Source organism: Ranitomeya imitator, chromosome 3, assembly GCF_032444005.1.
Source record: "Ranitomeya imitator isolate aRanImi1 chromosome 3, aRanImi1.pri, whole genome shotgun sequence".
Classification (NCBI taxonomy): domain Eukaryota; kingdom Metazoa; phylum Chordata; class Amphibia; order Anura; family Dendrobatidae; genus Ranitomeya; species Ranitomeya imitator.
In genome coordinates this window covers 80101575-80173663 of record NC_091284.1, presented here as the reverse complement: position 1 = coordinate 80173663, position 72089 = coordinate 80101575, and positions in this window count along the sequence as shown.

The following is a 72089-nucleotide window of genomic DNA, read 5'->3' as shown; positions in this document are numbered from 1 at the left end:
AATGGCACCAAATCAGAGGAGGAAGGCAATTTAGACAAGGGTACCAGATGGACCATCTTAGAAAAGCGATCACAGACCACCCAAATGACTGACATCTTTTGAGAAACGGGAAGATCTGAAATAAAATCCATAGAGATATGTGTCCAAGGCCTCTTCGGTACCGGCAAGGGCAAAAGCAACCCACTGGCACGAGAACAGCAGGGCTTAGCCCGAGCACAAATCCCACAGGACTGCACAAAAGTACGGACATCCCGCGACAGAGATGGCCACCAAAAGGATCTAGCCACTAACTCTCTGGTACCAAAGATTCCAGGATGACCAGCCAACACCGAACAATGAACCTCAGAGATAACTTTATTCGTCCACCTATCAGGGACAAACAGTCTCTCCGCTGGACAACGATCAGGTTTATTAGCCTGAAATTTTTGCAACACCCGCCGCAAATCAGGGGAGATGGCAGACACAATTACTCCTTCCTTGAGGATACCCGCCGGCTCAGACAAACCCGGAGAGTCGGGCACAAAACTCCTAGACAGAGCATCCGCCTTCACATTTTTAGAGCCCGGAAGGTACGAAATCACAAAGTCAAAATGGGAAAAAAACAGCGACCAACGAGCCTGTCTAGGATTCAACCACTTGGCAGACTCGAGATAAGTCAAGTTCTTATGATCAGTCAATACCACCACGCGATGCTTAGCTCCTTCAAGCCAATGACGCCACTCCTCGAATGCCCACTTCATGGCCAGCAACTCTCGGTTGCCCACATCATAATTTCGCTCAGCAGGCGAAAACTTCCTGGAAAAGAAAGCGCATGGTTTCATCACTGAGCAATCAGAACCTCTCTGCGACAAAACAGCCCCTGCTCCAATCTCAGAAGCATCAACCTCGACCTGGAACGGAAGAGAAACATCTGGTTGACACAACACAGGGGCAGAAGAAAAACGACGCTTCAACTCTTGAAAACCTTCCACAGCAGCAGAAGACCAATTGGCCACATCAGCACCCTTCTTGGTCAAATCGGTCAATGGTTTAGCAATACTAGAAAAATTGCAGATGAAGCGACGATAAAAATTAGCAAAGCCCAGGAACTTTTGCAGACTTTTCAGTGATGTCGGCTGAGTCCAATCATGGATGGCTTGGACCTTAACAGGATCCATCTCGATAGTAGAAGGGGAAAAGATGAACCCCAAAAATGAAACCTTCTGCACACCAAAGAGACACTTTGATCCCTTCACAAACAAAGAATTAGCACGCAGGACCTGAAAAACCGTTCTGACCTGCTTCAGATGAGACTCCCAATCATCCGAGAAGATCAAAATGTCATCCAAGTACACAATCAGGAATTTATCCAGGTACTCTCGGAAGATGTCATGCATAAAGGACTGAAACACTGATGGAGCATTGGCAAGTCCGAACGGCATCACTAGATATTCAAAATGACCCTCGGGCGTATTAAATGCAGTTTTCCATTCATCGCCTTGCTTAATTCGCACCAGATTATACGCACCACGAAGATCTATCTTTGTGAACCAACTAGCCCCCTTAATCCGAGCAAACAGATCAGATAACAATGGCAAGGGGTACTGAAATTTAACCGTGATCTTATTAAGAAGGCGGTAATCTATACAAGGTCTCAGCGAACCATCCTTCTTGGCTACAAAAAAGAACCCTGCTCCTAATGGCGACGATGACGGGCGAATATGCCCCTTCTCCAGGGATTCCTTCACATAACTGCGCATAGCGGTGTGCTCAGGTACGGATAAATTAAACAATCGACCTTTTGGGAATTTACTACCAGGAATCAAATTGATAGCACAATCACAATCCCTATGCGGAGGTAGGGTATCGGACTTGGGCTCATCAAATACATCCCGGTAATCAGACAAGAACTCTGGGACCTCAGAAGGGGTGGATGACGAAATTGACAGAAATGGAACCTCACCATGTACCCCCTGACAACCCCAGCTGGACACCGACATGGATTTCCAATCTAATACTGGATTATGGACTTGTAGCCATGGCAACCCCAACACGACCACATCATGCAGATTATGCAACACCAGAAAGCGAATATCCTCCTGATGTGCAGGAGCCATGCACATGGTCAGCTGGGTCCAGTACTGAGGCTTATTCTTGGCTAAAGGTGTAGCATCAATTCCTCTCAAAGGAATAGGACACTGCAAGGGCTCCAAGAAAAACCCACAACGCTTAGCATACTCCAAGTCCATCAAATTCAGGGCAGCACCTGAATCCACAAATGCCATGACAGAATACGATGACAAAGAGCAGATCAAGGTAACGGACAGAAGAAATTTTGACTGTACCGTACCAATGGTGGCAGACCTAGCGAACCGCTTAGAGTGCTTAGGACAATCAGAGATGGCATGAGTGGAATCACCACAGTAGAAACACAGCCCATTCAGACGTCTGTGTTCTTGCCGTTCAACTCTGGTCATAGTCCTATCGCACTGCATAGGCTCAGGTTTAAGCTCAGGTAATACCGCCAAATGGTGCACAGATTTACGCTCATGCAAGCGTCGACCAATCTGAATGGCCAAAGACATAGACTCATTCAAACCAGCGGGCATAGGAAATCCCACCATGACATCCTTAAGGGCTTCAGAGAGACCCTTTCTGAATATAGCTGCAAGGGCAGATTCATTCCATTGAGTGAGTACGGACCACTTTCTAAATTTCTGGCAATATACCTCTATCTCATCCTAAGCCTGACAAAGAGCCAGCAAATTTTTTTCTGCCTGATCTACTGAATTAGGCTCATCGTACAGCAATCCAAGCGCCAGGAAAAACGCATCGATATTACTTAATGCAGGATCTCCTGACGCAAGAGAAAATGCCCAGTCCTGAGGGTCGCCATGCAAAAAAGAAATGACGATCCTAACCTGTTGAACTGGGTCACCAGAGGAGCGAGGTTTCAAAGCCAGAAACAGTTTACAATTATTTTTGAAACTCAGAAATTTAGTTCTATCTCCAAAAAACAAATCTGGAATAGGAATTCTCGGTTCTAACAAAGAATTCTGAACCACAAAATCTTGAATATCTTGAACTCTTGCCGTGAGCTGATCTACACATGAAGACAGACCTTTAATGTCCATTGCTACACCTGTGTCCTGAACCACCCAAATGTCTAGGGGAAAAAAAAGGCAAAACACAGTGCAAAGGAAAAAAAATGGTCTCAGAACTTCTTTTTTCCCTCTATTGAGAATCATTAGCACTTTGGGCTTCCTGTACTGTTATGAAAGGCAATTCAGAACCACAATGGACATAGCGGTCAGAACACATACAGTGATCTGACAATAACCCAAAATCATAGAACGAGCTCTGAGACGTGGGAACTCTGCAGACCGCAATCCCTAATCCTCTCCAAAACACAACTAGAGGCAGCCGTGGATTGCGCCTAACGCTCCCTATGCAACTCGGCACAGCCTGAGAAACTAACTAGCCTGAAGATAGAAAAATAAGCCTACCTTGCCTCAGAGAAATACCCCAAAGGAAAAGGCAGCCCCCCACATATAATGTGAGTAAGATGAAAAGACAAACGTAGGGATGAAATAGATTCAGCAAAGTGAGGCCCGACTTTCTAAACAGAGCGAGGATAGGAAAGATAACTTTGCGGTCTACACAAAACCCTAAAGAAAACCACGCAAAGGGGGCAAAAAGACCCTCCGTACCGAACTAACGGCACGGAGGTACACCCTTTGCGTCCCAGAGCTTCCAGCAAAACAAATAGACAAGCTGGACAGAAAAAATAGCAAACAAATAGCAAAGAAGCACTTAGCTATGCAGAGCAGCAGGCCACAGGAATATCCAGGGAGAAACAAGTCCAACACTGGAACATTGACAGGAAGCATGGATCAAAGCATTAGGTGGAGTTAAGTAGAGAAGCACCTAACGAGCTCACAAGATCACCTGAGGGAGGAAACTCAGAAGCCGCAGTACCACTTTCATCCACAAACGGAAGCTCCCAGAGAGAATCAGCCGAAGTACCACTTGTGACCACAGGAGGGAGCTCCGCCACAGAATTCACAACAGCACGGCCATCTCACCTAGTCAGCTGCGCAGCTCCTGCTCGGCTGTAGCTAGAATGTATGGGCTCCCTGGAGGTCCTGACTACAGCCCATACATTCTAGCAGTCTCAGTAGTGAATGTGCTAGAATGTAGGGGCTCCTGTCAGGTCCTCTCAGCAGCCCATACATTCTAGCTGCTGCTTCACTGCTGAAAACACTAGAAGCCCCGGGAACGACTGAGGTAAGTATAAAAAACATTATTGTTTTTTTTAAATGGGTGAGGTGGGGGACAGTGAGACTGCAGATGATGCAGTGTGTTAGAGGGGGTACTGCACATGATGAAATGATAGGGGGCTGCAGATGATGAAATGATAGGGGGCTGCAGATGATGACGTGTGTTTGAGGGGGTACTGCACATGATGAAATTATAGGGGGCTGCAAATGATGAAGTAAGGGGGACTGCAGATGAAAAGAAGGGGGATGGGGGACTGCAAATGATGAAGTGGGGGTGATGGGGACTGCAAATGATGATGTGGGGGTGATGGGGACTGCAAATGATGAAGTGGGGGTGATGTCAACTGCAAATGATGATGTGGGGTGATGGGGATTGCAAATGGTGATGGGGACTGCAAATGATGAAGTGGGGGTGATGTCAACTGCAAATGATGATGTGGGGGTGATGGGGATTGCAAATGATGATGGGGACTGCAAATGATGAAGTGGGGGTGATGGGGACTGCAAATGATGATGAGGGGGTGATGGGGACTGCAAATGATGCAGGGGTGGAAATGAGGTGGGGGTGGAAATGAGGTGGGGGTGATGGGGATTGCAAATGATGGGGACTGCAAATGATGATGTGAGAGTGATGGAGACTGCAGATAATGAATTGTATTTGAGGGGGTACTGCACATGATGAAATGATAGGGGGCTGCAAATGATGAAGTAAGGGGGACTGCAGATGAAGTGATGGGGATAGGGGACTAAATGATGAAGTAAGGTGGACTGCAAATGATGAAGTGGGGGTGATGGGGACTGCACATCAAGTGAGTGTGAGGGACGGGGACGGCAATTGAATTGAAGGGCGGGGTGGGGAGAGCAAATGGTGTATTTCTATTTAAAGTCCATAGAAGAAATGTAGCTTTAATATCTGTGCATTGTCACCTTTAAAGACCTGGACTTACATTGGCGCGCCTTGCAAATCATCTGGAATCTTCCACATCATCCGCACTGGTCTTGGAACAGGTGTGACATCTTTGGTCAGCACAGCAAGGGTTAAAATGACTCTTCCTTGCTAATCATAGCACCATAACCAGTCCTTAGTGCACAGTACACATGTCAAGATTGTAGTGACCCGACAATTACCTTATTGTTCACCAGCTTTCATGGAAGTCTTATAGGTGATAGGAAACCACTGGAACATGATAAAACGTAATACAGTTCATCTTAGCATCATATTATCATCGTCCTCTCCAATTGTGGTTGTCAGTTTAGATACTGTACTCATAGTTGTCAGTGACGGATGCTGCAGTTGTGATTGTCAGTGGTGACATGAATTGTATTTGACACAGTCTATTATTACTCAGAAATCATAGCATTGTTACCTTGTGGAACTTCTGGAGAGCGGCTTTTTCTTCTTGCAACTTTTAAGAATCAATTGAATTTAGAAATATGAAAAGTTTTTATTAACATTACTTCAGTATCTTGATTGAAGTCTTCATTCCCTATTCTATACCAAATCTGGTAATTTTCCTAATCTGTAATGTCACAGCGTACCATAGCAATCACTAATACTCATATAATTATTATCATAATATTAATATGGAATTCATATTTGGAAAAATAAAATAATAATAAATGATAATACATTATTAACCATATTCTTCATGTGATAAAACATTTTATGTTATAGGTAGTGTTGAGCATTCCGATACTGAAATATTGGGTATCGACTGATATTCGCTGTATCGGAGTTCCGATACTGAGTTCCGATACTTTTAGAATATATCGAATACCAGAATCGGAAGTTCCCATAATGCAATGAGCCAGTTTGATTTTATTCAGCCAGTGAGGATCCTAAGAAGTGTAGGCACATCCTGTTATGCATGTTAGGCATGTTAACTAATGGCATGGCTGTGATTGGCTGCTGAAATGATGTCATGATGCGCTATAAAAGCCGCCATTTTGGGTTCACTCTGCTGTGGATTTACTTTGGGACAGAATGCTGCTGTTCTGACTCTGAGGGATAGATTGAGCTAGCGATTTGCTTTATTGTGCTTCACCCAGGATACTTTAGTAACCACTGTGTGAGAAGCTGTCTGGGAGGTCTCTGTGTGTGAGTGCAGCTCACGCTGTAGTGGGTTCTGCAGCCATCTCCGGTTGTAGTCTGCTCAGCGTATGCCGCTGCCACATACATTGTCCTTTTTTGCATTAGTGGTGCTCATTTTTCCTGATTTCTCCTATTAGTGTGGTTCCATCCGTATCCAGCTAGATTGCTTGCAAACACTATATAGGAGTAGATAGAGGAGCCTTTCTGCAGCCTTGCAGCACTAGTGCAGTTCTCTGCACTGTTCACGGCTGTCTGCGAGGTCTGTGTGTGTGAGTGCAGCACACGTTGTAGTGTGTTCTGCAGTCACCTCTGGTTGTAGTCCACTCAGCGTGCGTCACTGCCTCATACATTGTCCTTTTTTGCATTAGTGCTGCGCATTTTTCCTGATTTCTCCTATTAGTGTGGTTCCATCCATATCAAGCTAGATTGCTTGCAAACACTATATAGGAGAAGATATAGGAGCCTTTCTGCAGCCTTGCAGCACTAGTGCACAGTTCTCTGCACTGTTGACGGCTGTCTGAAAGGTCTCTGTGTGTGAGTGCAGCTCACGCTGTAGTGTGTTCTGCAGCCACCTCCGGTTGTAGTCCGCTCAGCGTGCGTCAGTGCCTCATACATTTACATTTTTTGCATTAGTGCTGCTCATTTTTCCTGATTTCTCCTATTAGTGTGGTTCCATCCATATCCAACTAGATTGCTTTTCAAACACTATATAGGAGTAGATAGAGGAGCCTTTCTGCTGGCTTGTGCCCTGCAGCCCCAGCCAGTTTAGTATTAGCCTATTTTTTGGAGCCTAATCTATTGCATTGTAGGTTATCTTCCAGCATGGTAATCGCTACAAAAAGTTTGTGATACTATCGGTTTTACATCTGAGCACATCCAGTGTCTTTTTGTGAATAAAAAAAGTTAAAAGTTCACCAAACACTCCACTTTACAATTGTGTAGGCCACATTAGCTCATATTAAAGTCTAGTCCACACTTTATAAAATTAGTGTTTCTTATACCTGTTAGCAGCTGTTCAGTAATAAGCACACTAAGCCCTTAGTACTTTTCTGCCTATCTTTTTCAGTCTACCAAGATGAAGAAGGCAAGGAGTAAAGCACATGGTCGTGGGCGTGGAGTTTCTGCAGGGAGAGGACGTGTGGATTCTGTGCCTGCTGCGGGCACCAGTGACTCAGCATCCCCCAGTTTTACCAGGGAACAGTCCTTTATGCGCAGCTTTGTAGGAGCTTGCCATACCCCACTGCTGTGGGAGGACCAAATTGAAGCCGTTGTCGGATGGATGGCAGCTAACACATTGACTTCAATTAGTTCCGGATCCTCTCAGGTCCTGAGCACTGAAGAGCACCCATCTGTCTCTTCACCACCTGCCAAATTGCCCAGGCAGTCAGAGAGCCCTGGACAGGAGCCATCTCTACTTCTGTTCTGTGAATCTCTTGGCTTGGAAAGAGGGGGCCAGCCAAGCAGCATTCTAGAATTTGAAGAAGAGGTAGTATGCAGTGATGCCCAACAGCTTTGTCTCTCTGAATCTGAAGAGGCGGGTGGGCCAGTGCCCATGGTGAGCACACCTCAGTACGCATCTGATGATGAGACTCAGGTGCCACTTTCTGGAGCGCACTGTGCTGTCGAGACTACCCAGGAGAAGCAGTTGTTTGAAGAGGGTAGTGTAGATGATGAGGTCCTTGACCCATCATGGCGTAAGGTACAGGAAGGTGGTGGGAGCAGCTCTGAGGAAGAGATTCCGCGAGCGGCCAAAAAAGGAGGGAGAGGGAGGGGCAGACTGGGTTGCCTGTAGCCTCCACTTCGGCACCCATTAGGAGCATGCCTCTTCCAAAACCCAAAACGGGCGCTCCCAAGACTTGCAGTGCCTGGTCCTTTTTTGACACAGTTGCAGATGATATTTGCTTTGTCAAATGCAAGCTGTGTAATCAGAAAGTGAAAAGAGGGAAAAGTGTCAGCAACCTCAATACCGCAAATATGTGGAAACATGTGCGGACCAAGCACGTGGTGGAGTTACAAAGACACACTGAAGACCTAGGCCAACCTACAGCGGCACCTACCACTTCTTCAGCTCGTCTTGTAGCCTCTTCCTCCAGCTCACACACAGCTGGTTCGGCTTCCTCACAGGATCGTAATGGAAGAACTTCTGGAGCTGTTGTACAGAGACACAGTGTCATTCCACCCACAGCACCACGTTCCCTGTCATCCTCACACTCCCAGGCCAGTCAATAGCCATCGGTAGCATAGGCATGGGAGAAAAGGCGCCAATACTCAGCAAACCACCCCTGAGCACAGGCTCTGAATGCTGGCATTGCAAAACTACTGTCCCTTGAAATGCTATCATTCAGGCTGGTGTAGACTGACACCTTCCGTAACTTCATGGCATTGGCAGTCCCACAATACAACGTGCCCAGCCGCTTTTATTTCAGAAGGCAAGCCGTCCCTGCCCTGCAAAAGCATGTGGAGGGAAAAATTTAACATGCGCTACTAAACGCCGTCAGTAGGGTTGAGCGAAACGGGTCGAACATTTTCAAAAGTCGCCGACTTTTGGCGAAGTCGAGTTTCATGAAACCCGATCCGACCCCTGTGCGTGGTCGGCCATGCGGTACGCGACTTTCGCGCCAAAGTCGCGTTTCAATGACGCGAAAAGCGCCATTTCTCAGCCAATGAAGGTAAACGCAGAGTGTGGGCAGCGTGATGACATAGGTCCTGGTCCCCACCATCTTAGAGAAGGGCATTGCAGTGATTGGCTTGCTGTCTGCGGCGTCACAGGGGCTATAAAGGGGAGTTCCCGCCGACCGCCATGTTACTGCTGCTGATCTGAGCTTAGGGAGAGGTTGCTGCCGCTTCGTCAGAAGCAGGGATAGCGTTAGGCAGGGTCCATTAACCACAAAACCGCTTGTGCTGTAGCGATTTCCACTGCCCAACACCACCTTCGGTGTGCAGGGACAGTGGAAGCTCCTTTTTTTTTTTTTTTCCTCAGCGCTGTAGCTCATTGGGCTGCCCTAGAAGGCTCCCTGATAGCTGCATTGCTGTGTGTACGCCGCTGTGCAAACCAACTGCTTTTTTCAAAGCACAAATCCTCTTGTTCCTTCCTTTCTGCTCAGCTATCTTGTTTGTTTGTCCACACTTTTTATTTAATTTGTGCATCAGTCCACTCCTTATTGCTGCCTGCCATACCTGGCTGAGATTACTGCAGGGAGATAGTAATTGAAGGACAGTTCCTTTTTTTTTTTTTTTTGTGGGAGATTAAGATTGACATTTCTGCTAGAGTGCCATCTCTGTCTGTGTCATCTCTCACTCAGTGGGCCATAGAAAGCCTATTTATTTTTTTGCTTGATTTGGGTTCCAAAATCTACCAGAAAAAATCACAACATCAATCAGTGGGAGAAAAATATTGGCCTCAGGGCTTGTGTGCCACTCCTTACTCCTGTGTGTGCCATCTCTCACTCAGTGGGCCATAGAAAGCCTATTAATTTTTTTGCTTGATTTGGGTTCTAAATTCTACCTGAAAAAATCAATAAATCAATCAGTGGGAGATTAATATTGGCCTTTGGGCTTGTGTGCCAGTCCTAAGCGTGCCATCTCTCTCTCTCTCAGATAGTGGGCCATAGAAAGCCTATTTTTTTATTATTTTATTGGGTTTATAAATTTTCCCTGGAAAAAAAAAAAAAGTGGGAGATTAATATTGGCCTCTGGGCTTGTGTGCCAGTCCTGAGCGTGACATCTCTCTCACAAATAGTGGGCCATAGAAAGCCTATTTATTTTTTTGGTTGATTTGGGTTCATAATTCTACCTGAAAAAATCAATCAATCAATCAGTGGGAGATTAATATTGGCCTTTGGGCTTGTGTGCCAGTCCTAAGCGTGCCATCTCTCTCTCTCAGATAGTGGGCCATAGAAAGCCTATTTATTATTATTTTTTTTATTGGGTTTATAAATTTTCCCTGGAAAAAAAAAAAAAGTGGGAGATTAATATTGGCCTCTGGGCTTGTGTGCCAGTCCTGAGCGTGCCATCTCTCTCACAAATAGTGGGCCATAGAAAGCCTATTTATTTTTTGGGTTGATTTGGGTTCCTAATTCTACCTGAAAAAATCAATCAATCAATCAGTGGGAGAAAAATATTGGCCTCAGGGCTTGTGTGCCACTCCTTACTCCTGTGTGTGCCATCTCTCACTCAGTGGGCCATAGAAAGCCTATTAATTTTTTTGCTTGATTTGGGTTCTAAATTCTACCTGAAAAAATCAATAAATCAATCAGTGGGAGATTAATATTGGCCTTTGGGCTTGTGTGCCAGTCCTAAGCGTGTCATCTCTCTCTCTCTCAGATAGTGGGCCATAGAAAGCCTATTTTTTTATTATTTTATTGGGTTTATAAATTTTCCCTGGAAAAAAAAAAAGTGGGAGATTAATATTGGCCTCTGGGCTTGTGTGCCAGTCCTGAGCGTGCCATCTCTCTCACAAATAGTGGGCCATAGAAAGCCTATTTATTTTTTTGGTTGATTTGGGTTCATAATTCTACCTGAAAAAATCAATCAATCAATCAATCAGTGGGAGATTAATATTGGCCTTTGGGCTTGTGTGCCAGTCCTAAGCGTGCCATCTCTCTCTCTCAGATAGTGGGCCATAGAAAGCCTATTTATTATTATTTTTTTTATTGGGTTTATAAATTTTCCCTGGAAAAGAAAAAAAAGTGGGAGATTAATATTGGCCTCTGGGCTTGTGTGCCAGTCCTGAGCGTGCCATCTCTCTCACAAATAGTGGGCCATAGAAAGCCTATTTATTTTTTGGGTTGATTTGGGTTCCTAATTCTACCTGAAAAAATCAATCAATCAATCAGTGGGAGAAAAATATTGGCCTCAGGGCTTGTGTGCCACTCCTTACTCCTGTGTGTGCCATCTCTCACTCAGTGGGCCATAGAAAGCCTATTAATTTTTTTGCTTGATTTGGGTTCTAAATTCTACCTGAAAAAATCATTAAATCAATCAGTGGGAGATTAATATTGGGCTTTGGGCTTGTGTGCCAGTCCTAAGCGTGCCATCTCTCTCTCTCAGATAGTGGGCCATAGAAAGCCTATTTATTATTATTTTTTTTATTGGGTTTATAAATTTTCCCTGGAAAAAAAAAAAATGGGAGATTAATATTGGCTTCTGGGCTTGTGTGCCAGTCCTGAGCGTGCCATCTCTCTCACAAATAGTGGGCCATAGAAAGCCTATTAATTTTTTTGCTTGATTTGGGTTCCAAAATCTACCAAAAAAATTCACTAAATCAATCAGTGGGAGATTAATATTGGCCTCTGGGCTTGTGTGCCACTCCTGACTCCTGTGTGCGTCATCTGTCACTCAGTGGGCCCTAGAAAGCCTATTTTTTGTTTTATTTGTTTTCTAAATTCTCCCTGAAACAATCATTTTATTTTCTTTGATTTCTAAATTATTCCTGAAAAAAATCATTTTTTTTGTATTTTTTTTTCTCTCAAGTCTCCCTGAAAAAAAAAAAAAAAAAAAAATCTGTGGGAGATTCATATTGCCCCTTCTGCTTGTGTGCCAGTCTTGACTCCTGGGTGTGCCATCTCTCTCTCTCTCCCCAATTGTGGGCCATAGAAAGCCTATTAATTTTTTTGCTTGATTTGGGTTCCAAAATCTACCAAAAAAAATCACTAAATCAATCAGTGGGAGATTAATATTGGCCTCTGGGCTTGTGTGCCACTCCTGACTCCTGTGTGCGTCATCTGTCACTCAGTGGGCCCTAGAAAGCCTATTTTTTGTTTTATTTGTTTTCTAAATTCTCCCTGAAACAATCATTTTATTTTCTTTGATTTCTAAATTATTCCTGAAAAAAATCATTTTTTTTGTATTTTTTTTTCTCTCAAGTCTCCCTGAAAAAAAAAAAAAAAAATCTGTGGGAGATTCATATTGCCCCTTCTGCTTGTGTGCCAGTCTTGACTCCTGGGTGTGCCATCTCTCTCTCTCTCCCCAATTGTGGGCCATAGAAAGCCTATTAATTTTTTTGCTTGATTTGGGTTCCAAAATCTACCAAAAAAAAATCACTAAATCAATCAGTGGGAGATTAATATTGGCCTCTGGGCTTGTGTGCCACTCCTGACTCCTGTGTGCGTCATCTGTCACTCAGTGGGCCCTAGAAAGCCTATTTTTTGTTTTATTTGTTTTCTAAATTCTCCCTGAAACAATCATTTTATTTTCTTTGGTTTCTAAATTATTCCTGAAAAAAATCATTTTTTTTGTATTTTTTTTTCTCTCAAGTCTCCCTGAAAAAAAAAAAATAAAATCTGTGGGAGATTCATATTGCCCCTTCTGCTTGTGTGCCAGTCTTGACTCCTGGGTGTGCCATCTCTCTCTCTCTCCCCAATTGTGGGCCATAGAAAGCCTATAAATTTTTTTGCTTGATTTGGGTTCCAAAATCTACCAAAAAAAATCACTAAATCAATCAGTGGGAGATTAATATTGGACTCTGGGCTTGTGTGCCACTCCTGACTCCTGTGTGCGTCATCTGTCACTCAGTGGGCCCTAGAAAGCCTATTTTTTGTTTTATTTGTTTTCTAAATTCTCCCTGAAACAATCATTTTATTTTCTTTGGTTTCTAAATTATTCCTGAAAAAAATCATTTTTTTGGTTTTTTTTTTTTCTCTCAAGTCTCCCTGAAAAAAAAAAAAAAAAAAATCTGTGGGAGATTCATATTGCCCCTTCTGCTTGTGTGCCAGTCTTGACTCCTGGGTGTGCCATCTCTCTCTCTGTCCCCAATTGTGGGCCATAGAAAGCCTATTAATTTTTTTGCTTGATTTGGGTTCCAAAATCTACCAAAAAAAATCACTAAATCAATCAGTGGGAGATTAATATTGGCCTCTGGGCTTGTGTGCCACTCCTGACTCCTGTGTGCGTCATCTGTCACTCAGTGGGCCCTAGAAAGCCTATTTTTTGTTTTATTTGTTTTCTAAATTCTCCCTGAAACAATCATTTTATTTTCTTTGGTTTCTAAATTATTCCTGAAAAAAATCATTTTTTTTGTATTTTTTTTTCTCTCAAGTCTCCCTGAAAAAAAAAAAAAAAAAAATCTGTGGGAGATTCATATTGCCCCTTCTGCTTGTGTGCCAGTCTTGACTCCTGGGTGTGCCATCTCTCTCTCTCTCCCCAATTGTGGGCCATAGAAAGCCTATAAATTTTTTTGCTTGATTTGGGTTCCAAAATCTACCAAAAAAAATAACTAAATCAATCAGTGGGAGATTAATATTGGCCTCTGGGCTTGTGTGCCACTCCTGACTCCTGTGTGCATCATCTGTCACTCAGTGGGCCCTAGAAAGCCTATTTTTTGTTTTATTTGTTTTCTAAATTCTCCCTGAAACAATCTTTTTATTTTCTTTGGTTTCTAAATTATTCCTGAAAAAAAACATTTTTTTTGTATTTTTTTTTCTCTCAAGTCTCCCTGAAAAAAAAAAAAAAAAAAAATCTGTGGGAGATTCATATTGCCCCTTCTGCTTGTGTGCCAGTCTTGACTCCTGGGTGTGCCATCTCTCTCTCCCCAATTGTGGGCCATAGAAAGCCTATAAATTTTTTTGCTTGATTTGGGTTCCAAAATCTACCAAAAAAAATAACTAAATCAATCGGTGGGAGATTAATATTGGCCTCTGGGCTTGTGTGCCACTCCTGACTCCTGTGTGCGTCCTCTCTCACTCAGTGGGCCCTACAAAGCCTTTTTTTTTTTTCCTAAATTCTCCCTGAAACAATCATTTCATTTTATTTGTTTTATAAATTCTTCTGTAAAAAATAATTTTTTTTTAATTTTTTTTTTCTGAAGTCTCCCTTTTAAAAAAAACAAACACAAATCAGTGGGAGATAAATATTTACATTTGCGCTTCAGTGACAGTCCTGCGTGTGTACCATCTCATTTGTTGCCAACAACAACAGAGTGTGTAACATTGTGGCTGATTTTCGTTGTGGTCTCACCCACCTGTAAAGGGGTAGCTAAATCATACTGAAGTTATAGCTCACCGTGTAAGTTGTGTGACAGCAACAAATACCGTTCGTTTGGTAACGTTTTTAAAACAATGAGGAAGTCTGGTGGAAGAGGTCGTGGCCGGGGGCGTTCATTGTCAGCTGGTAATGAGGGTAGTGGTAGTGGTGGAGCATCAGCTGGTCGTGGGAAAAAAAATATTGCACCTAAGTCTGGAGCTGTGGAGCCAGGTTCGTCGTCTGGCTACACAAGGCCTCGAACGCTCCCTTTTCTGGGAGTAGGAAAACCGCTTTTAAAGCCGGAGCAGCAAGAGCAAGTTTTGGCTTATCTTGCTGACTCAGCCTCTAGCTCTTTTGCCTCCTCTCGTGAAACTGGTAAATGTCAAAGCAGCGCGTCGTTAGTGGATGTTCACGGTCAGGGACAAGTCGCTTCCTTGTCCTCTTCAGCAAAAACAACAACAGAGAAGAATGCAGCAGGCGACACAACGGGTTACTCCATGGAGCTCTTTACACATACCGTCCCTGGCTTAGAAAGTGAAGCAGTTAACAGTCCATGCCCATTACAAGTTGAATCTGACATGGAGTGCACTGATGCACAGCCACAGCCAGACTACTATCCTGGTCCTTTGACTCAGACCACAACATTGCCATCGCAGGGTGCTGATCAAGAATCAGACCCTGATGAGACTATGTTGCCCCATCACGAACGCTATACCACCGACCGACACGGTGACACAGACGAAGTTGCACACGAGCTACAAGAAGAGGTAATAGATGACCCAGTTCTTGACCCCGATTGGCAGCCATTGGGGGAACAGGGTGCAGGCGGCAGCAGTTCTGAAGCGGAGGAGGAGGGGCCGCAGCAGGCATCAACATCGCAACAGGTTCCATCTGCCGGGCCCGTATCTTGCCCAAAACGCGTGGCAAAGCTAAAACCTGTTGGAGGACAGCGTGGCCATCCGGTTAAAGCTCAGTCTGCAATGCCTGAAAAGGTATCCGATGCTAGAAAGAGTGCAGTCTGGCATTTTTTTAAACAACATCCAATTGATCAGCGCAAAGTCATCTGTCAAAAATGTTCAACTACCTTAAGCAGAGGACAGAATCTGAAAAGTCTCAATACAAGTTGCATGCATAGACATTTAACCACCATGCATTTGCAAGCCTGGACTAACTACCAAACGTCCCTTAAGGTTGTAGCACCCTCGGCCAATGAAGCTAGTCAGCAACGCAACATCCCTTCCGGCAGTGTAGGGCCACCATTTTCCGCACCACCTGCAGTATCTGTGCAGGTTTCTTTGCCAGGCCAAAGCCGTCAGGGTCAGGGAATCACCAGTTTCGTAGTAGGAAACACTGCATCTAGGGCACCGGTGGCAACAATACCATCTCCCACCGTCTCTCAGTCTGCCATGTCCACCGGCACCCCGCTAGTTCCACGATCTCCAGCTCTCCAGTCCAGCTCACCCTACATGAGACTATGGTTAGAAAAAGGAAGTACTTAGCCTCGCATCCGCGTACACAGGGTTTGAACGCACACATAGCTAGACTAATCTCGTTAGAGATTATGCCCTACCGGTTAGTTGAAAGCAAAGCTTTCAAAGCCCTGATGGACTACGCTGTACCACGCTACGAGCTACCCAGTCGACACTTTTTTCCAGAAAAGCCATCCCAGCCCTCCACCAGCATGTTAAAGAGCGCATCGTCCATGCACTCAGGCAATCTGTGAGCACAAAGGTGCACCTGACAACAGATGCATGGACCAGTAGGCATGGCCAGGGACGTTATGTGTCCATCACGGCACACTGGGTAAATGTGGTGGATGCAGGGTCCACAGGGGACAGCAAGTTTGGGACAGATCTGCCTAGCCCACGGTCTAGGAAACAATTGGCTGTAGCCGTTCGCACCCCCTCCTCCTCCTCTTCGTCCTCCTGCAGAAGCGAGAGCTCGTCCACAGACCGCAGTCGCACAACCACTCCATCCGCAGCTGCCACTGTTGCACACCAGGTCTCCCATTATGGGGCAGCTACTGGCAAACGTCAGCAGGCTGTATTGGCTATGAAGTTTTTGGGCGACAACAGACACACCGCGGAAGTTCTGTCCGAGTTCTTGCAGAAAGAAACGCAGTCGTGGCTGGGCACTGTAGATCTTGAGGCAGGCAAGGTAGTGAGTGATAACGGAAGGAATTTCATGGCTGCCATCTCCCTTTCCCAACTGAAACACATTCCTTGCCTGGCTCACACCTTAAACCTGGTGGTGCAGTGCTTCCTGAAAAGTTATCCGGGGTTATCCGACCTGCTCCTCAAAGTGCGTGGACTTTGCTCACATATCCGCCGTTCGCCCGTACACTCCAGCCGTATGCAGACCTATCAGCGTTCTTTGAACCTTCCCCAGCATCGCGTAATCATAGACGTTGCAACAAGGTGGAACTCAACACTGCACATGCTTCAGAGACTGTGTGAACAGAGGCGGGCTGTTATGTTTTTGTGGGAGGATACACATACACGGGCAGGCAGTAGGATGGCAGACATGGAGTTGTCAGGTGTGCAGTGGTCGAAGATTCAAGACATGTGTCAAGTCCTTCAGTGTTTTGAGGAATGCACACGGCTGGTTAGTGCAGACAACGCCATAATAAGCATGAGCATCCCCCTAATGCGTCTGCTGATGCAAAGTTTGACGCACATAAAGGATCAGGCGTCTGCAGCTGAGGAAGAGGAAAGCCTTGATGACAGTCAGCCATTGTCTGGCCAGGGCAGTGTACAGGACGAGGTAGCGGGCGAAGAGGAGGAGGAGGACGAGGAGGATGATGGGGATGATTATATTTTTAATGAGGAAGCTTTTCCGGGGCCACTGGAAATTGGTGGCGCGGCAAGGCCGGGTTCTGGTTTTTTGAGGGACACAAGTGACGTGGATTTGCCTGAAACTGCCCCTCAACCAAGCACAACCGCAGATTTGAGAACTGGAACTTTGGCCCACATGGCGGATTATGCCTTACGTATCCTCAAAAGGGACACACGCATAACTAAAATGATGAATGATGACGATTACTGGTTGGCCTGCCTCCTTGATCCTCGCTATAAAGGCAAATTGCAAAATATAATGCCACATGAGAACTTGGAACTAATATTAGCAACCAAACAATCAACTCTTGTTGACCGTTTGCTTCTGGCATTCCCTGCACACAGCGCCCGTGATCGTTCTCACACGAGCTGCAGGGGCCAGCAGACCAGAGGAGTTAGAGGGGCAGAAATCAGAAGTGGCGTTGGCCAGAGGGGTTTTCTGACCAGGTTGTGGAGTGATTTTGCTATGACCGCAGACAGGACAGGTACTGCAGCATCAATTCAAAGTGACAGGAGACAACATTTGTCCAGTATGGTTACAAACTATTTTTCATCCCTTATCGATGTTCTCCCTCAACCGTCATTCCCATTTGATTACTGGGCATCAAAATTAGACACCTGGCCAGAATTGGCAGAATATGCATTGCAGGAGCTTGCTTGCCCGGCAGCTAGTGTCCTATCAGAAAGAGTATTCAGTGCTGCAGGTTCAATACTAACAGAAAAAAGGACTCGTCTGGCTACCCAAAATGTAGATGATCTAACCTTCATTAAAATGAACCACAACTGGATTTCGAAATCTTTTGCCCCACCTTGCCCGGCTGACACCTAGCTTTCCTATGAAAAGGTCTTGCCTGTGGACTATTCTGAATGCCTTTTCCAATCTCGTAATTTTCAGCACCTGATTGTCCAGCAAACGACATGTTTACACCTCACTAAATGGCCAAACTCCCCACACGGGGCCGTGGTATCGACACTTGGCGACAGCACCCGTGAGAGTGCAGTTTGTCTGAAGAGGTGGGTGAGCCCACTTTTGGTCGACGGCACTGCCACTGGGTCCCTCCTAGTACAATAAAGTGTCTCTGGCGGTGGTGGTGCGCACCCAATGTCAGACACACCGTTGTAATATGAGGGGCCCTGGGCCTGTACCGCCGGCCACAAGACAGTTTCCCCCCACCCCAGCTCAAACAGTGCTCTACCACTTGCAAAATGATCTCACAGCTCCACCAATGTTTAGTCTATGCGCTGACATCCTTCAATGCCTGCCACTGACAATACCATTGTATTGACATTTTTGTTATGTTAGGCCTTCGATGCCTGTCTGTGGTCACTCCTTCCACTAGGCCTCCACTGACCACACCACTGCTGCCCGTGTACCCCTGGAACCAATTTAAAATTGCCTACAGCCATGTGTTATTATTTTAGGCCTTCGATGCCTGTCTGCGGTCACTCCTTCCACTAGGCCTCCACTGACCACACCACTGCTGCCTGTGTACCCCTGAAACCAATTTAAAATTGCCTACAGCCAGCCCAATTTTTTTATTTTAGGCCTTCGATGCCTGTCTGCGGTCCATTCTTTCAACTACTACTACACTGACCAGGTCACTGCTGCCCGTGTACCCCTGGAACCAATTTAAAATTGCCTACAGCCATGTGTTATTATTTTAGGCCTTCGATGCCTGTCTGCGGTCACTCCTTCCACTAGGCCTCCACTGACCACACCACTGCTGCCCGTGTACCCCTGGAACCAATTTAAAATTGCCTACAGCCATGTGTTATTATTTTAGGCCTTCGATGCCTGTCTGCGGTCACTCCTTCCACTAGGCCTCCACTGACCACACCACTGCTGCCCGTGTACCCCTGGAACCAATTTAAAATTGCCTACAGCCAGCCCAATTTTTTTATTTTAGGCCTTCGATGCCTGTCTGCGGTCCATTCTTTCAACTACTACTACACTGACCAGGTCACTGCTGCCCGTGTACCCCTGGAACCAATTTAAAATTGCCTACAGCCATGTGTTATTATTTTAGGCCTTCGATGCCTGTCTGCGGTCACTCCTTCCACTAGGCCTCCACTGACCACACCACTGCTGCCCGTGTACCCCTGGAACCAATTTAAAATTGCCTACAGCCATGTGTTATTATTTTAGGCCTTCGATGCCTGTCTGCGGTCACTCCTTCCACTAGGCCTCCACTGACCACACCACTGCTGCCCGTGTACCCCTGGAACCAATTTAAAATTGCCTACAGCCAGCCCAATTTTTTTATTTTAGGCCTTCGATGCCTGTCTGCGGTCCATTCTTTCAACTACTACTACACTGACAAGGTCACTGCTGCCCGTGTACCCCTGGAACCAATTTAAAATTGCCTACAGCCATGTGTTATTATTTTAGGCCTTCGATGCCTGTCTGCGGTCACTCCTTCCACTAGGCCTCCACTGACCACACCACTGCTGCCCGTGTACCCCTGGAACCAATTTAAAATTGCCTACAGCCATGTGTTATTATTTTAGGCCTTCGATGCCTGTCTGCGGTCACTCCTTCCACTAGGCCTCCACTGACCACACCACTGCTGCCCGTGTACCCCTGGAACCAATTTAAAATTGCCTACAGCCATGTGTTATTATTTTAGGCCTTCGATGCCTGTCTGCGGTCACTCCTTCCAGTAGGCCTCCACTGACCACACCACTGCTGTCCGTGTACCCCTGGAACCAATTTAAAATTGCCTACAGCCATGTGTTATTATTTTAGGCCTTCGATGCCTGTCTGCGGTCCATTCTTTCAACTACTACTACACTGACCAGGGCACTGCTGCCCGTGTACCCCTGGAACCAATTTAAAATTGCCTACAGCCATGTGTTATTATTTTAGGCCTTCGATGCCTGTCTGCGGTCACTCCTTCCACTAGGCCTCCACTGACCACACCACTGCTGCCCGTGTACCCCTGGAACCAATTTAAAATTGCCTACAGCCAGCCCAATTTTTTTATTTTAGGCCTTCGATGCCTGTCTGCGGTCCATTCTTTCAACTACTACTACACTGACCAGGTCACTGCTGCCCGTGTACCCCTGGAACCAATTTAAAATTGCCTACAGCCATGTGTTATTATTTTAGGCCTTCGATGCCTGTCTGTGGTCACTCCTTCCACTAGGCCTCCACTGACCACACCACTGCTGCCCGTTTACCCCTGGAACCAATTTAAAATTGCCTACAGCCATGTGTTATTATTTTAGGCCTTCGATGCCTGTCTGCGGTCACTCCTTCCACTAGGCCTCCACTGACCACACCACTGCTGCCCGTGTACCCCTGGAACCAATTTAAAATTGCCTACAGCCAGCCCAATTTTTTTTATTTTAGGCCTTCGATGCCTGTCTGCGGTCCATTCTTTCAACTACTACTACACTGACCAGGTCACTGCTGCCCGTGTACCCGTGGAACCAATTTAAAATTGCCTACAGCCATGTGTTATTATTTTAGGCCTTCGATGCCTGTCTGCGGTCACTCCTTCCACTAGGCCTCCACTGACCACACCACTGCTGCCCGTGTACCCCTGGAACCAATTTAAAATTGCCTACAGCCATGTGTTATTATTTTAGGCCTTCGATGCCTGTCTGCGGTCACTCCTTCCACTAGGCCTCCACTGACCACACCACTGCTGCCCGTGTACCCCTGGAAACAATTTAAAATTGCCTACAGCCATGTGTTATTATTTTAGGCCTTCGATGCCTGTCTGCGGTCACTCCTTCCACTAGGCCTCCACTGACCACACCACTGCTGCCCGTGTACCCCTGGAACCAATTTAAAATTGCCTACAGCCAGCCCAATTTTTTTATTTTAGGCCTTCGATGCCTGTCTGCGGTCCATTCTTTCAACTACTACTACACTGACCAGGGCACTGCTGCCCGTGTACCCCTGGAACCAACATCAGAAAATATAAAAATAAGTATTTTGCTTACAAAAAAGAAAATAATGGAGAGATATCAAATGCAGACATTTTAACATTAAAAACAAACACACAACTAAAATCTGGTACAGTACTAAAAATGGCCACCAGCTACAATTACTTTCTCCTGCAAGTAGTTAACTGAAAGGTTTTTTAAATTGAAAACACACATATGGCATCCACCGAGTGTTGTCCTGTCGCGTCTTCTTTATATTATTGCCGAGAAGATGCAAAACAATGAAAATAATAAAATCATTAATTACCAAAATAATAGAGAAAGTCAACACCACATTGCAAATAAACATTCATTCCAAATAAAGAAGCAGGGCGCGTCCGAGGGTGAGTATATACCTAATAAGAATATAATCACCCTCGGATGCGCAATGCTTATTTCCAACAGCCTTCCTTCCTAAGAATCAGCCCTTCCGTGGTGTAGAGAGACGTTGTGTTACACTCCAAGGTGTTCCCCAGGTTGCCTTTCCTGAGCTTCGATCTTCCGGCTCTCGTTTAGTAGTTGTTGGAAACTACGCTGCATTAGGCCTTCAAATTGGGTATGGGGTGTAGAGAGATGGTGTGTTCCACTCCAAGGTGTTCCCCAGGTTGCCTTTCCTGAGCTTCGATCTTCCGGCTCTCGTTTAGTAGTTCTTGGAAACTACACTGCATTAGGCCTTCAAATTGGGTATGGGGTGTAGAGAGAGGGTGTGTTACACTCCAAGGTGTTCCCCAGGTTGCCTTTCCTGAGCTTCGATCTTCATGCTCTCGTTTAGTAGTTGTCGGAAACTACGCTGCATTAGGCCTACAAATTGGGTATGGGGTGTAGAGAGAGGGTGTGTTACACTCCAAGGTGTTCCCCAGGTTGCCTTTCCTGAGCTTCGATCTTCCGGCTCTCGTTTAGTAGTTGTTGGAAACTACGCTGCATTAGGCCTTCAAATTGGGTATGGGGTGTAGAGAGAGGGTGTGTTACACTCCAAGGTGTTCCCCAGGTTGCCTTTCCTGAGCTTCGATCTTCCGGCTCTCGTTTAGTAGTTCTTGGAAACTACACTGCATTAGGCCTTCAAATTGGGTATGGGGTGTAGAGAGAGGGTGTGTTACACTCCAAGGTGTTCCCCAGGTTGCCTTTCCTGAGCTTCGATCTTCCGGCTCTCGTTTAGTAGTTCTTGGAAACTACACTGCATTAGGCCTACAAATTGGGTATGGGGTGGAGAGAGATGGTGTGTTACACTCCAAGGTGTTCCCCAGGTTGCCTTTCCTGAGCTTCGATCTTCCGGCTCTCGTTTAGTAGTTCTTGGAAACTACACTGCATTAGGCCTACAAATTGGGTATGGGGTGGAGAGAGATGGTGTGTTACACTCCAAGGTGTTCCCCAGGTTTCCTTGCCATTGCTTCGGTCTTCCGACTCTCGTTTAGTAGTTGTAGAAAAGTACACTGCATTAGGCCTACAAAATGGGTATGGGGTGGAGAGAGATGGTGTGTTACACTCCAAGGTGTTCCCCAGGTTGCCTTTCCTGAGCTTCGATCTTCCGGCTCTCGTTTAGTAGTTCTTGGAAACTACACTGCATTAGGCCTACAAATTGGGTATGGGGTGGAGAGAGATGGTGTGTTACACTCCAAGGTGTTCCCCAGGTTTCCTTGCCATTGCTTCGGTCTTCTGACTCTCGTTTAGTAGTTGTAGAAAAGTAAACTGCATTAGGCCTACAAAATGGGTATGGGGTGGAGAGAGATAGTGTGTTACACTCCAAGGTGTTCCCCAGGTTGCCTTTCCTGAGCTTCTATCTTCAGGCTCTCATTAAATTGTGGTTAAATGGAACAACTGCATTTGGCGTACTAGTTGGTTTGGGGCCTACTATCGGTGTCTGCCACTCCTTGCTGTTCTCCTGGTTTCCTGTCCTGAAATTCCATTTTCAGGCTCTCGTTAAGTAGTTGTTAATGTTAGACTGCATTTGGCCTACTAGTTGGGTTGGGGCCTACTATCGGTGTCTGCCACTCCTTGCTGTTCTCCTCCACTGAACAAAGCTGTGCCGCCTGTTTACTACGGTTGCCAATTTTGAACTGCATTTCGACTACTTACTGATTTGGCCCTACTCTCTGTGTCAGCCTCTCATTCCAGTTGTCCTCCACTGCAATGCCCCCTGGTTATTCCTGTGTTACCAATTTTGAACTGCATTTAGCCCACTTTATTCTTTGGGCCTATATCTGTGTTTCCACTTCATCGTGCCCATTGCCCAGCCAGTGATAGATGAGTCTGCTGGTACATTGACCCATAACGCAACATTCCCCGTGCATGCTACACAACAACATTGTGACCCTGCTGAAAGTCAGGTTGCTCTTCCCGCATACCATACCACCTTACACGGGGACAAAGAGGAAGGTGCAGATGAAAGTGCAGGTTCCTTCATCAGGTGGGGGGAGGAATACTAGTTGGCGACGTCACTGGCACAGGGCCTCTCATAGTACGCAAAAGTGTTGCTGCCGGTGGGAGGCGCCCCCGCCGTGCAAACACACCGCTGTACTTTGAGGGGCCCTGTGCCAGTGCCATTGCCAACAAGTGGGCCCCCCCTGCTTGCTCAGGATCACAGCACTTGCAAAGTTGAAATACTTACCTCTCCCTGCTCCACTGCCGTGACGTGGTCCAGATTTCCTGGGCCCACTAATTACTTGAACCAGCCCTACCCCACACAACTTTAGCCAAATGACCCCCAATTTCAAATGCCTTCCAATTATTATAAGGTAAATTACGCTTGACAAGCTTCATTAAGAAGAATGGATGGTTTTGACATTAAAATGGGCACTCTAGGTGTTTTCCTGGCCCCCACTCACTGCCGACTATGCTGCCCCATTGACTTGCATTGGGTTTCATGTTTCGGTCGATCCCGACTTTACGTCATAATCGGCCGATTTCACTCGACCCGACTTTTGAGATAGTCGGGTTTCGCGAAACCCGGCTCGACTCTAAAAAGGTCAAGGTCGCTCAACTCTAGCCGTCAGTAGCAAGGTCCTCCTGACCACCGATGCGTGGACCAGTAAGCATGGACAGGGACGATGCCTTTCCCTCACTGCCTATTAGGTATTGGGTAAATGTTGTGGAGGCGGGTACAGATCTTGAGAGTGGCACCGTACGTGTTCTGCCAACTCCAGTTCCTCTGAATCAGCGCTGCAGGAGCCTTCACCGTCTACCTCCACATGGACCCGTGAACACTTACCTGTTACGACCGATATGAACACAGCCGTGGCCAAACATCAACAGGCTGTATTGAAATTAATTTCTTTGGGGAATCGAAGCTACACAGCGCAGGTGCTCTGGAATGCAATCAAGCAGCAGAGCGACGTGTGGTTTGTGCCAACGAATCTCCATCCAGGCATGGTAGTGTGTAACAATGGCTGAAATCTGGTGGCAGCTCTGGGCCTAGGCAACCTCACTCATCCTGTCTGGCACATGTGCTCAACTTGGTCGTGCAGAGTTTTTTGAGGGACTATCCAGGTCTTGATGCACTGCTGCACAAGGTCCACCTAGAGTGCACTCACTTGCGGCGTTCCAGCATGGCAAGATCACGCATTGCAGGTCTGCAGCGCCAATTCCGCCTTCCGGAACATCGCATCATATGTGACCTACCCACCAGGTGGAATTCAACGTTACATATGTTGGAGAGGTTGTGTGAGCAGCAGGCAGCAGTAATGGAGTACCAGCTGCATCAGGCGCAAACAAGTCGCACTGTGCGCCATTCGCACTTCACCACCACTGAGTGGGCCTCTATGAAGGACATCTGCCACGTTTTGTGTGGCTTCGATGATTCCACGTGGATGGCGAATGCAGATGATACACTAGTCAGCATGACTATCCCCCCTATCTGCCTGCTAGAAAAAACACTGCAATCACTAAGGGAGCAGGTTTTGGAAGAGGTGGAGGATGAGGAGTCACAAATACCATCTGCTTCTGGACAGTCTGCGCAATGTGGTTCCTCACAAAGGCCTAGGCAGGGGACACTTTGTGAGGAGGATGAGAGGAGTCATTGGAGGAGGAGGAAGACATCTGTCCAGATGATGGAGGTACACAATGCTCTAGTAGTCTATGTACAACGAGGGTGGGGTGATGCAGAGCAGGCAGAGATCACGCCTCAAGCAGGGGACAGCATTTCTTGGCCAGTTGGCAGTCTGCAGCACATGGTTGATTTCATGCTGCAGTGCCTGAGAAACGACCGCCGCATCGCCCACATTCTCAACACAGCTGATTATTGGGTATCCACCCTCCTAGATCCTCGCTACCGGGACAACTTACAAAGCCTCATAACACTGGTGAATCGGGAGCGTAAAATACGGGAGTACCAAGACGCACTGGTGCATTCCATCATGTTCTCCATTCCACTCGAAAGTAGAGCTGCTAGTGCTTTACAAAGCAGCTCAGTGCGTCGAGGCAGTGGAGGAAGCTCTGCACAAAGAGGGAGCAGAAGCTGTGCCTCAGCACAAGGCAAGACCAGTATGGCCCAAATGTGGCAAAGTTTTGTATCCCCGCCACTTGTGTCTACACCATTACCGACGGCTCCAGTCAGCAGGAGGCAACGTTTCCGTCAGATTGTGACAGACTACATGTCTTACCCTCTCAGTGTACTCCCAGACGGCTCTTTCCCCTTCAAGTTTTGGGTCTCTAAGCTGGATACATGGCCAGAGCTTAGCCAGTATGCATTGGAGGTGCTGGCTTGCCCTGCTGCTAGTGTATTATCGGAATGCGTCTTTAGTGATGCAGGTGGTGTACTAGCAGACCACTGCATGCAACTATCCTCCGATAACGTTGACCAGCTTAGTTTTCTGAAAATTAACAAGACCTGGATCTCGCAGGAATTTGCCAGTCCTCTTCCAGATTAAATAATTGGTTGGCAACATTATCCAGATCTCCTGTTGTGTTCATGTTTCTACCACCTGAACTGTAATCCCTGGGCTCCAACACTGCTCAGAAGTGCCGTCTGCACAGTCAACACATGCTCCAGTGTTATTGGAGTTCAGTAACGTCAGCTGATCCCCTGCTGTGTGTCCGGCAATTTCTCCTGCTCTGTCCACATTCACACTACTACTGATTTTAAACTTGCTCCAATTAGGCCTCTGCCTCCACTCTGTTTCTAGTATTTACCCTGGGCTCCAACACTGCCAGTTGCTGCTCAGAAGTGCTGGCTGCACAGTCAACACATGCTCCAGTGTTATTGGAGTTCAGTAACGTCAGCTGATCCCCTGCTTTGTGTCCGGCAATTTCTCCTGCTCTGTCCACATTCACACTACTACTGATTTTAAATTTGCTCCAATTAGGCCTCTGCCTCCACTCTGTTTCTAGTATTTACACTGGGCTCCAACACCGCCAGTTGCTGCTCAGAAGTGCCATGTGCACAGTCAACACTTGCTCCTGTGTTATTTGGGTTCAGTAACATCAGCTGATCCCCTGCTGTGTGTCCGGCAATTTCTCCTGCTCTGTCCACATTCACACTACTACTGATTTTAAATTTGCTGCAATTAGGCCTCTGCCTCCACTCTGTTTCTATTATTTACCCTGGGCTCCAACACCACCGTTTGCTGCTCAGAAGTGCCGTCTGCACAGTCAACACATGCTCCTGTGTTATTGGGGTTCAGTAACGTCAGCTGATCCCCTGCTGTGTGTCCGTCAATTTCTCCTGCTCTGTCCACATTCACACTACTACTGTTTTTAACTTGCTCTAATTAGGCCTCTGCCTCCACTCTGTTTCTAGTATTTACCCTGGGCTCCAGCACCGCCAGCTGCTTCCCGGCAGTGTCTTTGGCACGGGTACTCCCTCCTGCCCAGCCTGATTCCAGCACGCCAGCTGTTTCCGGTAGTGTCAACGTCACTTTGCCTCCAATATGTTGTCCTGTCGTGTTGCGGTCGGGTTACCCGACTCTATGGTGCCTGCTGTATAGGTGCTTGTTATGTGGGCTGCGGGATCTGGCAATGAAGGCTGGTTCCGTAGTGCCAATAGGACAAGCACCCCCTGTAGGACTGTGGGTTTCGGTAACTCCGGCCGGCTTGCGGCCTTGCAACTTTTTTTTTTCATGTGTACCTTCTGCTGCCTATCTGAGTTCCAGCACCATTAGCTGGTTCTTTGGAAGTCAAACTTGAATATGTCCCCCTGGGTTCCAGTAACATCAGCTGGTTCCAGGCAGTGCCTTTGGATTAGGTGCCTCCTTCTCGGTATCCGAGTTCCACCAACGTCTGCTGGTCCTTGGTAGTGCTTTCTGGCCCAGGTATCACCTGCTTAGTAACCGGGTTCCAGTACCATCAGCTGGTCCTCAGTAGTTCCATTGGCTCTTGTACCTTCTGCTACCCGTCCGGGTTCCAGTACCGTCAGCTGGTTCTCGGCAGTTCCTCAGCCTTCTTGTACCTTCTGCTACATTTCCAAGTTCAAGCTTTTTGAAATGGTTTTTGGTAATCACTCTGGATCTTCCTGACGACGACCCTGAAGACCACCCCGAAGAAGACGACGACCCTGAAGACCACCCCGAAGAAGACGACGACCCCGAAGACGACGACCCTGATGATGACAACCCTGAAGACCACCCCAAAGAAGACCAAGAAGATGACCCTAAAGAAGATGGAGAAGTAGAATATGAAGAAGAATAATAGTTGAATAAGAAGAATATGAAGAATGTAAAAAAAAAGAATAATAGGAAGAAGGTGAAGAAGAAGATGAATAAGGTGAAGAAGAAGTTGATGAAAAAGATGCTGCTACTGAGGATGATGAAGGAGAAAGTGTGGGAGAAGTAAATATGAAAGAAGTAAATTATTTTGTAAAAAACAAAATTAAAAATAATTATTTTAGAACTGTCATTTCAGCTTGTGCCATATATTTGTTTGAAGATGTATACCCATCTATGTAACCATTAAAAAAACATTGAATACCATAAAATTATCATTTTGAAAAAATGTTCTAAATGTAGATTTTCTTGATAAACCATATTGAGGTGTGATTGCACTTATTCACTATTAACTAAATCAAGAAATATTAATTACTAAAGAAATATAGAAATATATGTTGAGCAAATAATATTTCATAGAATACCATGAGGCCTCTCTCATACTGTACATACACATTCCACGTTATAGTCATTCTTACGTTAAGTTCACTCTTAGCAGCTGCTCATACACTCATCTGTTATCTGTCTCTCAGACTGTGACACGCATATATAAGTCCACAATACATATTTCACATACAAAGATAAGAATACATGTATGTTAACCCAAATTATTGTATCCTAATTATCAATGTGCATTGTAACCTGTTAAATTTAATATTTTAATATTTATTTGAATATTCCCCAAATACACATAGCCTAACACTTTGTAAAACATTGTATAGATAGAAAAACTAATAAGATCTTAACCTTTCATTTGTAAAGGCTGAGGGGGTTCAAAGGCTTCTTCTTTCTAAGGTTACAAGTTTTAAACTGAAACACCTGTTGTGACATGCCATGCAGTAAATATATTAATAGATGGTGGCCCGATTCTAACGCATCGGGTATTCTAGAACATGTATGTAGTTTATTTATGAAGTTTTCAGAATAATGCAATTTATGCAAAGGATTCAGCCGGCCGCGACCAATTAGCAAAGCGTGGTTCAAATTCCGCGCCAATTCGTGGGCGGACTGCGACTGTCGCTGATTGTTCACGGCTGGGCGTGACCAATCAGTGAAGCCAGGGCCGGCTCCAGGTTATTGAGGGCCCCGGGCGAAAGAGTCTCAGTGGGCCCCCCTCTTTAACACATACCATGATTCATGATGCACAGATACAGCAGAAAAATATAGTACAGCCCACATAGCGTATAACACAGCCCACGTAGTATATTGCCCAGCCACGTAGTATATTAGCCCAGTCACGTAGTATATAGCACAGACACGTAGTATATTGCCCAGCCATGTAATATATTGCACAGCCACGTAGTATATAGCACAGAGATGTAGTATAAAACACTGCACATGCAGTATATAACCCAGGCCATGTAGTATAGAGCACAGCAATGTAGTATATTGCACAGCCACGTAATATATAACACAGCCACGTAGTATATAGCACAGCCCACATAGTATATAGCACAGAGATGTAGTATATAACAGAGCCCATGCAGTATCTATCACAGCCCACATAGTATGTAGCAATGTGGGCACCATAGTTATATACTCACTTTCCGTCGGCCCTCAGATCCAGCCCAGGTGCTACTCACAATGTTCCGGTCCCAAGAGTGCATTGCGGTCTCGCGAGATGATGACATAGCGGTCTCGCGAGACCGCTACGTCATCATCTCGCGAGAACGCAATGCATGGACCGGACCGTCGGGAGGAGCGGGAAAGGCCTGGGCTGCATCCGGGGGCCGACAAAAGGTGAGTATATAATGATTTTTTTTATTTTTTTTTATTTTTAAAAATTAGATCTTTTTACTATTGATGCTGCGTAGGCAACATCAATAGTAAAAAGTTGGTCACACAGGGTTAATAGCAGCGTTAACGGAGTGTGTTACACCGCGGCATAACGTGGTCCGTTAACACTGCCATTAACCCTGTGTGAGCGCTGACTGGAGGGGAGTATTGAGCGGGCCGCACTGTGCCCATCGCTGATTGGTCGTGGCCGTTTGACCGCGACCAATGAGCAACTTGGGATTCCCGTGACAGACAGACAGAAAGATGGAATTGACCCTTAGACAATTGTATAGCAGATTACCATGCAAAGGAAAAAAACAAGTTTTAAATTATGTTGCGGAAAAATAAAATTACAGTACACAAATTTTAGATTGTTAGTTATGTCTTTTTTCTTTTAAGTGTTAAATATATATAAAATCATGCAGTTATTATAACTTCCTGTGTAAATAAAGACATAAATCCATGTAAGAGGTTTTTTTTTGTTCAATTCCTGCTTTGAAATGAAAATTCTAAGGAAAAAATAAAAGATAAAATTTAAATATCAAATTCATACAAAACAATTTAAATATGTTATACATATGTATATATTTAATATATGTATTTAATGTAGTTATAAATATTATTACTGGAGTAAATTTTAAGTGTTTCACTATACATATAAAAAAAAAGTTATACAATCTCTTCTTATAGCAATATGCTACAGTATTTACTGTATACTATATGAATATATATAACTGCAGAATTATACTATTTAAAATAATTACATATCATTAAACAATACATTGTATAACACATTTACACATCATATAATATAATTTCATTTTTAGCCAATACCTAACTCCTTATTGATCATTTCTTGAAAAACTCTATTGAAACTTGTCATTTTTAGATTTATGGATTCTGTGAAAAGCTCTGATAATGGAGTGTTCAGCTCACCCCCATGCTCACCTGTTCGTGTCTGTCCATTTCCGCCATCTTTACAGAAAGATCTGACCCGTCAGCTTTTAACTGTTTCAGTGCAGCTTCAGTGGAGGACTTCTGAATTTTTTTTTATAGGGCTTATAACAAATGTGTAATTTTCTTGGTACTTCATAGATTTGATTTTGGAGATTTTTATTTTGGCTTCTGATAAGATTTAATTCTGTCTGTTTTCAAAAACTTAGTACGATTTATTTTCCTTTCAAGATTCTCATGTTTTCTAGAAAAATCAAGGGATTGCGCACATTCAAATAAAGAATCTTTCTGTGTCGCAATAACACGAGAAGCAGAATTTAGGAATCCACATTTGTTTACAAAACAATTTATCATTGATTGTTTATTGAAATTTGTAATGACAGTTTTGTACAACCTTTCAAATATGGACATGAATGTAAAAGTACATTCTTTCAGGCCAATCCTTAATTTTAGAAGAATATCAATATCTGGATAATTTTCTTTTAATCCACTGAATATCAAAATTTTTTAATCTTCCTATATTGGTTATTTCTTCATGGAACTCATCATTCTGCATTTTTAATGAGAACCTTCTGGTAAGAGTTACTGGAAGCCACATTTTAAACAACTGATTTTTCTCCTCATTCGTCAAATCAAACTTATCAGCAAAACTCTCAAATATCTCTGAATTTCTGCACACATGTATTTTGTGATCATATGCAGGAATGATTTTGCATAATTTTAACAAGTTTTTCCTAACGTTAGTTTGGAGTTGGGCCTCTGAGTCATCTTCTATTTTTAGTGGCCTTTGCACATCTGTTCCTTGTACATCATCTTTGTCAATACTCATGTCTCCTACGTTTCCTCCATCTTGTTTTTCATCATGAGACACAAGGTCACCTTGAGGGGCCATTACAGACACGTGTGTCACATCTTGTTCACTCTCCACTAGGGTTGAGCGAAACGGGTCGTTCATTTTCAAAAGTCGCCGACTTTTGGCAAAGTCGGGTTTCATGAAACCCGATCCGACCCCTGTGCAGGGTCGGCCATGCGGTACGCGACTTTCACGCCAAAGTCGCGTTTCAATGACGCGAAAAGCGCCATTTCTCAGCCAATGAAGGTGAACGCAGAGTGTGGGAAGTGTGATGACATAGGTCCTGGTCCCCACCATCTTAGAGAAGGGCATTGCAGTGATTGGCTTGCTGTCTGTGGCGTCACAGGGGCTATAAAGAGGAGTTCCCACCGACCGCCATATTACTGCTGCTGATCTGAGCTTAGGGAGAGGTTGCTGCCGTTTCGTCAGAAGCAGGGATAGCGTTAGGCAGGGTTCATTAACCCCCAAACCGCTTGTGCTGTAGCGATTTCCACTGTCCAACACCACCTTCGGTGTGCAGGGACAGTGGAAGCTACATTTTTTTTTCTCAGCGCTGTAGCTCATTGGGCTGCCCTAGAAGGCTCCCTGATAGCTGCATTGCTGTGTGTACGCCACTGTGCAAACCAACTGCTTTTTTCAAAGCACAAATCCTCTTGTTCCTTCCTTTCTGCACAGCTATCTTTTTTGTTTGTCCACACTTTTTATTTAATTTGTGCATCAGTCCACTCCTTATTGCTGCCTGCCATACCTGGCTGAGATTACTGCAGGGAGATAGTAATTGTAGGACAGTCCCTGTTTTTTTTTTTTTTTGTGGGAGATTAAGATTGGCATTTCTGCTAGAGTGCCATCCCTGTGTGTGCCATCTCTCACTCAGTGGGCCATATAAAGCCTATTTATTTTTTGGGTTGATTTGGGTTCTAAATTCTACCTGAAAAAATCAATAAATCAATCAGTGGGAGATAAATATTGGCCTCTGGGCTTGTGTGCCACTCCTGACTCCTGTGTGTGCCATCTCTCACTCAGTGGGCCATAGAAAGCCTATTTATTTTTTTGCTTGATTTGGGTTCTAAATTCTACCTGAAAAAATCAATAAATCAATCAGTGGGAGATAAATATTGGCCTCTGGGCTTGTGTGCCACTCCTGACTCCTGTGTGTGCCATCTCTCACTCAGTGGGCCATAGAAAGCCTATTTATTTTTTTGGTTGATTTGGGTTCTAAATTCTACCTGAAAAAATCAATAAATCAATCAGTGGGAGATAAATATTGGCCTCTGGGCTTGTGTGCCACTCCTGACTCCTGTGTGTGCCATCTCTCACTCAGTGGACCATAGAAAGCCTATTTATTTTTTTGGTTGATTTGGGTTCTAAATTCTACCTGAAAAAATCACTAAATCAATCAGTGGGAGATAAATATTGGCCTCTGGGCTTGTGTGCCACTCCTGACTCCTGTGTGTGCCATCTCTCACTCAGTGGGCCATAGAAAGCCTATTTATTTTTTTGGTTGATTTGGGTTCTAAATTCTACCTGAAAAAATCAATAAATCAATCAGTGGGAGATAAATATTGGCCTCTGGGCTTGTGTGCCACTCCTGACTCCTGTGTGTGCCATCTCTCACTCAGTGGGCCATAGAAAGCCTATTTATTTTTTTGGTTGATTTGGGTTCTAAATTCTACCTGAAAAAATCAATAAATCAATCAGTGGGAGATAAATATTGGCCTCTGGGCTTGTGTGCCACTCCTGACTCCTGTGTGTGCCATCTCTCACTCAGTGGGCCATAGAAAACCTATTTATTTTTTTGCTTGATTTGGGTTCTAAAATCTACCTGAAAAAATCACTAAATCAATCAGTGGGAGATAAATATTGGCCTCTGGGCTTGTGTGCCACTCCTGACTCCTGTGTGTGCCATCTCTCTCAGTGGGCCATAGAAAGCCTATTTATTTTTTTAGTTGATTTGGGTTCTAAATTCTACCTGAAAAAAATCAATAAATCAATCAGTGGGAGATAAATATTGGCCTCTGGGCTTGTGTGCCACTCCTGACTCCTGTGTGTGCCATCTCTCACTCAGTGGGCCATAGAAAGCCTATTTATTTTTTTGGTTGATTTGGGTTCTAAATTCTACCTGAAAAAATCAATAAATCAATCAGTGGGAGATAAATATTGGCCTCTTGGGCTTGTGTGCCACTCCTGACTCCTATGTGTGCCATCTCTCACTCAGTGGGCCATAGAAAGCTTATTTATTTTTTTGCTTGATTTGGGTTCTAAATTCTACCTGAAAAAATCACTAAATCAATCAGTGGGAGATAAATATTGGCCTCTGGGCTTGTGTGCCACTCCTGACTCCTGTGTGTGCCATCTCTCACTCAGTGGGCCATAGAAAGCCTATTTATTTTTTTGCTTGATTTGGGTTCTAAAATCTACCTGAAAAAAATCACTAAATCAATCAGTAGGAGATAAATATTGGCCTCTGGGCTTGTGTGCCACTCCTGAATCCTGTGTGTGCCATCTCTCACTCAGTGGGCCATATTAAGCCTATGTATTTTTTTGGTTGATTTGGGTTCTAAATTCTACCTGAAAAAATCATTTTATTTTATTTGGTTTCTAAATTCTTCCTGAAAAAATCATTTTATTTTATTTTGTTTCTAAAGTCTCCCTGAAAAAAAAAACAAAAAAAAAACAGTGGAAGATTAATATTGCCCTTTCTGCTTGTGTGCCAGTCTTGACTCCTGGGTGTGCCATCTCTCTCTCTCTCTCTCTCAAATAGTGGGCCATAGAAAGTCTATTTATTTTTTTGCTTGATTTGGGTTCTAAATTCTACCTGAAAAAATCACTAAATCAATCAGTGGGAGATAAATAATGGCCTCTGGGCTTGTGTGCCACTCCTGACTCCTGTGTGTGCCATCTCTCACTCAGTGGTCCATATTAAGCCTATTTATTTTTTTGGTTGATTTGGGTTCTAAATTCTACGTGAAAAAATCAATAAATCAATCAATCAGTGGGAGATAAATATTGGCCTCTGGGCTTGTGTGCCACTCCTGACTCCTGTGTGTGCCATCTCTCACTCAGTGGGCCATAGAAAGCCTATTTATTTTTTTGCTTGATTTGGGTTCTAAAATCTACCTGAAAAAATCACTAAATCAATCAGTAGGAGATAAATATTGGCCTCTGGGCTTGTGTGCCACTCCTGACTCCTGTGTGTGCCATCTCTCACTCAGTGGGCCATAGAAAGCCTATTTATTTTTTTGGTTGATTTGGGTTCTAAATTCTACCTGAAAAATCAATAAATCAATCAGTGGGAGATAAATAATGGCCTCTGGGCTTGTGTGCCACTCCTGACTCCTGTGTGTGCCATCTCTCACTCAGTGGGCCATATAAAGCCTATTTATTTTTTTGGTTGATTTGGGTTCTAAATTCTACCTGAAAAAATCACTAAATCAATCAGTTGGAGATAAACATTGGCCTCTGGGCTTGTGTGCCACTCCTGACTCCTGTGTGTGCCATCTCTCACTCAGTGGGCCATAGAAAGCCTATTTATTTTTTTGGTTGATTTGGGTTCTAAATTCTACCTGAAAAAATCAATAAATCAATCAGTGGGAGATAAATATTGGCCTCTGGGCTTGTGTGCCACTCCTGACTCCTGTGTGTGCCATCTCTCACTCAGTGGGCCATAGAAAGCCTATTTATTTTTTTGGTTGATTTGGGTTCTAAATTCTACCTGAAAACATCAATAAATCAATCAGTGGGAGATAAATAATGGCCTCAGGGCTTGTGTGCCACTCCTGACTCCTGTGTGTGCCATCTCTCACTCAGTGGGCCATATAAAGCCTATTTTTTTTTTTTGGTTGATTTGGGTTCTAAATTCTACCTGAAAAAATCACTAAATCAATCAGTTGGAGGTAAATATTGGCCTCTGGGCTTGTGTGCCACTCCTGACTCCTGTGTGTGGCATCTCTCACTCAGTGGGCCATAGAAAGCCTATTTATTTTTTTGGTTGATTTGGGTTCTAAATTCTACCTGAAAAAATCACTAAATCAATCAGTGGGAGATAAATATTGGCCTCTGGGCTTGTGTGCCACTCCTGACTCCTGTGTGTGCCATCTCTCACTCAGTGGGCCATAGAAAGCCTATTTATTTTTTTGGTTGATTTGGGTTCTATATTCTACCTGAAAAAATCAATAAATCAATCAGTGGGAGATAAATATTGGCCTCTGGGCTTGTGTGCCACTCCTGACTCCTGTGTGTGCCATCTCTCACTCAGTGGGCCATAGAAAGCCTATTTATTTTTTTGCTTGATTTGGGTTCTAAATTCTACCTGAAAAAATCAATAAATCAATCAGTGGGAGATAAATAATGGCCTCAGGGCTTGTGTGCCACTCCTGACTCCTGTGTGTGCCATCTCTCACTCAGTGGGCCATAGAAAGCCTATTTATTTTTTTGGTTGATTTGGGTTCTAAATTCTACCTGAAAAAATCAATAAATCAATCAGTGGGAGATAAATATTGGCCTCTGGGCTTGTGTGCCACTCCTGACTCCTGTGTGTGCCATCTCTCACTCAGTGGGCCATAGAAAACCTATTTATTTTTTTGCTTGATTTGGGTTCTAAAATCTACCTGAAAAAATCACTAAATCAATCAGTGGGAGATAAATATTGGCCTCTGGGCTTGTGTGCCACTCCTGACTCCTGTGTGTGCCATCTCTCACTCAGTGGGCCATAGAAAGCCTATTTATTTTTTTGGTTGATTTGGGTTCTAAATTCTACCTGAAAAAATCAATAAATCAATCAGTGGGAGATAAATATTGGCCTCTGGGCTTGTGTGCCACTCCTGACTCCTGTGTGTGCCATCTCTCACTCAGTGGGCCATAGAAAGCCTATTTATTTTTTTGCTTGATTTGGGTTCTAAATTCTACCTGAAAAAATCAATAAATCAATCAGTGGGAGATAAATATTGGCCTCTGGGCTTGTGTGCCACTCCTGACTCCTATGTGTGCCATCTCTCACTCAGTGGGCCATAGAAAGCCTATTTATTTTTTTGCTTGATTTGGGTTCTAAATTCTACCTGAAAAAATCACTAAATCAATCAGTGGGAGATAAATATTGGCCTCTGGGCTTGTGTGCCACTCCTGAATCCTGTGTGTGCCATCTCTCACTCAGTGGGCCATATTAAGCCTATGTATTTTTTTGGTTGATTTGGGTTCTAAATTCTACCTGAAAAAATCATTTTATTTTATTTGGTTTCTAAATTCTTCCTGAAAAAATCATTTTATTTTATTTTGTTTCTAAAGTCTCCCTGAAAAAAAAAAAAAAAAAAAAAAACAGTGGAAGATTAATATTGCCCTTTCTGCTTGTGTGTCAGTCTTGACTCCTGGGTGTGCCATCTCTCTCTCTCTCTCTCTCTCAAATAGTGGGCCATATTAAGCCTATTTATTTTTTTGGTTGATTTGGGTTCTAAATTCTACCTGAAAAAATCAATACATCAATCAGTGGGAGATAAATATTGGCCTCTGGGCTTGTGTGCCACTCCTGACTCCTGTGTGTGCCATCTCTCACTCAGTGGGCCATAGAAAGCCTATTTATTTTTTTGCTTGATTTGGGTTCTAAATTCTATCTGAAAAAATCAATAAATCAATCAGTGGGAGATAAATATTGGCCTCTGGGCTTGTGTGCCACTCCTGACTCCTGTGTGTGCCATCTCTCACTCAGTGGGCCATAGAAAGCCTATTTATTTTTTTGCTTGATTTGGGTTCTAAATTCTACCTGAAAAAATCACTAAATCAATCAGTGGGAGATAAATATTGGCCTCTGGGCTTGTGTGCCACTCCTGACTCCTGTGTTTGCCATCTCTCACTCAGTGGGCCATAGAAAGCCTATTTATTTTTTTGCTTGATTTGGGTTCTAAAATCTACCTGAAAAAAATCACTAAATCAATCAGTAGGAGATAAATATTGGCCTCTGGGCTTGTGTGCCACTCCTGAATCCTGTGTGTGCCATCTCTCACTCAGTGGGCCATATTAAGCCTATGTATTTTTTTGGTTGATTTGGGTTCTAAATTCTACCTGAAAAATATCATTTTATTTTATTTGGTTTCTAAATTCTTCCTGAAAAAATCATTTTATTTTATTTTGTTTCTAAAGTCTCCCTGAAAAAAACAACAAAAAAAAAACAGTGGAAGATTAATATTGCCCTTTCTGCTTGTGTGCCAGTCTTGACTCCTGGGTGTGCCATCTCTCTCTCTCTCTCTCTCAAATAGTGGGCCATAGAAAGCCTATTTATTTTTTTGCTTGATTTGGGTTCTAAATTCTACCTGAAAAAATCACTAAATCAATCAGTGGGAGATAAATAATGGCCTCTGGGCTTGTGTGCCACTCCTGACTCCTGTGTGTGCCATCTCTCACTCAGTGGTCCATATTAAGCCTATTTATTTTTTTGGTTGATTTGGGTTCTAAATTCTACCTGAAAAAATCAATAAATCAATCAATCAGTGGGAGATAAATATTGGCCTCTGGGCTTGTGTGCCACTCCTGACTCCTGTGTGTGCCATCTCTCACTCAGTGGGCCATAGAAAGCCTATTTATTTTTTTGCTTGATTTGGGTTCTAAAATCTACCTGAAAAAATCACTAAATCAATCAGTAGGAGATAAATATTGGCCTCTGGGCTTGTGTGCCACTCCTGACTCCTGTGTGTGCCATCTCTCACTCAGTGGGCCATAGAAAGCCTATTTATTTTTTTGGTTGATTTGGGTTCTAAATTCTACCTGAAAAAATCAATAAATCAATCAGTGGGAGATAAATAATGGCCTCTGGGCTTGTGTGCCACTCCTGACTCCTGTGTGTGCCATCTCTCACTCAGTGGGCCATATAAAGCCTATTTATTTTTTTGGTTGATTTGGGTTCTAAATTCTACCTGAAAAAATCACTAAATCAATCAGTTGGAGATAAATATTGGCCTCTGGGCTTGTGTGCCACTCCTGACTCCTGTGTGTGCCATCTCTCACTCAGTGGGCCATAGAAAGCCTATTTATTTTTTTGGTTGATTTGGGTTCTAAATTCTACCTGAAAAAATCAATAAATCAATCAGTGGGAGATAAATATTGGCCTCTGGGCTTGTGTGCCACTCCTGACTCCTGTGTGTGCCATCTCTCACTCAGTGGGCCATAGAAAGCCTATTTATTTTTTTGGTTGATTTGGGTTCTAAATTCTACCTGAAAAAATCAATAAATCAATCAGTGGGAGATAAATAATGGCCTCAGGGCTTGTGTGCCACTCCTGACTCCTGTGTGTGCCATCTCTCACTCAGTGGGCCATATAAAGCCTATTTATTTTTTTTGGTTGATTTGGGTTCTAAATTCTACCTGAAAAAATCACTAAATCAATCAGTTGGAGGTACAGTGGGGCAAAAAAGTATTTAGTCAGTCAGCAATAGTGCAAGTTCCACCACTTAAAAAGATGAGAGGCGTCTGTAATTTACATCATAGGTAGACCTCAACTATGGGAGACAACCTGAGAAAAAAAAATCCAGAAAATCACATTGTCTGTTTTTTTAACATTTTATTTGCATATTATGGTGGAAAATAAGTATTTGGTCAGAAACAAACAATCAAGATTTCTGGCTCTCACAGACCTGTAACTTCTTCTTTAAGAGTCTCCTCTTTCCTCCACTCATTACCTGTAGTATTGGCACCTGTTTAAACTTGTTATCAGTATAAAAAGACACCTATGCACACCCTCAAACAGTCTGACTCCAAACTCCACTATGGTGAAGACCAAAGAGCTGTCAAAGGACACCAGAAACAAAATTGTAGCCCTGCACCAGGCTGGGAAGACTGAATCTGCAATAGTCAACCAGCTTGGAGTGAAGAAATCAACAGTGGGAGCAATAATTAGAAAATGGAAGACATACAAGACCACTGATAATCTCCTTTGATCTGGGGCTCCACGCAAAATCCCACCCCGTAGGGTCAGAATGATCACAAGAACGGTGAGCAAAAATCCCAGAACCACGCGGGGGGACCTAGTGAATGAACTGCAGAGAGCTGGGACCAATGTAACAAGACCTACCATAAGTAACACACTACGCCACCATGGACTCAGATCCTGCAGTGCCAGACGCGTCCCACTGCTTAAGCCAGTACATGTCCGGGCCCGTCTGAAGTTTGCTAGAGAGCATTTGGATGATCCAGAGGAGTTTTGGAAGAATGTCCTATGGTCTGATGAAACCAAACTGGAACTGTTTGGTAGAAACACAACTTGTCATGTTTGGAGGAAAAAGAATACTGAGTTGCATCCATCAAACACCATACCTACTGTAAAGCATGGTGGTGGAAACATCATGCTTTGGGGCTGTTTCTCTGCAAAGGGGCCAGGACGACTGATCCGGGTACATGAAAGAATGAATTGGGCCATGTATCGTGAGATTTTGAGTGCAAACCTCCTTCCATCAGCAAGGGCATTGAAGATGAAACGTGGCTGGGTCTTTCAACATGACAATGATCCAAAGCACACCGCCAGGGCAACGAAGGAGTGGCTTCGTAAGAAGCATTTCAAGTTCCTGGAGTGGCCTAGCCAGTCTCCAGATCTCAACCCTATAGAAAACCTTTGGAGGGAGTTGAAAGTCCGTGTTGCCAAGCGAAAAGCGAAAAACATCACTGCTCTAGTGGAGATCTGCATGGAGGAATGGGCCAACATACCAACAACAGTGTGTGGCAACCTTGTGAAGACTTACATAAAACGTTTGACCTCTGTCATTGCCAACAAAGGATATATTACAAAGTATTGAGATGAAATTTTGTTTCTGACCAAATACTTATTTTCCACCATAATATGCAAATAAAATGTTAAAAAAACAGACAATGTGATTTTCTGGATTTTTTTTTCTCAGTTTGTCTCCCATAGTTGAGGTCTACCTATGATGTAAATTACAGACGCCTCTCATCTTTTTAAGTGGTGGAACTTACACTATTGCTGACTGACCAAATACTTTTTTGCCCCACTGTAAATATTGGCCTCTGGGCTTGTGTGCCACTCCTGACTCCTGTGTGTGGCATCTCTCACTCAGTGGGCCATAGAAAGCCTATTTATTTTTTTGGTTGACTTGGGTTCTAAATTCTACCTGAAAAAATCACTAAATCAATCAGTGGGAGATAAATATTGGCCTCTGGGCTTGTGTGCCACTCCTGACTCCTGTGTGTGCCATCTCTCACTCAGTGGGCCATAGAAAGCCTATTTATTTTTTTGGTTGATTTGGGTTCTATATTCTACCTGAAAAAATCAATAAATCAATCAGTGGGAGATAAATATTGGCCTCTGGGCTTGTGTGCCACTCCTGACTCCTGTGTGTGCCATCTCTCACTCAGTGGGCCATAGAAAGCCTATTTATTTTTTTGCTTGATTTGGGTTCTAAATTCTACCTGAAAAAATCAATAAATCAATCAGTGGGAGATAAATAATGGCCTCAGGGCTTGTGTGCCACTCCTGACTCCTGTGTGTGCCATCTCTCACTCAGTGGGCCATAGAAAGCCTATTTATTTTTTTGGTTGATTTGGGTTCTAAATTCTACCTGAAAAAATCAATAAATCAATCAGTGGGAGATAAATAATGGCCTCAGGGCTTGTGTGCCACTCCTGACTCCTGTGTGTGCCATCTCTCACTCAGTGGGCCATAGAAAGCCTATTTATTTTTTTGGTTGATTTGGGTTCTAAATTCTACCTGAAAAAATCAATAAATCAATCAGTGGGAGATAAATATTGGCCTCTGGGCTTGTGTGCCACTCCTGACTCCTGTGTGTGCCATCTCTCACTCAGTGGGCCATAGAAAACCTATTTATTTTTTTGCTTGATTTGGGTTCTAAATTCTACCTGAAAAAATCACTAAATCAATCAGTGGGAGATAAATATTGGCCTCTCGGCTTGTGTGCCACTCCTGACTCCTATGTGTGCCATCTCTCACTCAGTGGGCCATAGAAAGCCTATTTATTTTTTTGCTTGATTTGGGTTCTAAATTCTACCTGAAAAAATCACTAAATCAATCAGTGGGAGATAAATATTGGCCTCTGGGCTTGTGTGCCACTCCTGAATCCTGTGTGTGCCATCTCTCACTCAGTGGGCCATATTAAGCCTATGTATTTTTTTGGTTGATTTGGGTTCTAAATTCTACCTGAAAAAATCATTTTATTTTATTTGGTTTCTAAATTCTTCCTGAAAAAATCATTTTATTTTATTTTGTTTCTAAAGTCTCCCTGAAAAAAAAAACAGTGGAAGATTAATATTGCCCTTTCTGCTTGTGTGTCAGTCTTGACTCCTGGGTGTGCCATCTCTCTCTCTCTCTCTCTCTCTCAAATAGTGGGCCATATTAAGCCTATTTATTTTTTTGGTTGATTTGGGTTCTAAATTCTACCTGAAAAAATCAATACATTAATCAGTGGGAGATAAATATTGGCCTCTGGGCTTGTGTGCCACTCCTGACTCCTGTGTGTGCCATCTCTCACTCAGTGGGCCATAGAAAGCCTATTTATTTTTTTGCTTGATTTGGGTTCTAAATTCTATCTGAAAAAATCAATAAATCAATCAGTGGGAGATAAATATTGGCCTCTGGGCTTGTGTGCCACTCCTGACTCCTGTGTGTGCCATCTCTCACTCAGTGGGCCATAGAAAGCCTATTTATTTTTTTGCTTGATTTGGGTTCTAAATTCTACCTGAAAAAATCACTAAATCAATCAGTGGGAGATAAATATTGGCCTCAGGGCTTGTGTGCCACTCCTGACTCCTGTGTGTGCCATCTCTCACTCAGTGGGCCATAGAAAGCCTATTTATTTTTTTGCTTGATTTGGGTTCTAAAATCTACCTGAAAAAATCACTAAATCAATCAGTAGGAGATAAATATTGGCCTCTGGGCTTGTGTGCCACTCCTGACTCCTGTGTGTGCCATCTCTCACTCAGTGGGCCATAGAAAGCCTATTTATTTTTTTGGTTGATTTTGGTTCTAAATTCTACCTGAAAAAATCAATAAATCAATCAGTGGGAGATAAATAATGGCCTCAGGGCTTGTGTGCCACTCCTGATTCCTGTGTGTGCCATCTCTCACTCAGTGGCCCATATAAAGCCTATTTATTTTTTTGGTTGATTTGGGTTCTAAATTCTACCTGAAAAAATCACTAAATCAACCAGTTGGAGATAAATATTGGCCTCTGGGCTTGTGTGCCACTCCTGACTCCTGTGTGTGCCATCTCTCACTCAGTGGGCCATAGAAAGCCTATTTATTTTTTTGGTTGATTTGGGTTCTAAATTCTACCTGAAAAAATCAATAAATCAATCAGTGGGAGATAAATATTGGCCTCTGGGCTTGTGTGCCACTCCTGACTCCTGTGTGTGCCATCTCTCACTCAGTGGGCCATAGAAAGCCTATTTATTTTTTTGGTTGATTTGGGTTCTAAATTCTACCTGAAAAAATCAATAAATCAATCAGTGGGAGATAAATAATGGCCTCAGGGCTTGTGTGCCACTCCTGACTCCTGTGTGTGCCATCTCTCACTCAGTGGGCCATATAAAGCCTATTTATTTTTTTGGTTGATTTGGGTTCTAAATTCTACCTGAAAAAATCACTAAATCAATCAGTTGGAGATAAATATTGGCCTCTGGGCTTGTGTGCCACTCCTGACTCCTGTGTGTGCCATCTCTCACTCAGTGGGCCATAGAAAGCCTATTTATTTTTTTGCTTGATTTGGGTTCTAAATTCTACCTGAAAAAATCAATAAATCAATCAGTGGGAGATAAATATTGGCCTCTGGGCTTGTGTGCCACTCCTGACTCCTGTGTGTGCCATCTCTCACTCAGTGGGCCATAGAAAGCCTATTTATTATTTTGGTTGATTTGGGTTCTAAATTCTACCTGAAAAAATCAATAAATCAATCAGTGGGAGATAAATAATGGCCTCAGGGCTTGTGTGCCACTCCTGACTCCTGTGTGTGCCATCTCTCACTCAGTGGGCCATATAAAGCCTATTTATTTTTTTGGTTGATTTGCGTTCTAAATTCTACCTGAAAAAATCACTAAATCAATCAGTTGGAGGTAAATATTGGCCTCTGGGCTTGTGTGCCACTCCTGACTCCTGTGTGCGGCATCTCTCACTCAGTGGGCCATAGAAAGCCTATTTATTTTTTTGGTTGATTTGGGTTCTAAATTCTACCTGAAAAAATCAATAAATCAATCAGTGGGAGATAAATATTGGCCTCTGGGCTTGTGTGCCACTCCTGACTCCTGTGTGTGCCATCTCTCACTCAGTGGGCCATAGAAAACCTATTTATTTTTTTGCTTGATTTGGGTTCTAAAATCTACCTGAAAAAATCACTAAATCAATCAGTGGGAGATAAATATTGGCCTCTGGGCTTGTGTGCCACTCCTGACTCCTGTGTGTGCCATCTCTCACTCAGTGGGCCATAGAAAGCCTATTTATTTTTTTGCTTGATTTGGGTTCTAAATTCTACCTGAAAAAATCACTAAATCAATCAGTGGGAGATAAATATTGGCCTCTGGGCTTGTGTGCCACTCCTGACTCCTGTGTGTGCCATCTCTCACTCAGTGGGCCATAGAAAGCCTATTTATTTTTTTGCTTGATTTGGGTTCTAAAATCTACCTGAAAAAATCACTAAATCAATCAGTGGGAGATAAATATTGGCCTCTGGGCTTGTGTGCCACTCCTGACTCCTGTGTGTGCCATCTCTCACTCAGTGGGCCATATTAAGCCTATTTATTTTTTTGGTTGATTTGGGTTCTAAATTCTACCTGAAAAAATCATTTTATTTTATTTGGTTTCTAAATTCTTCCTGAAAAAATCATTTTATTTTATTTTGTTTCTAAAGTCTCCCTGAAAAAAAAAAAAAAAAAAAAAAAACAGTGGAAGATTAATATTGCCCTTTCTGCTTTTGTGCCAGTCTTGACTCCTGGGTGTGCCATCTCTCTCTCTCTCTCAAATAGTGGGTCATAGAAAACAAATTTATTTTTTTGCTTGATTTGGGTTCTAAATTCTACCTGAAAAAATCACTAAATCAATCAGTTGGAGATAAATATTGGCCTCTGGGCTTGTTTGCCACTCCTGACTCCTGTGTGTGCCATCTCTCACTCAGTGGGCCATAGAAAGCCTATTTATTTTTTTGGTTGATTTGGGTTCTAAATTCTACCTGAAAAAATCAATAAATCAATCAGTGGGAGATAAATATTGGCCTCTGGGCTTGTGTGCCACTCCTGACTCCTGTGTGTGCCATCTCTCACTCAGTGGGCCATAGAAAGCCTATTTATTTTTTTGGTTGATTTGGGTTCTAAATTCTACCTGAAAAAATCAATAAATCAATCAGTGGGAGATAAATATTGGCCTCTGGGCTTGTGTGCCACTCCTGACTCCTGTGTGTGCCATCTCTCACTCAGTGGGCCATAGAAAGCCTATTTATATTTTTGCTTGATTTGGGTTCTAAATTCTACCTGAAAAAATCACTAAATCAATCAGTGGGAGATAAATAATGGCCTCTGGGCTTGTGTGCCACTCCTGACTCCTGTGTGTGCCATCTCTCACTCAGTGGGCCATATTAAGCCTATTTATTTTTTTGGTTGATTTGGGTTCTAAATTCTACCTGAAAAAATCAATAAATCAATCAATCAGTGGGAGATAAATATTGGCCTCTGGGCTTGTGTGCCACTCCTGACTCCTGTGTGTGCCATCTCTCACTCAGTGGGCCATAGAAAGCCTATTTATTTTTTTGCTTGATTTGGGTTCTAAAATCTACCTGAAAAAATCACTAAATCAATCAGTAGGAGATAAATATTGGCCTCTGGGCTTGTGTGCCACTCCTGACTCCTGTGTGTGCCATCTCTCACTCAGTGGGCCATAGAAAGCCTATTTATTTTTTTGGTTGATTTGGGTTCTAAATTCTACCTGAAAAAATCAATAAATCAATCAGTGGGAGATAAATAATGGCCTCAGGGCTTGTGTGCCACTCCTGACTCCTGTGTGTGCCATCTCTCACTCAGTGGGCCATATAAAGCCTATTTATTTTTTTTGGTTGATTTGGGTTCTAAATTCTACCTGAAAAAATCACTAAATCAATCAGTTGGAGGTAAATATTGGCCTCTGGGCTTGTGTGCCACTCCTGACTCCTGTGTGTGGCATCTCTCACTCAGTGGGCCATAGAAAGCCTATTTATTTTTTTGGTTGATTTGGGTTCTAAATTCTACCTGAAAAAATCAATAAATCAATCAGTGGGAGATAAATATTGGCCTCTGGGCTTGTGTGCCACTCCTGACTCCTGTGTGTGCCATCTCTCACTCAGTGGGCCATAGAAAGCCTATTTATTTTTTTGGTTGATTTGGGTTCTAAATTCTACCTGAAAAAATCAATAAATCAATCAGTGGGAGATAAATAATGGCCTCAGGGCTTGTGTGCCACTCCTGACTCCTGTGTGTGCCATCTCTCACTCAGTGGGCCATATAAAGCCTATTTATTTTTTTTGGTTGATTTGGGTTCTAAATTCTACCTGAAAAAATCACTAAATCAATCAGTTGGAGGTAAATATTGGCCTCTGGGCTTGTGTGCCACTCCTGACTCCTGTGTGTGGCATCTCTCACTCAGTGGGCCATAGAAAGCCTATTTATTTTTTTGGTTGATTTGGGTTCTAAATTCTACCTGAAAAAATCAATAAATCAATCAGTGGGAGATAAATATTGGCCTCTGGGCTTGTGTGCCACTCCTGACTCCTGTGTGTGCCATCTCTCACTCAGTGGGCCATAGAAAACCTATTTATTTTTTTGCTTGATTTGGGTTCTAAAATCTACCTGAAAAAATCACTAAATCAATCAGTGGGAGATAAATATTGGCCTCTGGGCTTGTGTGCCACTCCTGACTCCTGTGTGTGCCATCTCTCACTCAGTGGGCCATAGAAAGCCTATTTATTTTTTTGGTTGATTTGGGTTCTAAATTCTACCTGAAAAAATCAATAAATCAATCAGTGGGAGATAAATATTGGCCTCTGGGCTTGTGTGCCACTCCTGACTCCTGTGTGTGCCATCTCTCACTCAGTGGGCCATAGAAAGCCTATTTATTTTTTTGCTTGATTTGGGTTCTAAATTCTACCTGAAAAAATCAATAAATCAATCAGTGGGAGATAAATATTGGCCTCTGGGCTTGTGTGCCACTCCTGACTCCTGTGTGTGCCATCTCTCACTCAGTGGGCCATAGAAAGCCTATTTATTTTTTTGCTTGATTTGGGTTCTAAAATCTACCTGAAAAAATCACTAAATCAATCAATAGGAGATAAATATTGGCCTATGGGCTTGTGTGCCACTCCTGACTCCTGTGTGTGCCATCTCTCACTCAGTGGGCCACAGAAAGCCTATTTATTTTTTGGTTGATTTGGATTCTAAGTTCTACCTGAAAAAATCAATAAATCAATCAGTGGGAGATAAATAATGGCCTCAGGGCTTGTGTGCCACTCCTGACTCCTGTGTGTGCCATCTCTCACTCAGTGGGCCATATAAAGCCTATTTATTTTTTTGGTTGATTTGGGTTCTAAATTCTACCTGAAAAAATCAATAAATCAATCAGTGGGAGATAAATAATGGCCTCAGGGCTTGTGTGCCACTCCTGACTCCTGTGTGTGCCATCTCTCACTCAGTGGGCCATAGAAAGCCTATTTATTTTTTTTGGTTGATTTGGGTTCTAAATTCTACCTGAAAAAATCACTAAATCAATCAGTTGGAGGTAAATATTGGCCTCTGGGCTTGTGTGCCACTCCTGACTCCTGTGTGTGGCATCTCTCACTCAGTGGGCCATAGAAAGCCTATTTATTTTTTTGGTTGATTTGGGTTCTAAATTCTACCTGAAAAAATCAATAAATCAATCAGTGGGAGATAAATATTGGCCTCTGGGCTTGTGTGCCACTCCTGACTCCTGTGTGTGCCATCTCTCACTCAGTGGGCCATAGAAAGCCTATTTATTTTTTTGGTTGATTTGGGTTCTAAATTTTACCTGAAAAAATCAATAAATCAATCAGTGGGAGATAAATATTGGCCTCTGGGCTTGTGTGCCACTCCTGACTCCTGTGTGTGCCATCTCTCACTCAGTGGGCCATATTAAGCCTATTTATTTTTTTTGGTTGATTTGGGTTCTAAATTCTACCTGAAAAAATCACTAAATCAATCAGTTGGAGGTAAATATTGGCCTCTGGGCTTGTGTGCCACTCCTGACTCCTGTGTGTGGCATCTCTCACTCAGTGGGCCATAGAAAGCCTATTTATTTTTTTGGTTGATTTGGGTTCTAAATTCTACCTGAAAAAATCAATAAATCAATCAGTGGGAGATAAATATTGGCCTCTGGGCTTGTGTGCCACTCCTGACTCCTGTGTGTGCCATCTCTCACTCAGTGGGCCATAGAAAACCTATTTATTTTTTTGCTTGATTTGGGTTCTAAAATCTACCTGAAAAAATCACTAAATCAATCAGTGGGAGATAAATATTGGCCTCTGGGCTTGTGTGCCACTCCTGACTCCTGTGTGTGCCATCTCTCACTCAGTGGGCCATAGAAAGCCTATTTATTTTTTTGGTTGATTTGGGTTCTAAATTCTACCTGAAAAAATCAATAAATCAATCAGTGGGAGATAAATATTGGCCTCTGGGCTTGTGTGCCACTCCTGACTCCTGTGTGTGCCATCTCTCACTCAGTGGGCCATGGAAAGCCTATTTATTTTTTTGCTTGATTTGGGTTCTAAATTCTACCTGAAAAAATCAATAAATCAATCAGTGGGAGATAAATATTGGCCTCAGGGCTTGTGTGCCACTCCTGACTCCTGTGTGTGCCATCTCTCACTCAGTGGGCCATAGAAAGCCTATTTATTTTTTTGCTTGATTTGGGTTCTAAATTCTACCTGAAAAAATCACTAAATCAATCAGTGGGAGATAAATATTGGCCTCAGGGCTTGTGTGCCACTCCTGACTCCTGTGTGTGCCATCTCTCACTCAGTGGGCCATAGAAAGCCTATTTATTTTTTTGCTTGATTTGGGTTCTAAAATCTACCTGAAAAAATCACTAAATCAATCAATAGGAGATAAATATTGGCCTCTGGGCTTGTGTGCCACTCCTGACTCCTGTGTGTGCCATCTCTCACTCAGTGGGCCATAGAAAGCCTATTTATTTTTTGGTTGATTTGGGTTCTAAGTTCTACCTGAAAAAATCAATAAATCAATCAGTGGGAGATAAATAATGGCCTCAGGGCTTGTGTGCCACTCCTGACTCCTGTGTGTGCCATCTCTCACTCAGTGGGCCATATAAAGCCTATTTATTTTTTTGGTTGATTTGGGTTCTAAATTCTACCTGAAAAAATCAATAAATCAATCAGTGGGAGATAAATAATGGCCTCAGGGCTTGTGTGCCACTCCTGACTCCTGTGTGTGCCATCTCTCACTCAGTGGGCCATAGAAAGCCTATTTATTTTTTTGGTTGATTTGGGTTCTAAATTCTACCTGAAAAAATCAATAAATCAATCAGTGGGAGATAAATATTGGCCTCTGGGCTTGTGTGCCACTCCTGACTCCTGTGTGTGCCATCTCTCACTCAGTGGGCCATAGAAAACGTATTTATTTTTTTGCTTGATTTGGGTTCTAAAATCTACCTGAAAAAATCACTAAATCAATCAGTGGGAGATAAATATTGGCCTCTGGGCTTGTGTGCCACTCCTGACTCCTGTGTGTGCCATCTCTCACTCAGTGGGCCATAGAAAGCCTATTTATTTTTTTTGGTTGATTTGGGTTCTAAATTTTACCTGAAAAAATCAATAAATCAATCAGTGGGAGATAAATATTGGCCTCTGGGCTTGTGTGCCACTCCTGACTCCTGTGTGTGCCATCTCTCACTCAGTGGGCCATAGAAAGCCTATTTATTTTTTTGCTTGATTTGGGTTCTAAATTCTACCTGAAAAAATCAATAAATCAATCAGTGGGAGATAAATATTGGCCTCTGGGCTTGTGTGCCACTCCTGACTCCTATGTGTGCCATCTCTCACTCAGTGGGCCATAGAAAGCCTATTTATTTTTTTGCTTGATTTGGGTTCTAAATTCTACCTGAAAAAATCACTAAATCAATCAGTGGGAGATAAATATTGGCCTCTGGGCTTGTGTGCCACTCCTGACTCCTGTGTGTGCCATCTCTCACTCAGTGGGCCATATTAAGCCTATGTATTTTTTTGGTTGATTTGGGTTCTAAATTCTACCTGAAAAAATCATTTTATTTTATTTGGTTTCTAAATTCTTCCTGAAAAAATCATTTTATTTTATTTTGTTTCTAAAGTCTCCCTGAAAAAAAAAAAAACAGTGGAAGATTAATATTGCCCTTTCTGCTTGTGTGTCAGTCTTGACTCCTGGGTGTGCCATCTCTCTCTCTCTCTCTCTCTCAAATAGTGGGCCATAGAAAGCCTATTTATTTTTTTGCTTGATTTGGGTTCTAAATTCTACCTATAAAAATCACTAAATCAATCAGTGGGAGATAAATAATGGCCTCTGGGATTGTGTGCCACTCCTGACTCCTGTGTGTGCCATCTCTCACTCAGTGGGCCATATTAAGCCTATTTATTTTTTTGGTTGATTTGGGTTCTAAATTCTACCTGAAAAAATCAATAAATCAATCAGTGGGAGATAAATATTGGCCTCTGGGCTTGTGTGCCACTCCTGACTCCTGTGTGTGCCATCTCTCACTCAGTGGGCCATAGAAAGCCTATTTATTTTTTTGGTTGATTTGGGTTCTAAATTCTACCTGAAAAAATCAATAAATCAATCAGTGGGAGATAAATAATGGCCTCAGGGCTTGTGTGCCACTCCTGACTCCTGTGTGTGCCATCTCTCACTCAGTGGGCCATATAAAGCCTATTTATTTTTTTTGGTTGATTTGGGTTCTAAATTCTACCTGAAAAAATCACTAAATCAATCAGTTGGAGGTAAATATTGGCCTCTGGGCTTGTGTGCCACTCCTGACTCCTGTGTGTGGCATCTCTCACTCAGTGGGCCATAGAAAGCCTATTTATTTTTTTGGTTGATTTGGGTTCTAAATTCTACCTGAAAAAATCAATAAATCAATCAGTGGGAGATAAATATTGGCCTCTGGGCTTGTGTGCCACTCCTGACTCCTGTGTGTGCCATCTCTCACTCAGTGGGCCATAGAAAACCTATTTATTTTTTTGCTTGATTTGGGTTCTAAAATCTACCTGAAAAAATCACTAAATCAATCAGTGGGAGATAAATATTGGCCTCTGGGCTTATGTGCCACTCCTGACTCCTGTGTGTGCCATCTCTCACTCAGTGGGCCATAGAAAGCCTATTTATTTTTTTGGTTGATTTGGGTTCTAAATTCTACCTGAAAAAATCAATAAATCAATCAGTGGGAGATAAATATTGGCCTCTGGGCTTGTGTGCCACTCCTGACTCCTGTGTGTGCCATCTCTCACTCAGTGGGCCATAGAAAGCCTATTTATTTTTTTGCTTGATTTGGGTTCTAAATTCTACCTGAAAAAATCAATAAATCAATCAGTGGGAGATAAATATTGGCCTCAGGGCTTGTGTGCCACTCCTGACTCCTGTGTGTGCCATCTCTCACTCAGTGGGCCATAGAAAGCCTATTTATTTTTTTGCTTGATTTGGGTTCTAAATTCTACCTGAAAAAATCACTAAATCAATCAGTGGGAGATAAATATTGGCCTCAGGGCTTGTGTGCCACTCCTGACTCCTGTGTGTGCCATCTCTCACTCAGTGGGCCATAGAAAGCCTATTTATTTTTTTGCTTGATTTGGGTTCTAAATTCTACCTGAAAAAATCACTAAATCAATCAGTAGGAGATAAATATTGGCCTCTTGGCTTGTGTGCCACTCCTGACTCCTGTGTGTGCCATCTCTCACTCAGTGGGCCATAGAAAGCCTATTTATTTTTTTGGTTGATTTGGGTTCTAAATTGTACCTGAAAAAATCAATAAATCAATCAGTGGGAGATAAATAATGGCCTCAGGGCTTGTGTGCCACTCCTGACTCCTGTGTGTGCCATCTCTCACTCAGTGGGCCATATAAAGCCTATTTATTTTTTTGGTTGATTTGGGTTCTAAATTCTACCTGAAAAAATCACTAAATCAATCAGTTGGAGATAAATATTGGCCTCTGGGCTTGTGTGCCACTCCTGACTCCTGTGTGTGCCATCTCTCACTCAGTGGGCCATAGAAAGCCTATTTATTTTTTTGGTTGATTTGGGTTCTAAATTCTACCTGAAAAAATCAATAAATCAATCAGTGGGAGATAAATATTGGCCTCTGGGCTTGTGTGCCACTCCTGACTCCTGTGTGTGCCATCTCTCACTCAGTGGGCCATAGAAAGCCTATTTATTATTTTGGTTGATTTGGGTTCTAAATTCTACCTGAAAAAATCAATAAATCAATCAGTGGGAGATAAATAATGGCCTCAGGGCTTGTGTGCCACTCCTGACTCCTGTGTGTGCCATCTCTCACTCAGTGGGCCATATAAAGCCTATTTATTTTTTTGGTTGATTTGGGTTCTAAATTCTACCTGAAAAAATCACTAAATCAATCAGTTGGAGGTAAATATTGGCCTCTGGGCTTGTGTGCCACTCCTGACTCCTGTGTGCGGCATCTCTCACTCAGTGGGCCATAGAAAGCCTATTTATTTTTTTGGTTGATTTGGGTTCTAAATTCTACCTGAAAAAATCAATAAATCAATCAGTGGGAGATAAATATTGGCCTCTGGGCTTGTGTGCCACTCCTGACTCCTGTGTGTGCCATCTCTCACTCAGTGGGCCATAGAAAACCTATTTATTTTTTTGCTTGATTTGGGTTCTAAAATCTACCTGAAAAAATCACTAAATCAATCAGTGGGAGATAAATATTGGCCTCTGGGCTTGTGTGCCACTCCTGACTCCTGTGTGTGCCATCTCTCACTCAGTGGGCCATAGAAAGCCTATTTATTTTTTTGGTTGATTTGGGTTCTAAATTCTACCTGAAAAAATCAATAAATCAATCAGTGGGAGATAAATATTGGCCTCTGGGCTTGTGTGCCACTCCTGACTCCTGTGTGTGCCATCTCTCACTCAGTGGGCCATAGAAAGCCTATTTATTTTTTTGCTTGATTTGGGTTCTAAATTCTACCTGAAAAAATCACTAAATCAATCAGTGGGAGATAAATATTGGCCTCTGGGCTTGTGTGCCACTCCTGACTCCTGTGTGTGCCATCTCTCACTCAGTGGGCCATAGAAAGCCTATTTATTTTTTTGCTTGATTTGGGTTCTAAATTCTACCTGAAAAAATCACTAAATCAATCAGTGGGAGATAAATAATGGCCTCTGGGCTTGTGTGCCACTCCTGACTCCTGTGTGTGCCATCTCTCACTCAGTGGGCCATATTAAGCCTATTTATTTTTTTGGTTGATTTGGGTTCTAAATTCTACCTGAAAAAATCAATACATCAATCAGTGGGAGATAAATATTGGCCTCTGGGCTTGTGTGCCACTCCTGACTCCTGTGTGTGCCATCTCTCACTCAGTGGGCCATAGAAAGCCTATATATTTTTTTGCTTGATTTGGGTTCTAAATTCTATCTGAAAAAATCAATAAATCAATCAGTGGGAGATAAATATTGGCCTCTGGGCTTGTGTGCCACTCCTGACTCCTGTGTGTGCCATCTCTCACTCAGTGGGCCATAGAAAGCCTATTTATTTTTTTGCTTGATTTGGGTTCTAAATTCTACCTGAAAAAATCACTAAATCAATCAGTGGGAGATAAATATTGGCCTCTGGGCTTGTGTGCCACTCCTGACTCCTGTGTGTGCCATCTCTCACTCAGTGGGCCATAGAAAGCCTATTTATTTTTTTGCTTGATTTGGGTTCTAAAATCTACCTGAAAAAATCACTAAATCAATCAGTAGGAGATAAATATTGGCCTCTGGGCTTGTGTGCCACTCCTGACTCCTGTGTGTGCCATCTCTCACTCAGTGGGCCATAGAAAGCCTATTTATTTTTTTGGTTGATTTGGGTTCTAAATTCTACCTGAAAAAATCAATAAATCAATCAGTGGGAGATAAATAATGGCCTCAGGGCTTGTGTGCCACTCCTGACTCCTGTGTGTGCCATCTCTCACTCAGTGGGCCATATAAAGCCTATTTATTTTTTTGGTTGATTTGGGTTCTAAATTCTACCTGAAAAAATCACTAAATCAATCAGTTGGAGATAAATATTGGCCTCTGGGCTTGTGTGCCACTCCTGACTCCTGTGTGTGCCATCTCTCACTCAGTGGGCCATAGAAAGCCTATTTATTTTTTTGGTTGATTTGGGTTCTAAATTCTACCTGAAAAAATCAATAAATCAATCAGTGGGAGATAAATATTGGCCTCTGGGCTTGTGTGCCACTCCTGACTCCTGTGTGTGCCATCTCTCACTCAGTGGGCCATAGAAAGCCTATTTATTTTTTTGGTTGATTTGGGTTCTAAATTGTACCTGAAAAAATCAATAAATCAATCAGTGGGAGATAAATAATGGCCTCAGGGCTTGTGTGCCACTCCTGACTCCTGTGTGTGCCATCTCTCACTCAGTGGGCCATATAAAGCCTATTTATTTTTTTGGTTGATTTGGGTTCTAAATTCTACCTGAAAAAATCAATAAATCAATCAGTTGGAGATAAATATTGGCCTCTGGGCTTGTGTGCCACTCCTGACTCCTGTGTGTGCCATCTCTCACTCAGTGGGCCATAGAAAGCCTATTTATTTTTTTGGTTGATTTGGGTTCTAAATTCTACCTGAAAAAATCAATAAATCAATCAGTGGGAGATAAATATTGGCCTCTGGGCTTGTGTGCCACTCCTGACTCCTGTGTGTGCCATCTCTCACTCAGTGGGCCATAGAAAGCCTATTTATTATTTTGGTTGATTTGGGTTCTAAATTCTACCTGAAAAAATCAATAAATCAATCAGTGGGAGATAAATAATGGCCTCAGGGCTTGTGTGCCACTCCTGACTCCTGTGTGTGCCATCTCTCACTCAGTGGGCCATATAAAGCCTATTTATTTTTTTGGTTGATTTGGGTTCTAAATTCTACCTGAAAAAATCACTAAATCAATCAGTTGGAGGTAAATTTTGGCCTCTGGGCTTGTGTGCCACTCCTGACTCCTGTGTGCGGCATCTCTCACTCAGTGGGCCATAGAAAGCCTATTTATTTTTTTGGTTGATTTGGGTTCTAAATTCTACCTGAAAAAATCAATAAATCAATCAGTGGGAGATAAATATTGGCCTCTGGGCTTGTGTGCCACTCCTGACTCCTGTGTGTGCCATCTCTCACTCAGTGGGCCATAGAAAACCTATTTATTTTTTTGCTTGATTTGGGTTCTAAAATCTACCTGAAAAAATCACTAAATCAATCAGTGGGAGATAAATATTGGCCTCTGGGCTTGTGTGCCACTCCTGACTCCTGTGTGTGCCATCTCTCACTCAGTGGGCCATAGAAAGCCTATTTATTTTTTTGGTTGATTTGGGTTCTAAATTCTACCTGAAAAAATCAATAAATCAATCAGTGGGAGATAAATATTGGCCTCTGGGCTTGTGTGCCACTCCTGACTCCTGTGTGTGCCATCTCTCACTCAGTGGGCCATAGAAAGCCTATTTATTTTTTTGCTTGATTTGGGTTCTAAATTCTACCTGAAAAAATCACTAAATCAATCAGTGGGAGATAAATATTGGCCTCTGGGCTTGTGTGCCACTCCTGACTCCTGTGTGTGCCATCTCTCACTCAGTGGGCCATAGAAAGCCTATTTATTTTTTTGCTTGATTTGGGTTCTAAAATCTACCTGAAAAAATCACTAAATCAATCAGTGGGAGATAAATATTGGCCTCTGGGCTTGTGTGCCACTCCTGACTCCTGTGTGTGCCATCTCTCACTCAGTGGGCCATATTAAGCCTATTTATTTTTTTGGTTGATTTGGGTTCTAAATTCTACCTGAAAAAATCATTTTATTTTATTTGGTTTCTAAATTCTTCCTGAAAAAATCATTTTATTTTATTTTGTTTCTAAAGTCTCCCTGAAAAAAACAACAAAAAAAAAACATTGGAAGATTAATATTGCCCTTTCTGCTTGTGTGCCAGTCTTGACTCCTGGGTGTGCCATCTCTCTCTCTCTCTCAAATAGTGGGTCATAGAAAACAAATTTATTTTTTTGCTTGATTTGGGTTCTAAATTCTACCTGAAAAAATCACTAAATCAATCAGTTGGAGATAAATATTGGCCTCTGGGCTTGTGTGCCACTCCTGACTCCTGTGTGTGCCATCTCTCACTCAGTGGGCCATAGAAAGCCTATTTATTTTTTTGGTTGATTTGGGTTCTAAATTCTACCTGAAAAAATCAATAAATCAATCAGTGGGAGATAAATATTGGCCTCTGGGCTTGTGTGCCACTCCTGACTCCTGTGTGTGCCATCTCTCACTCAGTGGGCCATAGAAAGCCTATTTATTTTTTTGGTTGATTTGGGTTCTAAATTCTACCTGAAAAAATCAATAAATCAATCAGTGGGAGATAAATAATGGCCTCAGGGCTTGTGTGCCACTCCTGACTCCTGTGTGTGCCATCTCTCACTCAGTGGGCCATATAAAGCCTATTTATTTTTTTGGTTGATTTGGGTTCTAAATTCTACCTGAAAAAATCACTAAATCAATCAGTTGGAGATAAATATTGGCCTCTGGGCTTGTGTGCCACTCCTGACTCCTGTGTGTGCCATCTCTCACTCAGTGGGCCATAGAAAGCCTATTTATTTTTTTGGTTGATTTTGGTTCTAAATTCTACCTGAAAAAATCAATAAATCAATCAGTGGGAGATAAATATTGGCCTCTGGGCTTGTGTGCCACTCCTGACTCCTGTGTGTGCCATCTCTCACTCAGTGGGCCATAGAAAGCCTATTTATTTTTTTGGTTGATTTGGGTTCTAAATTCTACCTGAAAAAATCAATAAATCAATCAGTGGGAGATAAATAATGGCCTCAGGGCTTGTGTGCCACTCCTGACTCCTGTGTGTGCCATCTCTCACTCAGTGGGCCATATAAAGCCTATTTATTTTTTTGGTTGATTTGGGTTCTAAATTCTACCTGAAAAAATCACTAAATCAATCAGTTGGAGATAAATATTGGCCTCTGGGCTTGTGTGCCACTCCTGACTCCTGTGTGTGCCATCTCTCACTCAGTGGGCCATAGAAAGCCTATTTATTTTTTTGGTTGATTTGGGTTCTAAATTCTACCTGAAAAAATCAATAAATCAATCAGTGGGAGATAAATATTGGCCTCTGGGCTTGTGTGCCACTCCTGACTCCTGTGTGTGCCATCTCTCACTCAGTGGGCCATAGAAAGCCTATTTATTATTTTGGTTGATTTGGGTTCTAAATTCTACCTGAAAAAATCAATAAATCAATCAGTGGGAGATAAATAATGGCCTCAGGGCTTGTGTGCCACTCCTGACTCCTGTGTGTGCCATCTCTCACTCAGTGGGCCATATAAAGCCTATTTATTTTTTTGGTTGATTTGGGTTCTAAATTCTACCTGAAAAAATCACTAAATCAATCAGTTGGAGGTAAATATTGGCCTCTGGGCTTGTGTGCCACTCCTGACTCCTGTGTGCGGCATCTCTCACTCAGTGGGCCATAGAAAGCCTATTTATTTTTTTGGTTGATTTGGGTTCTAAATTCTACCTGAAAAAATCAATAAATCAATCAGTGGGAGATAAATATTGGCCTCTGGGCTTGTGTGCCACTCCTGACTCCTGTGTGTGCCATCTCTCACTCAGTGGGCCATAGAAAACCTATTTATTTTTTTGCTTGATTTGGGTTCTAAAATCTACCTGAAAAAATCACTAAATCAATCAGTGGGAGATAAATATTGGCCTCTGGGCTTGTGTGCCACTCCTGACTCCTGTGTGTGCCATCTCTCACTCAGTGGGCCATAGAAAGCCTATTTATTTTTTTGGTTGATTTCGGTTCTAAATTCTACCTGAAAAAATCAATAAATCAATCAGTGGGAGATAAATATTGGCCTCTGGGCTTGTGTGCCACTCCTGACTCCTGTGTGTGCCATCTCTCACTCAGTGGGCCATAGAAAGCCTATTTATTTTTTTGCTTGATTTGGGTTCTAAATTCTACCTGAAAAAATCAATAAATCAATCAGTGGGAGATAAATATTGGCCTCTGGGCTTGTGTGCCACTCCTGACTCCTGTGTGTGCCATCTCTCACTCAGTGGGCCATAGAAAGCCTATTTATTTTTTTGCTTGATTTGGGTTCTAAAATCTACCTGAAAAAATCACTAAATCAATCAGTGGGAGATAAATATTGGCCTCTGGGCTTGTGTGCCACTCCTGACTCCTGTGTGTGCCATCTCTCACTCAGTGGGCCATATTAAGCCTTTTTATTTTTTTGGTTGATTTGGGTTCTAAATTCTACCTGAAAAAATCATTTTATTTTATTTGGTTTCTAAATTCTTCCTGAAAAAATAATTTTATTTTATTTTGTTTCTAAAGTCTCCCTGAAAAAAAAAAAAAAAAAAAAACAGTGGAAGATTAATATTGCCCTTTCTGCTTGTGTGCCAGTCTTGACTCCTGGGTGTGCCATCTCTCTCTCTCTCTCAAATAGTGGGTCATAGAAAGCCTATTCATTTTTTTGCTTGATTTGGGTTCTAAATTCTACCTGAAAAAATCACTAAATCAATCAGTGGGAGATAAATATTGGCCTCTGGGCTTGTGTGCCACTCCTGACTCCTGTGTGTGCCATCTCTCACTCAGTGGGCCATATTAAGCCTATTTATTTTTTTGGTTGATTTGGGTTCTACATTCTACCTGAAAAAATCAATAAATCAATCAGTGGGAGATAAATATTGGCCTCTGGGCTTGTGTGCCACTCCTGACTCCTGTGTGTGCCATCTCTCACTCAGTGGGCCATAGAAAGCCTATTTAATTTTTTGCTTGATTTGGGTTCTAAATTCTACCTGAAAAAATCAATAAATCAAGCAGTGGGAGATAAATATTGGCCTCTGGGCTTGTGTGCCACTCCTGACTCCTGTGTGTGCCATCTCTCACTCAGTGGGCAATAGAAAGCCTATTTATTTTTTTGCTTGATTTGGGTTCTAAAATCTACCTGAAAAAATCACTAAATCAATCAGCGGGAGATAAATATTGGCCTCTGGGCTTGTGTGCCACTCCTGACTCCTGTGTGTGCCATCTCTCACTCAGTGGGCCATAGAAAGCCTATTTATTTTTTTGGTTGATTTGGGTTCTAAGTTCTACCTGAAAAAATCAATAAATCAATCAGTGGGAGATAAATATTGGCCTCTGGGCTTGTGTGCCACTCCTGACTCCTGTGTGTGCCATCTCTCACTCAGTGGGCCATAGAAAGCCTATTTATTTTTTTGCTTGATTTGGGTTCTAAATTCTACCTGAAAAAATCAATAAACCAATCAGTGGGAGATAAATATTGGCCTCTGGGCTTGTGTGCCACTCCTGACTCCTGTGTGTGCCATCTCTCACTAAGTGGGCCATAGAAAGCCTATTTTTTTTTATTTGGTTTCTAAATTCTCCCTGAAAAAATCATTTTATTTTTTTTGGTTTCTAAATTCTTCCTGAAAAAAATCATTTTATTTTATTTTGTTTCTAACGTCTCCCTGAAAAAAAAAAACAGTGGGAGATTAATATTGCCCTTTCTGCTTGTGTGCCAGTCTTGACTCCTGGGTGTGCCATCTCTCTCTCTCTCAAATAGTGGGCCATAGAAAGCCTATTAATTTTTTTGCTTGATTTGGGTTCTAAATTGTACCTGAAAAAATCAATAAATCAATCAGTGGGAGATAAATATTGGCCTCTGGGCTTGTGTGCCACTCCTGACTCTTGTGTGTGCCATCTCTCACTCAGTGGGCCATAGAAAGCCTATTTATTTTTTTGGTTGATTTGGGTTCTAAATTCTACCTGAAAAAATCAATAAATCAATCAGTGGGAGATAAATATTGGCCTCTGGGCTTGTGTGCCACTCCTGACTCCTGTGTGTGCCATCTCTCACTCAGTGGGCCATAGAAAGCCTATTTATTTTTTTGGTTGATTTGGGTTCTAAATTCTACCTGAAAAAATCAATAAATCAATCAGTGGGAGATAAATAATGGCCTCAGGGCTTGTGTGCCACTCCTGACTCCTGTGTGTGCCATCTCTCACTCAGTGGGCCATATAAAGCCTATTTATTTTTTTGGTTGATTTGGGTTCTAAATTCTACCTGAAAAAATCACTAAATCAATCAGTTGGAGATAAATATTGGCCTCTGGGCTTGTGTGCCACTCCTGACTCCTGTGTGTGCCATCTCTCACTCAGTGGGCCATAGAAAGCCTATTTATTTTTTGGTTGATTTGGGTTCTAAATTCTACCTGAAAAAATCAATAAATCAATCAGTGGGAGATAAATATTGGCCTCTGGGCTTGTGTGCCACTCCTGACTCCTGTGTGTGTCATCTCTCACTCAGTGGGCCATAGAAAGCCTATTTATTTTTTTTATTTGGTTTCTAAATTCTCCCTGAAAAAAATCATTTTATTTTATTTGGTTTCTAAATTCTTCCTGAAAAAATCATTTTATTTTATTTTGTTTCTAACGTCTCCCTGAAAAAAAAAAAAAATCAGTGGGAGAATAATATTGCCCTTTCTGCTTGTGTGCCAGTCTTGACTCCTGGGTGTGCCATCTCTCTCTCCCTCTCTCTCTCTCAAATAGTGGGCCATAGAAAGCCTATTTATTTTTTTGGTTGATTTGGGTTCTAAATTCTACCTGAAAAAATCATTTTATTTTATTTGGTTTCTAAATTCTTCCTGAAAAAATCATTTTATTTTATTTTGTTTCTAAAGTCTCCCTGAAAAAAAAAAAAAAAAAAAACAGTGGAAGATTAATATTGCCCTTTCTGCTTGTGTGCCAGTCTTGACTCCTGGGTGTGCCATCTCTCTCTCTCTCTCTCTCAAATAGTGGGTCATAGAAAGCCTAATTATTTTTTTGCTTGATTTGGGTTCTAAATTCTACCTGAAAAAATCACTAAATCAATCAGTGGGAGATAAATATTGGCCTCTGGGCTTGTGTGCCACTCCTGACTCCTGTGTGTGCCATCTCTCACTCAGTGGGCCATATTAAGCCTATTTATTTTTTTGGTTGATTTGGGTTCTAAATTCTACCTGAAAAAATCAATAAATCAATCAGTGGGAGATAAATATTGGCCTCTGGGCTTGTGTGCCACTCCTGACTCCTGTGTGTGCCATCTCTCACTCAGTGGGCCATAGAAAGCCTATTTAATTTTTTGCTTGATTTGGGTTCTAAATTCTACCTGAAAAAATCAATAAATCAAGCAGTGGGAGATAAATATTGGCCTCTGGGCTTGTGTGCCACTCCTGACTCCTGTGTGTGCCATCTCTCACTCAGTGGGCAATAGAAAGCCTATTTATTTTTTTGCTTGATTTGGGTTCTAAAATCTACCTGAAAAAATCACTAAATCAATCAGCGGGAGATAAATATTGGCCTCTGGGCTTGTGTGCCACTCCTGACTCCTGTGTGTGCCATCTCTCACTCAGTGGGCCATAGAAAGCCTATTTATTTTTTTGGTTGATTTGGGTTCTAAGTTCTACCTGAAAAAATCAATAAATCAATCAGTGGGAGATAAATATTGGCCTCTGGGCTTGTGTGCCACTCCTGACTCCTGTGTGTGCCATCTCTCACTCAGTGGGCCATAGAAAGCCTATTTATTTTTTTGCTTGATTTGGGTTCTAAATTCTACCTGAAAAAATCAATAAACCAATCAGTGGGAGATAAATATTGGCCTCTGGGCTTGTGTGCCACTCCTGACTCCTGTGTGTGCCATCTCTCACTAAGTGGGCCATAGAAAGCCTATTTTTTTTTATTTGGTTTCTAAATTCTCCCTGAAAAAATCATTTTATTTTTTTTGGTTTCTAAATTCTTCCTGAAAAAAATCATTTTATTTTATTTTGTTTCTAACGTCTCCCTGAAAAAAAAAACAGTGGGAGATTAATATTGCCCTTTCTGCTTGTGTGCCAGTCTTGACTCCTGGGTGTGCCATCTCTCTCTCTCTCAAATAGTGGGCCATAGAAAGCCTATTAATTTTTTTGCTTGATTTGGGTTCTAAATTGTACCTGAAAAAATCAATAAATCAATCAGTGGGAGATAAATATTGGCCTCTGGGCTTGTGTGCCACTCCTGACTCCTGTGTGTGCCATCTCTCACTCAGTGGGCCATAGAAAGCCTATTTATTTTTTTGGTTGATTTGGGTTCTAAATTCTACCTGAAAAAATCAATAAATCAATCAGTGGGAGATAAATATTGGCCTCTGGGCTTGTGTGCCACTCCTGACTCCTGTGTGTGCCATCTCTCACTCAGTGGGCCATAGAAAGCCTATTTATTTTTTTGGTTGATTTGGGTTCTAAATTCTACCTGAAAAAATCAATAAATCAATCAGTGGGAGATAAATAATGGCCTCAGGGCTTGTGTGCCACTCCTGACTCCTGTGTGTGCCATCTCTCACTCAGTGGGCCATATAAAGCCTATTTATTTTTTTGGTTGATTTGGGTTCTAAATTCTACCTGAAAAAATCACTAAATCAATCAGTTGGAGATAAATATTGGCCTCTGGGCTTGTGTGCCACTCCTGACTCCTGTGTGTGCCATCTCTCACTCAGTGGGCCATAGAAAGCCTATTTATTTTTTGGTTGATTTGGGTTCTAAATTCTACCTGAAAAAATCAATAAATCAATCAGTGGGAGATAAATATTGGCCTCTGGGCTTGTGTGCCACTCCTGACTCCTGTGTGTGTCATCTCTCACTCAGTGGGCCATAGAAAGCCTATTTATTTTTTTTATTTGGTTTCTAAATTCTCCCTGAAAAAAATCATTTTATTTTATTTGGTTTCTAAATTCTTCCTGAAAAAATCATTTTATTTTATTTTGTTTCTAACGTCTCCCTGAAAAAAAAAAAAATCAGTGGGAGAATAATATTGCCCTTTCTGCTTGTGTGCCAGTCTTGACTCCTGGGTGTGCCATCTCTCTCTCCCTCTCTCTCTCTCAAATAGTGGGCCATAGAAAGCCTATTTATTTTTTTGGTTGATTTGGGTTCTAAATTCTACCTGAAAAAATCATTTTATTTTATTTGGTTTCTAAATTCTTCCTGAAAAAATCATTTTATTTTATTTTGTTTCTAAAGTCTCCCTGAAAAAAAACAAAAAAAAAAACAGTGGAAGATTAATATTGCCCTTTCTGCTTGTGTGCCAGTCTTGACTCCTGGGTGTGCCATCTCTCTCTCTCTCTCTCAAATAGTGGGTCATAGAAAGCCTATTTATTTTTTTGCTTGATTTGGGTTCTAAATTCTACCTGAAAAAATCACTAAATCAATCAGTGGGAGATAAATAATGGCCTCTGGGCTTGTGTGCCACTCCTGACTCCTGTGTGTGCCATCTCTCACTCAGTGGGCCATATTAAGCCTATTTATTTTTTTGGTTGATTTGGGTTCTAAATTCTACCTGAAAAAATCAATAAATCAATCAGTGGGAGATAAATATTGGCCTCTGGGCTTGTGTGCCACTCCTGACTCCTGTGTGTGCCATCTCTCACTCAGTGGGCCATAGAAAGCCTATTTAATTTTTTGCTTGATTTGGGTTCTAAATTCTACCTGAAAAAATCAATAAATCAAGCAGTGGGAGATAAATATTGGCCTCTGGGCTTGTGTGCCACTCCTGACTCCTGTGTGTGCCATCTCTCACTCAGTGGGCAATAGAAAGCCTATTTATTTTTTTGCTTGATTTGGGTTCTAAAATCTACCTGAAAAAATCACTAAATCAATCAGTGGGAGATAAATATTGGCCTCTGGGCTTGTGTGCCACTCCTGACTCCTGTGTGTGCCATCTCTCACTCAGTGGGCCATAGAAAGCCTATTTATTTTTTTGATTGATTTGGGTTCTAAGTTCTACCTGAAAAAATCAATAAATCAATCAGTGGGAGATAAATATTGGCCTCTGGGCTTGTGTGCCACTCCTGACTCCTGTGTGTGCCATCTCTCACTCAGTGGGCCATAGAAAGCCTATTTATTTTTTTGCTTGATTTGGGTTCTAAATTCTACCTGAAAAAATCAATAAATCAATCAGTGGGAGATAAATATTGGCCTCTGGGCTTGTGTGCCACTCCTGACTCCTGTGTGTGCCATCTCTCACTCAGTGGGCCATAGAAAGCCTATTTTTTTTTTATTTGGTTTCTAAATTCTCCCTGAAAAAATCATTTTATTTTTTTTGGTTTCTAAATTCTTCCTGAAAAAAATCATTTTATTTTATTTTGTTTCTAACGTCTCCCTGAAAAAAAAAAAAACAGTGGGAGATTAATATTGCCCTTTCTGCTTGTGTGCCAGTCTTGACTTCTGGGTGTGCCATCTCTCTCTCTCTCTCAAATAGTGGGCCATAGAAAGCCTATTCATTTTTTTGCTTGATTTGGGTTCTAAATTGTACCTGAAAAAATCAATAAATCAATCAGTGGGAGATAAATATTGGCCTCTGGGCTTGTGTGCCACTCCTGACTCCTGTGTGTGCCATCTCTCACTCAGCGGGCCATAGAAAGCCTATTTATTTTTTTGGTTGATTTGAGTTCTAAATTCTACCTGAAAAAAATCAATAAATCAATCAGTGGGAGATAAATATTGGCCTCTGGGCTTGTGTGCCACTCCTGACTCCTGTGTGTGCCATCTCTCACTCAGTGGGCCATAGAAAGCCTATTTATTTTTTTGGTTGATTTGGGTTCTAAATTCTACCTGAAAAAATCAATAAATCAATCAGTGGGAGATAAATAATGGCCTCAGGGCTTGTGTGCCACTCCTGACTCCTGTGTGTGCCATCTCTCACTCAGTGGGCCATATAAAGCCTATTTATTTTTTTGGTTGATTTGGGTTCTAAATTCTACCTGAAAAAATCACTAAATCAATCAGTTGGAGATAAATATTGGCCTCTGGGCTTGTGTGCCACTCCTGACTCCTGTGTGTGCCATCTCTCACTCAGTGGGCCATAGAAAGCCTATTTATTTTTTGGTTGATTTGGGTTCTAAATTCTACCTGAAAAAATCAATAAATCAATCAGTGGGAGATAAATATTGGCCTCTGGGCTTGTGTGCCACTCCTGACTCCTGTGTGTGTCATCTCTCACTCAGTGGGCCATAGAAAGCCTATTTATTTTTTTTATTTGGTTTCTAAATTCTCCCTGAAAAAAATCATTTTATTTTATTTGGTTTCTAAATTCTTCCTGAAAAAATCATTTTATTTTATTTTGTTTCTAACGTCTCCCTGAAAAAAAAAAAAAAATCAGTGGGAGAATAATATTGCCCTTTCTGCTTGTGTGCCAGTCTTGACTCCTGGGTGTGCCATCTCTCTCTCTCTCTCTCTCTCTCTCAAATAGTGGGCCATAGAAAGCCTATTTATTTTTTTGGTTGATTTGGGTTCTACATTCTACCTGAAAAAATCATTTTATTTTATTTGGTTTCTAAATTCTTCCTGAAAAAATCATTTTATTTTATTTTGTTTCTAAAGTCTCCCTGAAAAAAAAAAAAAAAAAAAAACAGTGGAAGATTAATATTGCCCTTTCTGCTTGTGTGCCAGTCTTGACTCCTGGGTGTGCCATCTCTCTCTCTCTCTCAAATAGTGGGTCATAGAAAGCCTATTTATTTTTTTGCTTGATTTGGGTTCTAAATTCTACCTGAAAAAATCACTAAATCAATCAGTGGGAGATAAATAATGGCCTCTGGGCTTGTGTGCCACTCCTGACTCCTGTGTGTGCCATCTCTCACTCAGTGGGCCATATTAAGCCTATTTATTTTTTTGGTTGATTTGGGTTCTAAATTCTACCTGAAAAAATCAATAAATCAATCAGTTGGAGATAAATATTGGCCTCTGGGCTTGTGTGCCACTCCTGACTCCTGTGAGTGCCATCTCTCACTCAGTGGGCCATAAAATGCCTATTTATTTTTTTGGTTGATTTGGGTTCTAAATTCTACCTGAAAAAATCAATAAATCAATCAGTGGGAGATAAATAATGGCCTCAGGGCTTGTGTGCCACTCCTGACTCCTGTGTGTGCCATCTCTCACTCAGTGGGCCATAGAAAGCCTATTTATTTTTTTGGTTGATTTGGGTTCTAAATTCTACCTGAAAAAATCACTAAATCAATCAGTTGGAGGTAAATATTGGCCTCTGGGCTTGTGTGCCACTCCTGACTCCTGTGTGTGGCATCTCTCACTCAGTGGGCCATAGAAAGCCTATTTATTTTTTTGGTTGATTTGGGTTCTAAATTCTACCTGAAAAAATCAATAAATCAATCAGTGGGAGATAAATATTGGCCTCTGGGCTTGTGTGCCACTCCTGACTCCTGTGTGTGCCATCTCTCACTCAGTGGGCCATAGAAAACCTATTTATTTTTTTGCTTGATTTGGGTTCTAAAATCTACCTGAAAAAATCACTAAATCAATCAGTGGGAGATAAATATTGGCCTCTGGGCTTGTGTGCCACTCCTGACTCCTGTGTGTGCCATCTCTCACTCAGTGGGCCATAGAAAGCCTATTTACTTTTTTGGTTGATTTGGGTTCTAAATTCTACCTGAAAAAATCAATAAATCAATCAGTGGGAGATAAATATTGGCCTCTGGGCTTGTCTGCCACTCCTGACTCCTGTGTGTGCCATCTCTCACTCAGTGGGCCATAGAAAGCCTATTTATTTTTTTGCTTGATTTGGGTTCTAAATTCTACCTGAAAAAATCAATAAATCAATCAGTGGGAGATAAATATTGGCCTCTGGGCTTGTGTGCCACTCCTGACTCCTGTGTGTGCCATCTCTCACTCAGTGGGCCATAGAAAGCCTATTTATTTTTTTGCTTGATTTGGGTTCTAAAATCTACCTGAAAAAATCACTAAATCAATCAGTGGGAGATAAATATTGGCCTCTGGGCTTGTGTGCCACTCCTGACTCCTGTGTGTGCCATCTCTCACTCAGTGGGCCATATTAAGCCTATTTATTTTTTTGGTTGATTTGGGTTCTAAATTCTACCTGAAAAAATCATTTGTTAGGGGTCGAGTTCCCGCTTCTGCACTGGGGGAATCTCGAGCCACTTCCGCTGCGGTCTCCCATTCTTGTCCAGCCGCAGTGGAGCCTGCTCAGCAAGGACGTCGGTCCCAGCGTCTTGCTCATTCTCACTCTGTTCAGAGAGTTAGTGCTGCTTCTCCAGTCTCTGCCATTAAAGTCAGTACTGGTCAGCAGCGAGCGGACTTCTCTGGGACTAAGTCCTTGTCTGCATGTACTGAGCATGCCCAGCGTAAGGTCTCCCGTTGGAGATCGAGGGTCATGTGCTCAGGCTCTGCAGCACATTCCATTGGTCCTCTTGGCAGGTCCTAGAAGGGCAAAAGTGCTGTGGCCACTTCCTGTGCTGCTCCTATATAAACTGCGCATGACCGCACGGCCATGCGCTAGTATTGTCTTGTTATTATGTGTGTGTGTAGATGGATGTATGTCGAAGGATGAAAGCTCCTAAATATCCCTCCCTAGTGTTGTTGACTGTTCGCGGATGATGGTAGCTATCTAGCGCCCGACTTGCCATCTACACGATACACACATCTCAGCGTCCTATAGCTGTGCCTGCCAGTACGGCGCCGTGCGCTTGCCTTGCGCTTTCCATACCCGAGTCTGGGTGGTTAGTGGCGTCCGTTAGTGCGGCATCGCTCGCACTCTTGTGCACATATTTGTCCTAAGGTTCTCTACACACCCAGTTGCGGTGTTCCGCCAGCAAGGGTCTAATCGGGCTTCAATCCCTTCTGGGGTTAAGTCCGCTGACCACTTGCTCGCGCTCTAGTGCGGTACTGCGGTCCTGTGAGTTAACAGGATCGCTTTCTTCACGCTGGGTGAGGTTTAACCCACGCGTGTATACTTTAGTGTACCGCCATATTGTCTGCCAATTACTAGCAGCAGGTCTCCACCTGCACGGTGGACCCCGGACTGCGAACGCACCTTTATCATCTGTCTTGGTGCGTTCCGCCAGTCCTAACAGAATACTAGCGCCAGGGTCTGGCTAGTAAAATGGCGGACGACCAGCGTTTACAGCGGTACATCCAGCAGCTGGAGGGAAGGTTGGCGGCTCTTGAGCGTACAACCTCAGCTGTGGATGTCACTGCTGTAGCTGTGCAGGCTGCAAGTGTAGCCGCAGCCAGTTTGTCCACTGCCACCCCTGCTCCGACTTTATCCCGTCTCCCACTACCTGACAAGTTTGCTGGAGAGAGCAAACATTGTCGTGGATTCGTGAGCCAGTGCTCTATCCATCTCGAGCTCCTGGCTGCACGTTTTCCTACAGAGCGGGCTAAGGTGGGATTTATTGTCTCGCTGTTGTCGGGCAGGGCGTTGGAGTGGGCTACGCCGCTGTGGGAGCGTGATGATCATGTGGTGCAGAGTGCTCCGTTGTTTCTGGGCACGCTGAAAAAGGTCTTTCTAGGACCTCAACTCACCCATGATACAGCGCTCCAACTACTGGCATTTACTCAGGGTGAGTCCTTGGTCAGCCATTTTTCCGTCCGATTCCGTACTTTAGCTTCCGAGCTGGAGTGGTCGGATAAAGCCCTTATCCCCATATTCTGGAGGGGCCTGGCTGACCATGTTAAGGACGCTCTGGCCACTAGGGAGATTCCTGCCACACTGGAGGAGTTAATATCTATTTCTACTCGTATAGACCTCCGTTTTAACGAGCGGAGGTTGGAACGAGCCCAGTGTAGACAGAGGTTTCGGCTGGCTCCTACCTTCGCCAAACCTTTGAAATCTCCAGTCCAGGCATCTGAGTCACATGAGACCTTGGAGGTGACACGAGCGGGATCCAAGTCTCAGTCCGCTCGTGCACATAAGGTTCGTCATGTTTGCCAGCAGTCAGGACGTCTTGCCTCCAAGAGTCCTCAGCGGTCGGGGAAACGTCAGCGTCTAGTGGCAGTTGGAGGAGGTACACTAGACACGGCGACGTTTGCCTCAAAGTTGTCCTTCAAGGGGACAATTACCATAGGCCCATCCACTCTCACGGTCGAGCTATGCTTGGACTCTGGGGCAGAGGGTAACTTTATGTCCTCCGCCTTTGCCCAGCGTCACGCAATACCCTTGGTGATGCTCGCCCAGCCAGTGACCGTTCGAGTGGTAAATGGGTCAACACTACCTTCACAGATTACCCACCAAACCATTCCTTTCACCCTATCTGTGTCTCCATCACATCAGGAGATAATCTCCCTATTAGTCATTCCTGAGGGAATTGATGAGGTCCTGTTGGGGATGCCATGGCTTCGCTACCATTTTCCTCATATTGAGTGGTCCTCTGGGAGAATTTTGGGATGGAGTAAATCCTGTGAGGGTAGATGTCAGAGGGAGTGCGTTCAGGTTGCTACTACACAGGTACCCGCAGATCTTTCCTCTCTCCCCAAGCACTATTGGTCCCATGCAGACGTGTTCTCCAAAAGAGCTGCGGAGACTCTTCCGCCTCACCGCCCCTATGACTGTCCTATTGACCTCTTGCCTGGTGCTGAGCCTCCCCGGGGTCGAGTCTACCCGTTATCTCTCCCGGAGACGGAGGCAATGTCCCAGTATATTCAGGAGAATCTGGCAAGAGGATTCATTAGGAAGTCAGTGTCACCGGCAGGGGCTGGGTTCTTCTTCGTACAGAAGAAGACTGGAGACTTACGTCCATGCATCGACTACAGGGGTCTTAACGCCATTACCGTTAAGAACAAGTACCCATTACCCCTGATATCTGAGCTCTTTGATAGGCTACGGGGAGCAAAGGTATTTACAAAGTTAGATCTGCGGGGTGCTTACAACCTGATTCGCATCCGTGAGGGGGATGAATGGAAGACGGCTTTTAACACCAGGGATGGGCACTATGAATATCTAGTGATGCCCTTTGGGCTCTGTAATGCCCCAGCCGTTTTCCAAGACTTTGTGAATGACATCTTTCGGGATATGCTCACCACCTCGGTCGTAGTCTATCTGGATGACATTCTCATCTACTCTCCAGATATAGACTCCCATTGGAGAGATGTTCGCAAAGTCTTCGACCTCTTACGGGCAAACTCCCTCTACGCTAAGTTGGAGAAGTGTGTGTTTGAGCAGGAGTCCTTGCCTTTCCTTGGATATATCATTTCTGCCCAGGGTTTGGCTATGGATCCTGCCAAGCTACAGGCTGTAATGGACTGGCAGGAACCCCATTCTCTTAAAGCGGTGCAGCGCTTTATGGGGTTCATTAATTATTATCGCCAGTTCATTCCACACTTCTCAACTTTGGTAGCTCCCTTGGTCGCCCTCACCAAGAAGGGAGCAAATCCCAAGTTGTGGTCAGAGGAGGTCTCCAAGGCCTTTCTCTCGATTAAGTCACACTTCGCTAGCGCTCCCATCCTACATCGCCCCGATGTAGATAAACCATTCATCTTGGAGGTGGATGCCTCATCCGTTGGTGCTGGAGCAGTCCTTTTCCAAAAGGATGCTCAAGGTCGGAAGCATCCTTGCTTCTTCTTCTCCAAGACCTTCACACCAGCGGAGAGGAATTATTCCATCGGGGACAGGGAGTTGCTAGCCATGAAGTTGGCTTTTTCAGAGTGGAGACACCTCTTGGAGGGAGCTCGCTTTCCCTTCCAAGTCTTCACTGACCACAAGAACTTGGTGTATATACAGACGGCCCAGCGGCTGAATTCTCGCCAGGCTAGATGGTCCCTGTTCTTCTCCCGGTTCCATTTTACTCTCCATTTTCTCTCCGGGGAGAAGAACGTTCGTGCCGACGCTCTCTCCCGCTCCGTAGTGTCATCTGAGGAGGAGGAGGAGGAGCCTCGGCTTATTGTCCCTTCTGAGAGCCTGAGAACTGTAGCTCCGGTTTCGCTAGAGTCTGTGCCCCCGGGCAAGACTTTCGTGCCAGCTAACTTGCGACCGGAGGTTCTCTCTTGGGCTCACTCCTCCAGAGTGGGGGGGCATTTTGGGACCAAGAGGACATCAGAGCTTTTGGCGAGAACATACTGGTGGCCGCATATGGCCCGAGATGTCAGGGACTACATTCAGGCGTGCGTTTCTTGCGCTCAGAATCGGTCTCCTCGGCAACGGCCTGCTGGGTTGCTTTACCCTCTGCCGGTGGCAGACAGGCCCTGGGAGATGGTCGGAATGGACTTTGTGGTGGGTCTACCCAAGTCGCGTGGCTGCTCCATTATTTGGGTTGTCACTGACCATTTCTCTAAGATGGTGCATTTGGTGCCGCTTCCTCGGTTACCCTCAGCACGGGCCTTGGCGGTGTTGTTCGTTAAACACGTTTTCCGTTTGCATGGTATGCCTGATAAAATTGTCAGCGATCGGGGTCCCCAGTTCGCATCTCGGTTTTGGAGAGAGCTCTGCCGTTTACTCAGCATAGAGTTAAACCTCTCCTCTGCTTACCATCCCGAGACGAATCGGTTGGTGGAGAGAACCAACCAGACTCTGGTGACATATTTGCGACATTTCGTCTCTGCTAGGCAGGATGACTGGGCATCTTTGCTACCTTGGGCGGAATTTGCCCTGAACAACGCCGTAGCCGATTCCACTGGTCAAACTCCTTTTCTCCTTAATTACGGCCAGCATCCGCGTGTCCCTGTGCCCATGCCCGTGTCCTCCACCGATTCTAGGGTGGCAGACTGGGCGGTGGAGGCACGTGACATCTGGGACCGCACACAGGATGCTATCCGGGCCTCCAAGGAGAGAATGAGGGTTTCGGCTGATACACACCGGCGCCCCGCTCCGGTCTTTGCTCCCGGCGACTTAGTGTGGCTCTCCGCCCGTAACATCAGGCTGCGAGTTGAGTCCACTAAGTTTGCTCCTCGCTACATTGGCCCGTTTAAAGTTCTGGAACAGGTCAACCCTGTGGTTTACCGTTTGGCCATTCCTCCACGCCTTGGTATCACCGATACCTTTCACGTTTCCCTCTTAAAGCCCGTTCGCTTGTCTCGGTTTTCTGAGTCATCTGCTGGGACATCGGGTTCATCCACGGATGAATTTGAGGTGAATGCTATTGTGGGAAGCAAGGTGGTACGTGGCAAAAAATTTTATTTGGTGGATTGGAAGGGTCATGGTCCAGAGGATAGAACCTGGGAGCCTGTGGAGCACATTCGGGCTCCGCAGCTCATTGCTGCCTTTGAACGTAGCGAGGCCCAAGGAGGGGGGGGCCCTGGGAGGGGGGGGTAATGTTAGGGGTCGAGTTCCCGCTTCTGCACTGGGGGAATCTCGAGCCACTTCCGCTGCGGTCTCCCATTCTTGTCCAGCCGCAGTGGAGCCTGCTCAGCAAGGACGTCGGTCCCAGCGTCTTGCTCATTCTCACTCTGTTCAGAGAGTTAGTGCTGCTTCTCCAGTCTCTGCCATTAAAGTCAGTACTGGTCAGCAGCGAGCGGACTTCTCTGGGACTAAGTCCTTGTCTGCATGTACTGAGCATGCCCAGCGTAAGGTCTCCCGTTGGAGATCGAGGGTCATGTGCTCAGGCTCTGCAGCACATTCCATTGGTCCTCTTGGCAGGTCCTAGAAGGGCAAAAGTGCTGTGGCCACTTCCTGTGCTGCTCCTATATAAACTGCGCATGACCGCACGGCCATGCGCTAGTATTGTCTTGTTATTATGTGTGTGTGTAGATGGATGTATGTCGAAGGATGAAAGCTCCTAAATATCCCTCCCTAGTGTTGTTGACTGTTCGCGGATGATGGTAGCTATCTAGCG